At 33.3% G+C, this 72,089-nt stretch overlaps 5 protein-coding genes and 1 long non-coding RNA gene across 15 annotated transcripts in view; 2 read left to right on the plus strand and 4 right to left on the minus strand.

Annotated features, from left to right (window-relative positions):
• Nucleotides 1–6,703: 6,703 nt before the first annotated feature.
• On the minus strand, nucleotides 6,704–10,422 carry LOC147399733 (protein SOSEKI 3-like). 4 transcript variants are annotated; one of them, XM_086446615.1, is made up of 7 exons: nucleotides 10,048–10,422; nucleotides 9,859–9,927; nucleotides 9,532–9,724; nucleotides 9,381–9,450; nucleotides 9,161–9,276; nucleotides 7,825–8,647; nucleotides 6,704–7,421 (listed from the first exon to the last, which is right to left on the minus strand). In XM_086446615.1, the coding sequence occupies exons 3-7, from the start codon at nucleotides 9,659–9,661 to the stop codon at nucleotides 7,124–7,126; spliced, it is 1,437 nt and encodes a 478-aa protein (XP_086302741.1). In that variant the 5' UTR covers nucleotides 9,662–9,724; nucleotides 9,859–9,927; nucleotides 10,048–10,422; the 3' UTR covers nucleotides 6,704–7,123. The 4 variants fall into 4 exon arrangements, with proteins under 4 accessions (XP_086302741.1, XP_086302742.1, XP_086302739.1 ...); XM_086446616.1 differs by lacking the exon at nucleotides 9,859–9,927 and having other exon boundaries at nucleotides 10,251–10,422; XM_086446617.1 differs by having other exon boundaries at nucleotides 6,705–7,040; nucleotides 7,148–7,421; nucleotides 9,532–10,422.
• A 3,212-nt stretch (nucleotides 10,423–13,634) lies between these two features.
• On the plus strand, nucleotides 13,635–18,925 carry LOC147399734 (uncharacterized). Of its 7 annotated transcripts, XR_015179118.1 has the most exons (6): nucleotides 13,636–13,839; nucleotides 14,601–14,689; nucleotides 14,785–15,017; nucleotides 16,194–16,343; nucleotides 17,293–17,548; nucleotides 18,694–18,925. It is a non-coding gene; the product is annotated as an uncharacterized LOC147399734 (long non-coding RNA). The 7 variants fall into 7 exon arrangements; XR_015179116.1 differs by having other exon boundaries at nucleotides 13,635–13,839; nucleotides 14,601–15,017; nucleotides 16,194–16,428; XR_015179119.1 differs by having other exon boundaries at nucleotides 13,635–13,839; nucleotides 14,601–15,017; nucleotides 18,555–18,925.
• A 969-nt stretch (nucleotides 18,926–19,894) lies between these two features.
• On the minus strand, nucleotides 19,895–21,506 carry LOC147399735 (uncharacterized). Its single transcript, XM_086445203.1, has 2 exons — nucleotides 21,183–21,506; nucleotides 19,895–21,054 (listed from the first exon to the last, which is right to left on the minus strand). The coding sequence occupies exons 1-2, from the start codon at nucleotides 21,234–21,236 to the stop codon at nucleotides 20,308–20,310; spliced, it is 801 nt and encodes a 266-aa protein (XP_086301329.1). The 5' UTR covers nucleotides 21,237–21,506; the 3' UTR covers nucleotides 19,895–20,307.
• An 8,053-nt stretch (nucleotides 21,507–29,559) lies between these two features.
• On the minus strand, nucleotides 29,560–32,935 carry LOC147399736 (uncharacterized). The gene is made up of 11 exons (XM_086445205.1): nucleotides 32,649–32,935; nucleotides 32,112–32,281; nucleotides 31,979–32,016; nucleotides 31,705–31,813; nucleotides 31,551–31,574; nucleotides 31,361–31,429; nucleotides 31,225–31,266; nucleotides 31,019–31,127; nucleotides 30,854–30,914; nucleotides 30,281–30,340; nucleotides 29,560–30,124 (listed from the first exon to the last, which is right to left on the minus strand). The coding sequence occupies exons 1-11, from the start codon at nucleotides 32,692–32,694 to the stop codon at nucleotides 29,824–29,826; spliced, it is 1,029 nt and encodes a 342-aa protein (XP_086301331.1). The 5' UTR covers nucleotides 32,695–32,935; the 3' UTR covers nucleotides 29,560–29,823.
• A 23,804-nt stretch (nucleotides 32,936–56,739) lies between these two features.
• On the plus strand, nucleotides 56,740–60,503 carry LOC147399737 (putative pectate lyase 5). Its single transcript, XM_086445206.1, has 4 exons — nucleotides 56,740–57,031; nucleotides 57,140–58,043; nucleotides 59,073–59,278; nucleotides 60,288–60,503. The coding sequence occupies exons 1-4, from the start codon at nucleotides 56,898–56,900 to the stop codon at nucleotides 60,484–60,486; spliced, it is 1,443 nt and encodes a 480-aa protein (XP_086301332.1). The 5' UTR covers nucleotides 56,740–56,897; the 3' UTR covers nucleotides 60,487–60,503.
• Nucleotides 60,504–70,706: 10,203 nt separating this feature from the next.
• The window catches only part of MYB27 (myb domain protein 27), a 2,213-nt gene continuing 830 nt past the window's right edge, over nucleotides 70,707–72,089 (minus strand). The window contains exons 1-4 of the mRNA XM_086445207.1: nucleotides 71,572–72,089; nucleotides 71,365–71,494; nucleotides 71,181–71,281; nucleotides 70,707–71,088 (exon numbers count right to left, since the gene is read on the minus strand). The exon at nucleotides 71,572–72,089 is cut by the window's right edge and continues 830 nt beyond it. Of these exons, the coding sequence (XP_086301333.1) occupies nucleotides 70,772–71,088; nucleotides 71,181–71,281; nucleotides 71,365–71,494; nucleotides 71,572–71,824 (801 nt within the window). The 5' untranslated portion in view covers nucleotides 71,825–72,089 and the 3' untranslated portion in view covers nucleotides 70,707–70,771. The remainder of the gene's footprint in view (nucleotides 71,089–71,180; nucleotides 71,282–71,364; nucleotides 71,495–71,571) is intronic.

Raw genomic sequence — 72,089 nt, forward strand, 5'->3', positions numbered from 1 at the left:
TAAAAAATATAATATAATATCTATTGATCATGATCCAAACAATAATCCAAATAAACAATATAACAATAAAAGAGAGGTTTTGTTTATGAATAATAATTTCCTGCCCCCCTCTCCCATCACAGAACCGTAGATCATTTGCCTTGAGATACATAAAATCATAATTTTTTCTTGTGTATCCTAAGCAAATGATCTATGATTCTGTGATGGGAATGTATGTCACAGGGGGGAGTCAAATTATCACGACTCTTTTTTTTATTCACCTCTTTCACAAATATAGATATTAGGTTTGGATCCCTCAATTAAAAAAATATAATCGCCTCTTTTGACGTTTTGACTTTGACAATTTTATTATCTTAAATAAAAGAGTAAGGTTAATAACCTTTTGAAAATGATATGGGGTTCATACTTGAAAGAAATAGAGAAAGAAGGTTTGTTTCATACTTCTGTCAGCATTTATTGTAGAGATTGGGGTTCGTTAAATGATTTTTGTTTTTCCATTCTAGTCTATCTAGAGTTTAATGCCTTTTTGAAAACAAAATTTTAAAACTAAAAAATGTGACTCGACTCATTTGTCCATTAAGTTGAGTCACATAAAAAACTCGTGATAAGTGAAATAAAAATATTTTAAATTTATAAATATTTAAAGATAATTTTATATTTAGAAAATAAACAAAATATTTATTTTTTGTCTTCGTCAAAAGCTTTATATGTATGGTGGAGTAAGTTGAGTTTCTCACCTGACTCGATGCATATTCGAGTTCTGACTAGGGGTGTCAATGAGTCGGTTTTGGGTCAGTTCCACATATATCGAGAACTAGACCCTAAATAAAATATCGGCTCCGGTTCTCATTGATTGTGATTCCGGGTGTGAGATCTTTGAAAATAAAACTGACCCGACAAATACTTAATACCCATCGCGTACCCATGAAGATGGATTATGCTTTTTTTTTTAAGGAAAAAAATATGAATATCCAATAAAATAGACCATTATTAATAAATGTAATAATTTATATCGTAATTCTTCAATTGAAATTAATGATCAACAATAAATCCTTCAAGAAAATCAAAATTTTGAAAATAAAATCATAGAAAATTATAGTATGAATTATTTATTTATCGTTGAACTTGTATAAAAATATGAAAAATGCATGTGAATTCATGTAGAAAAAAGGTAAAAATTAAAGACTTTACATTTTCTTTATATTCTAATTTTACTTTAACCATATTTACTTTAAGACATCTTTTTAGAAACATTTAATTATACTACTAATTTTATTATAATATTATAAATTTACTATTCAAGAACCCATCAGATACCTGTTGAGTTCTCAAAGGAGATCCAATTCTTATCGAGTGAAATAGTTACCTAATGTGTCAATGTCTTAGCTTAAAAAAATGAGGTCTTTAAGCATATATATATTAAATCGAAGAATGCAAAGGTGGGTGGTGACGATCGATACCACTTTTTAATGGATGCATCACGTATTATACTTAAATAACTGATAAACCAATTCAAAAGGAGTAAACTGGAGGCACTAGGGAAGGTTTTGCCTACCATGTTTGCTAATTATACTTAAATATAAATGAGGAGTAAGGAATGATGTAATAGGCTGGCGGGCGGCTTGACAATGGTCAACCTTTCATATAATAATTTAGTGATCAACATTATAATCATAACCAAATACCATATCTGTTGATCATGATCCCAACAATAGTTCACATAAAAAAAATATAACAATAAAAGAGAGGTTTTGTTTATGAATAATAATTTTGTGATGCCCCCTCCTCCGACATATATGCACCCCCAAACCATAGATCATTTGCTTTAGGATACATAGAATCATAAATCTTTTTCTTGTGTATCCCAAGGAAATAATCTATGATTTGTGATGGGAATGTATGTCAGAGGGGGTGTCAGATTATCACGACTCTTTTTTTAATTCATCTCCCTCACAAATATAGAATGTTAGTTTTGGGTTCCTCAATCAAAAAAATATAATTGCCTCTATTGACGTTTTGACTTTGACAAATTTATTTATCTTAAATAAATAATGAAGTTCAAATAACCTTTTCAAAATGATATGGGGTTCATACTTGAAAGAAATAGAAAAAGGTTTGTTTATACTTCTATCAGCATTTATTGTAGAGATATGGGTTCGTTAAATGATTTTTATTTTTGAGTCGTGCTAGGGTGACACAAGGGTGACAAAAACTTGAGGTGGTGCTCACATAACTGTAGATGCTTTTCCACGAGATACATCTACGGTTATATGCACACCACCGCATCATTTTTTTTTGTTACCTTTGTGTCTCTGTTTGTGTCATTCTAGCATTTTCCTTTATGTTTTCATTATACTCTATAGTCTATCTAGAGTTTAATGCCTCTTTGAAAACAAAATTTTTAAACAAAAAAAGTGACTAGACTCGTTTGTCCATTAAGTTGAGTCACATAAAAAACTTGTGAATCAACTTGAATATATAAGTGAAATAAAAATATTTTAAATTTATAAATATTTAAAGATAATTTTATATTTAAAAAATAAACAAAATATTTATTTTTTGTTCTTGTCAAAAGCATTATATGTATGGTGGAATAAGTTGAGTTTCTCACCTGACTCCATGCATATTCGAGTTCTGAATAAGGGTGTCAATGAGTCGATTTTGGGTCAGTTCCACACATACCCAGAACCAAACGCTAAATAAAATATCGGTTCTGATTCTTATTGATTGAGATTCTGGGTATGAGATCCTTGGAATGAAAATTGACCCGAAAAATACTCAATACCCATTGGGTACCCACTAAGATGGATTATGCTTCTATTTTTTTGAAAGGAAAAAAAATGAATATCCAATAAAATAGACCATTATTAATAAATGTAACAATTTATCTCGTAATTCTTCAATTGAAATTAATGATCAACAATAAATCTTTAAAAAAAATCAAAATTTTAAAAATAAAATCATAGAAAATTATAGTATGAATCATTTATTTGTCATTGAACTTGTATAAAGATATGAAAAATGAATGTAAATACATGAAAAAAAAGGTAAAAATTAAAGACTTCACATTTTCTTTATATTCTAATTTGACTTCAATCATAGTTACTAATTTTATTATAATATTATAAATTTACGATTCGAGTACCCATCGGATACCCGTCGGGTACCCAAAGGAGATTCGATTCTTATCGAGTGAAATGGCTAACCCAGAATCGGACCCAAAAATGATCAGGTCCATATTGAGTGATAAAAAAATCGACTAATCAGTTTCCGGTACATCAGGTAATTGGGTACCCATTGACACCTTAATACTAACTTGATAATATTTGGACTCCACTTCGTGACTTGGTTCCATCAAGGTTTTGGGGATGAGTCACCTAAAAATTCAATTGAGTCAAGTAGACTTGAGTTTTTAGTTGATTAAATGTATGAGTTTTAAAATTATAATTAGAAGTTTGCTCATCTATCCTTCCACTATTTCCCGAAATTGAAATAATCAAATGACGAAAGGTTGGAAACTCTATTTCTTATAATTCACAAAAGCATGTATAATGTGTCATGGTCTTAGCTTTAAAAAATATGAGGTCTTGAAGCATGTATATTAAATTGAAGAATGCAAAGGTGGGTGGTGACGATCGAAATCATTTTTTAATGCATGCATCGTGCATGGGATTACTCTTACAAAATAATAAGATGCCAGAGACATCGTCATGTCTCGAGTGTCCACATTATTTATTCACTAATGCTGGAATGACATTGGATTTACTGTGATTGTTTACATTTCTGACATATAGCGAGTAAACACTTTACGGTTATGTGTGCAACTCCACGTCAAGAATGTAAAAGTCGCAGTAAATCCAATGTCACCCCAGCACGACTCTTATTTAATTTTAGATTTCTAATAATATATTCTGTAAAATGAAGTAAAAAATAACTGAATGAACTTATATGATGACGAGTTTTTCAAAGTAGTTGAATAGAATAAAATAAGAAAAAAAAGTCTTTGATTTTATGAAGTCTGAGTTGAAAATAAGAAACTTAGGCTGACAAGGAATCTTATATTATGGTTATAATTTTCAGGTACATTTACTGATGGAGATCATCAACATCATCCCTGTCATTGAAATCTATGATCCCAAAGTTTTAAGATTGGTTAAACCAATCGTGTTCCTCTTATTGGATTATGTTGTAGAGTTGAGTCTTTTGTTATTCAAAGTATATATGTTCATATCTATATTCATTATTTCAATCCAAGATTGTTTTTTAATTTGAATAATAATTTAGCTCCTTTAATTTGTATATTTCTTCCATATAATATTGTAATTGACATTTTTTGATAGAAAAAACAAATCAGGTGAAATGGCTTCCTAATCCCCTTCCATCGATTAAAAAGGAGCTTTTAATATCATTGGATCATAACTTCTAATGAATTAGTGTTAATATTAATTTTTTTTTATAAATATTCCAAAATGCTATTTGAAAATTTGAAAATGGTCTAATTTTTATATTAGTTAAAATAGGGGACAGTTCAAGGACTAAATATAAAACAAAAGATTGGATTAGAAGTTTTGAAATAGCATGATTTTTTTATTTATGAGGAAATCATCTTCACAAAAAAATCAGCCAATTTTAAAACTTCTAACTCAAGTTTACAAGTTGAAGAGTTGTGGATCGTCAATTATTAGTAAATGACTTTTGACGGGATTAGAAATTTTAAAATGAATTGATTTTTCATGATTCTGAAACTTCTAACTTATATATTGAAAAATGTTTGGCACACTGCAAGGCAATTTTATATTGGGTTAGGTTCCCTTGATTAAAGAAGAATGACTCATGGAAAAAACATACGATTTCAACTGTTAAACACAAAACCAATGGTTAAGATTTATCCTCGAGATAACTATCTCTGAGATATTTGTTATCAAGATATGTTGGATTTTATGTTTAAATGGTTCGGATCATTTGTTATCATGTATTATCAATATAGATTTGTGTTAATAATACGTACCATTCTCCTATTATAATAGCAAAATTGATAATAATTATTATATAAAAGAATGTTGTTTTGAATTTTTATACAATTTTATTTTAATATTTAAAATAATGGTCATTATTTCACATCGAATTTTAACCTTTGAAATTTAAAATACATATTTCTCAATATATTAATATTAGTTGTGGTGGGAGTAGCCGTTACATTTGCAAATTTCTTGTTTTTTTTATTTAGGCTTAATCACATCTTTTATATCATATTTAATTCTTTTATATATTTAGACTAGGTTTGGATCTATTCCAAAAACAATAAAGCTTATTCCAAAGATTTGAGAGTTTTGTAAGGTTTTTTAAGAATTCTTGATACCCTATAAAAATTTTCTATCTAATGTAGGACATCTATAATTCTAAATAGTTTTCTAATTCTATTAGATTTCATTTTTATTTTTAGTTTTAATAAGATTTTAATTTCATAGTTATGTTAAAAGTACAATTCCTTGTTATTTTTAATATGTTTTAAATTCATTTTTATTATTTAGACTATAATTAAAAATATCCAATTTAAGTTATAATAGGATTACAAAGTTAGTATTATATTATATATATATATATATTAGAAATGTTAATTTTTAGTATTTTAATATAATTCTAAATTGTTATGATGAAATTATTTATATAAAAAATTCCAAATCCAAAAATTAATAATAATAATAATCAATTAATCAATTCAATTATTTTTTAACTTTATGTTATATCATCTTTCAAATTATTGTTTATTTATCAATTGAATCTATTAATTCAAATTGATTTAGAATGTTCCATTGAACACAACTTATTGCATCTATTGATTAACACGCTTCCATTACGTCACTATCTCTTTTCTAATAGCATCAAAATAATTATCTACAAGTAACGAATATATGATTCATCCAAACATGTATAAATTTATAATTAATTAGAATTCATCAAAATATGATATTTTAATATCTAAGATTTTTTTTATTATTTTTGATGAATTTTAATATAAGAGATTCTATTGACACACCAACTTTTGCTAATACCACCCTAACTTGTAAACTCGACAATAAAAAGTGATGAGTTCAATGATAAATTATAGGGACTGATCAATTGCACACCACTAGTGATTGGTTGCACTCCAATCTTAAAAAAATTACTTTTTTTTTCTTTTTTATTTATATAATTTCTCTTAACCTACAAGTTGCATTTCATCATTATAATGACCTCGATCATATGCTTAGCTCCTCGTGTCCTCTTTGATTTAAGATATTTAATTAGTAATTGATTTATTGATAGAGTTAAAATGATTTTCTTTAATGAAAATGTGTCTTTGATGCCTTGTGGAACTTGATAAAAAATCAGCTGTGGCACATCCTTTTTTTATTTTTGGAAGTGCAAGGAGGATTTTTTTTTTTAGTGATGAGGTGCAATTAGTAATGAGTATGTACCACTAGTTGATCCCTCAATTAAAAAGTGATGAGGTCGACAATAAAAGTTATGAACTCGACAATAGATAAAAAAACGGTGAGTTCGCCAATAATGAGGTACCCTTATGAAATAAAAAATTTACTAAATGGACCATCAAGCTACCACCCAAAACTTAAGGACTATTTAGAAAAAAAATCCCTCCACCAGGGTCTTTTAAGTAACTCCCCCCCCCCCCTTTTTTTTTTTTTTTAAATTAAGCCAATCTCATGGTGGTTTGGTTGAATTTTAAAGATGCTCTATCTGGCATTGTTGTGCCCATTAACACTAACACATGAATGATTGGTCCACTTGTTTGACCAAGATCCGTTCAAAATTTGAACATAGAAAGCCACTACCACATTATTCGAATCAACTACACTTTTACGGATCATTTTACATTAAGGCCCCACCCCTGTTCCCCCAAAGATGCAAATGTCATATTTTTCAATCATGGTTGAAGCCACTTACTTCACTCTCTTGGTCAGGTTTAAACATCAAAGCTGCTTGTGTCATCCTCACATGGGGCCTTTGATTGGATTATAACCCTAGCTCCTGAAGCAAGTCTGCATGAAGAAACCAAACAAATCTTCAATCACCATGACAGCTAAAACCAATACCACAAATATGAATTTGTAGAGTTAGAAACTTAACTTTCTTCTATTTGGATCACCTTCTCCTCTCTGAAAGAGTCTTGTCTCTTTGACCCTGGCTTCTCTGAAGATGGTTGGCTGATTCTTTTACTGCTGTTATTGGATGATATACCCGAAGAAGTGGGTTGTGAGTTATCAGCCCCAGAACAAGATTTCCTTGGCACCTGTGAAATAGGACACCTGATTGTTTTACTTAATGATGCTTTAATTGAGCGAGGAATGCATTTCGAACGTGCCGAATCTGTATCTTTGACGTCATCTTTCTCCACACTTGACTTGGACGACTTACAAATCCTGCATTTTGCATTATTTTTGTTACATTTTAACGGGACAAAATAGGAGGCAAAATTCCATAACATAGAACCCAGTGGGGTATGCCAAAAAAAGCTTGTCTACACTCAATTCTCAAGGAAAGATCAAGCAAACAGATGGTTTTCTTCTCTAAGCAAGAATGGCAATTGTCTAATTCTGTGAAATTGGGCACCTCGTCATTGGGTAATATTGGGTGTAAATTACTTGTAAAATTCAAGGAAAATACCAATCATTTGATATTTGAAAACCAAATTCCAGAATCAGATTTCCAACTGGAGTTAACTAGGGAAAGTAATCAATCAAACTAGAAAATGTGTCCTCAGTTATCTAATTCAGAAAGAGAAATAACAGAAATTGCAAGACTGGACTCTGAAACTAAAATTACCTGTCAGCATTGTAGGATGAAGAATGTTTGAGAGCAGCAAATTTGTCTCCTCCTTTGAGGGTGTTAGTTTCAATCAAGTTCCCACTGAAGTATTCTTTGTCCTCCAGACTTAGGCCCATTAGTTTCGAATTCTCCGACAAGCAGTTAAGTTTTCCCAAAATCACTGAACTAGAATATAGTGTCGAGGGAAATTTTGAATGAGAAAACCTCGGTCTATAGGTTGGAATGAGGCCAAAACCATGATTTCCATCACTAGCTGAGATTGACCCACAAGTGATCAGTTGCAATAATACATTAGATGATTTTACGTTTTTGTTCAAAGGGATGCATACTTCTTCCTCTTCAAGCATTCGGAAACTGTTCATCTTTCCAGATTCAGCTCTGATTAATGACTCCAAATTCTCTGTCCTGCCAGAAGAAGTGGTGGAGGAACTTGGAGGCGGAGAAATCTCATCCCTGCAAACCTCAGAGTTCTCTTTGCATTCAAGTTCTAATGATCCATCATCTGTTGAAACACCTCGTGTACAATTTTCTCGGGATTTCGTTTTTCCTCCACTTTGGTCAGTCTGTGTGGAAGCATCAGCCGCTCCAATCCCCTTGTAAACATTGTACTCTGTCAAGCTAGTAGAACTACCCCAAGAATGATTTTTCCGAACACTAGAATCCGGGGATGTGTCACAAGAACTTGGGCGAGGTTTCGCCTTCGTCTCTTTTCCAAACATGCTCGAAGAAGACGAAGAAGTTTCTTGTCTTCCAGAAGATGTGGGTTCTTGTAGTTGCTTTGAATTCTGCAACTTTGAATTACTTCCGAGTTGGACATTGTCTGGAGCATAGTAACCAAGTTTGCAATCATTCGGTGGGGGTCAGTTCTATTTAGTTCGCATGAATCCGGAAAAGTTTCAGAAAATTATTGACACTGTACAAATGATTTTTTTTGGATTTCTTTCCAAAAATCAATCAATTTCCACCTCCCCCGAACCCTATCTTGATCTTGAGATTAAAAAGTTGACAAAGATAGAGGCAATTGAACAGCAAATGTTTCAATCAAGAACAAATTGATACGGTCTCAATCGATACATTCTGAAACATTGAATGTGTTGGGGTCAATGTTTCATATCGGTCTCAACTGATACCAATATGCAGTATAGGTTAGACCCTTATTTGGATAATTTTTTTTTTCCAAAATTTTGGAGAAGTCAGAGAATTTTGTGATAGTGATGTGGACTCTGGAGAAGGGGAAATCTACATTCAGGTTTTCCATTCTCCTTCATCGTTTACTTAGGCATCAATTTATTATCGAAAAGAAATAAATTTTTTTTTCTAGCTTCAGATTTACCTGAATGAAATTCTTCACACAGCACCGAACCTTTGAGAATGTATTCGTTTCCATGAGCGGGAAGAATCAAATCATCCTCACAAAGATCATGCCAAACAAATCCGTTCTTGTAGATTCTGAATCAAGCGAAAAAAAAATATGAGATTGAAAATTTTCAACAACAAAAAAAAAATATATATATATATTGGGAGAAAAAATCCATAACTTTTAGGGCTTTCACCTCTTACAAGACCACGAATACATCGAAGCCATGTCTCTACCTCTCAGAACATTTAGACGATCGATCACATCTTCCAAAAAACACATAAAACTCAGAAAAATAAATTAATTGAAAAAAAAATGCAGATTTATGGATTTAGTTTTAGTTTTACCTCTCAAGTAGAGGCATCCAGGTGACGACAGTGGAACTTCGATGAAATGAGGATGTTCAAGATGACGATTTCTACAGAGATAGTAAACCACAGGAACATTCCTACTTTGGTGCTTAGTCGATGGTTCCATCCTCGGCTCCTCTGTTTCTCCTCAAAAATCAACTCAAAACGAAACTAATCTGGAACTAATCGCCTAAAATAATGGATAAATCAAAACTGATTGAATTTAACTAGAGTTTATAGCAGAATTTATAGCGATTTTCAGCTCACTGAAAGAAAATCTAATCGAAACGTGAAGATTATCATCTAAAAATTTGCAAAATCTACCATTGGAATTTCTGCACATCAGCTCGAGCCCATCCAATCTCAGAGATTCAGCGAAATGTAAAATCTCAGCTACATTACAGATCGAGTGCGAATAAATCCAGTAAAATCGAAAGTTTCGAAACTAAAACTACGGATTCCAGAAATAGAAATAATTATGGCTTCTCAGTGCAAAATCTCATCAAAACTTACAGTCGTAAACGTGTGGAACTAGAAAACAAATACCGCAAATCTCTATCGCTGCAGATTTTTACCAATTTAGAACGAAAAATCATTAAAAACTGTGAGACAGCTCAGAACTTCAACAACAGTTGGAGATTTGACATTGATGTGATGTTGCAGACAAAAAGGAAATGGAGCAAATCGAAGAGAAATCTATCTGGAAAGGGAGGTACCGATGAGGTCTTCTTCCGTAATGAAGAACGCCAGCATTTAAAGCTCGAAGAGCCTGTAATTTTGATTTGCTTTTGCCGCCATGAAAGATATTTGAGAGCTTCAAAACAATAGAAAGACTTTAGGCTTCGATGTGCTCTTCGATTTGGATTTCTAATTCAGCGGGAAAAGCCCTTCCAAGTTCCAACTCTAAAATTGATGTATCATTAAAAAAAACTGGTGTGGCATTACAAACGCTCAAAAATAAAACCCTCCCCAAGTAACAAAGGTGTGCAGATATCAGGGGTTAATCAACCTATTGAGACCCATTAATTTTAAAAAAGAGTTTTAAGTAGGGAGTGGAAGTACTCATTTACATGGAATTGAATCAAAATCGAAATCGAAAATTCTTGTTCCGATTCCTTTTTTTGGAATCGAATAGAGCACGAATTGATAGGAATCAGAACCATTAGATTTTATCCAATGGATACCCACATGTAGGGCGGGAGCCAAGATTTTGCTCATGTGGGGGCAGCCAAGAGTAGAAAAATTTTGTGAGGACAATTAAGATTGAAAAAAAGAAAATTGTGAGTGCAATTAAGAGTAGAAAAAAAAATGTGGAGGGACAATAGTGACAGATTTCTTTATCTATCGCTAAAACTTGTCACAGTAGCACATTAATTCACAGAATTTGAAAACTCTTATGGGGGCAAATGCTCCCGCAACCCCCACTTTAAATCCGCCCCTGCCCATAGGTACCAGAATTGATTTATATTGTTGTTTATTTTTTTACAATATACATGATTTAAGATTTTTTTATGTTTTAAATGTAACATATATTATTTTAAAATTCTTCAAATTTCATATAACTAAATATTATAATTTAAAATGGGTCATTTCTTCTTAAATTTATTACTTGTAAAGGAGATGAATTTTAATTTTTAAAAATAAAAAATATAATAGAACAAATTATTATTAAATTGATACTTTACAAATAATACCTTAATTTTTAAAAAGATTTTTTTTTTTTTTTTTGTATGTAATGATTATGAAATATTTTTTTCCCATTTGATTCTTAAAAATCGAAACCAACATTTTTGGCGGTTTTGATTTCACTTATTTAAAATCAGAACCGATAAGAATTGAATCGAAAACAAATAGCTGTAATGGTTCTAATTTTCATAAGGTACCCCTTGACACTGCTAATTTTATCCATATTTCTTACAACGTCATCCAATATTTAAATGAAGTGTAAGAATTACCCTAACTGCCACTACTAAAAGGTAATTATGAGTTTTTTTTTAATATAATAAAAAATTAACTGTCCTTAGTGAAATAAAATATTCGTTTTAACTGTCAAAAGTACCAAAAGCAATGGTCTTAAAGTAGAAGAAAATGGTCGGAAGATTTAAATCTTGTCAAAATCAAATAAGACCCACCATTTGGATGAGAAACAAAATGTGAAAGCTGTGTTTGAATTATTTTAACATCCAAGTTTTTAAAGAAATGGAAAGTAGTGATGGGTAAAGTTGATACAGTTTTAGAGTACATATTGTAGTAGTGATCATCAACTTACTAGAGTTATGATAGTGTGGCAATCACTTCGATATTGTAGCGATCACAATGATACTGTAGTGATCACTACAAAAATGTAGTATTGCACAAACTAACGAGCGTATAATAGAGAATACTTGCTAAATGAACGCCTGTTTTTAATGGAGTGAGTGCTTTTTGTTATAAAATATATACATTTTTTTAGAGTTTTGATAATATGACCCACCAGGTGACATACTCAATCAACTCTCTGACGTGGACAAATTCAGGAATCATAGATATGTATGCCTCAGGATACATGACTGCACTTTCCCATAAAAAAAAGTATATCCAGAGGGGTACAAATCTATGGTTCTTGAACTTGTCCATGTCAGGGAATCGATTTGAGTATGCCACTTGGTGAGTCATATTATCATGATTCTTTTATTTATTCTTAGTAAATTTTTTGAAAGCTATAGATCTTTATAGAATCAAATAATGTTTACAAATTCTCCAAGAAGTGAAGCGTATGAGGTAGTTATATGATGATTAGTTGGACTGTAATGGTGGGTGAAGACAATGTAGGATGTATGGAATAATTCATGATTTTAAATCTCATCCGAAACCAAGACGACTTGTCCGAATCATCTCAGTATTGTCCACCAATGAGATGGATTGACAAGTCATCTTAAATCTGACATGTCTCTTAAATGTCAATTGATTGTGTCATTGTTGAACGAGATGACCCAAATAAATCAGACAACTCGTCTAAGACTACTCAGTCTCGTTCATGGATGAGACGAGATGAGATGTCAAGAAAAGTTTTTAAACCATGACATGGTAGCAATCCCTATAATAATGTAGTTGTAATAGTGTTGCGAACATTGTGATACTATAATGACCATTTCTTCGTTGGAATGAATATTTCCATGCATAGGAGCAATACAAGCAAGATAGAATTGCACAAATTTACGAATACAATAGCAAATAATTTTGTTCATTTATTGTTATAGAAAGATTATAATTTTTTTTTGTCATTAAAAGATCACACGATGTTACATTGATAATGAAGCAATCAGTTATGCAATTAACTACTGACTTCATAGAAATGACATTAATTCTACGAGACATTGGTGGTGGAGAAAAAAATTGCGAAGAAAATGATGCCAAGAAAAGGGTCTCTTATAATACATAGATACCTTTAATTGGAATATTGTAATCTAGAATGATTTAAAATACCAAAATATTATATTCATTGAATCGAATCAATATTGTTCAACATTGATACAAAACATTGAACCGGAATTATGGAATATTTCAGAATGCACAAGTCGATACAGTGTTGATTTTTTTCTTTAATGGAAAAATTCTTTCGATATGATATTTTAAACCATGTAACCTACTTCTCTCCAATTCCCAGTATTCTCGATAACAAGTTTTTTCGACCCTCTCATTATTATTTTTTCTTTAATTTAGTTTTGTTTCTATTCACATTTTTCTCCTTCAAACCCTTATTTCTTTTCCGTTGAGTCTCCAAGAGTGATGTAAGATTCCATGTTCAAAGGATTATGAGGGGAAAAAAAAAATAGAGAGATAATTATAGTAAAAAAGACTGGTGTGGCAATATAAGTTTGTATCAAGAGGTGCTATTGCCACACCACACATGAATTGGAGTGGCGTTAGCAAAAGTTGGCGTGGCAAATGGAGCTGTGGATCCCACAAAATGCTCCATTCCAATGGTAGAATATTTTACGTGGCACTCACTGGTTTAGTCAACCTCAAACGACGTTTGAGGCCCTCTATGAAACAACGGCTGAGATAAGAGAACAAACAAATACACAGTTTCTACAGATCAGTTTTAGCTTTTTAGGGATTAGTTCAAAAGTTCCAACCATTCGTTTGATGCAGAGTCTCAACCAACGTTTGACGCTAGTGTAGTTTTCCCACGAAATTAGGTCCCAAGGAGCTAAAAACCCTCGAAGAAGATTAAGCCCGACGAGAACATTAAAATCCCGAGAACCCTCCAAAAGGCATCTAGATATCTCGCTCAATCTCGATGAAAGTATTACTTAATTGAAGGTGATTGCTTCCATCTATAATCTTGCTGTTTCTTGCATTCAAATTGTATGTGTGTGTGTTTAATTACTTGAAAATTCAATAAAAGCCCGGTTTTTTTAAATCATTTTTAATTTTAACACCATTTCTGCAATGGGTTTTGTGCTTGTTCAAGGGTTCATTAAGAAAGATACCCAATTGTTGCCAACAAACTTAATTCCAAACTGTATGTAACCGTTCTTAATTTTTAACACCATTAATCTGCAATGGGTTTTGTGCTTGTAGATGGATTCATTAGGAAACATATCCAATTGTTGCCTACAAGCTTATTTCCAAGCTGTATATAGTTAATTTTTAACACCGTTAATCTGCAACGGTGGATTCATTGAGAAACGTACCCAATTGCTGCCTAAAGCTTATTTCCAAACTGTACATATATAATTGATTTTTTTTTTCTCACTTAATTTTTAACACCATTTATCTGTAATGGGTTTTGTGCTTGTCGATGGATTCATTAAGAAACACACACACACACGACACACCCAATTGTTGCCAACAAGCTTATTAAGAAACATACCCAATTTCCTCCTAACCATGCAAAATTTTAATTTAATGAAGAAGTGAACAAATTGGCTCTCCCTTCTCTTGAGAGACTTCTTGGAAGCCGAAAATATTAGAGCAGTCTTTGATAGATTGGTCATGTATTTATTATTAGTGGAAACATTTCAATATTTTAAGTTCATTGATTTCTCAAGGATGCGTTGTTTTTATTCAAATTGTGTCAGTGGAGAGACACTTTAGTAAAGTTAAATTGGGAAGGTGCACCAGAGGAGATGCACCAAGATTTTAATTAGGTTCATGGATTTCTCTTGAGGTTTGTTACATTCCAAGTGAAGAAATAATCTAATGAAACAGAGGTGCTTATGCTTTTGGAGCTACAACAGATTTTTTTTTCTCGTTTTTTCAAAGGCCCAATTGAGGTGGTGTATACTCTTCTTTGCAATTTCACCAAGATGTGATGGTTGCTCTGACAGCCTGTGATGATTCGCTAATGTAATTGGTCAAGTTCAGACTTCCCATATGGATTGGTTATTCTGTCCAGTGGTGCTCATCTCACCGCACCATTAATCAAGCTGATATACTGATGACACGATCTCATTTTGTTTTTGTAGGTGGGAACTATGCACTATCATAAGGCCAATGTGAGTATCAAACTAAACTAAGTTCTTATAATGAACTTCATTACTCTCATGTTGCATGTACGGCATACTGCTCCATAATATAAAGGAAATGTTTGCTTGTAAGCTCTGGCATTGAACTTCTCATGTTACTTATCCAATATGTTGTTCCACACATGTAGACACTAGATAATTCAATTTGATGGTTTTGATCTTTGTAGGAGTTTGGTTAGACGACTAGGTGAGACATACATATATTCTTAATGAATGTGAAGTATGATTTTTTTGGGTTTTCAGACTTGAATGCAATGCCAATTTAAATAATGGTTTGTGCTGATAACACTGAATTCCTTTTATCTCTATGTATGAATGTGTAGTTACATAACCCTGTATATTATCAATATCCAATGTATGTATCTGCATGCATAAACACATGTAATTACGTATTGGTTTTCCCCCAAAAGATGAACCTGAATGGTAGTGTTCCTTATGTATTTCAATATTTCATTTATCGTGAGTTTTATCTTTGTAGTTTCTTGAAATTTCAAGAATGGTGGGAAAGTAAGGTTCATGTTAACATCTAAAGTGTTGTAGATTACCTTTTTGTAATTTCTTGCAGTACCTTTTGCTCACCTTTGCTTTAAGAAATAGTAGGTAGGCCTGTTCTATGTACTGCTTCTTTAATTGGGTATTTGATTATTTGTTCAACTTGTATTTTCTTCCTCCACACATATTTCCAGCCCTACCTATTATTGTTTAAAGAAAGGCATGTGATCACAAGTTCTAAATTTTTTGTAATTGTCATTTTTCAGTCAGTAACATTCTTCATTTATTCTCAATAATCAATAGCATAACACTTCATTATTGGAACCTCTCAGAGGATCATTATCACTGTTATTCAAAGCATTCAGTATTCTGTCATTCCTAAGCATGGTTTTAAATCTCGTCCGAGACCGAGACGACTCGTCCGATACATCTCGGTATTGTCCATCAACGAGACGGATAGACAAGTCAAACGTATCAGACGAGATTTAAAACCATGGTTCATTTGTCTCATTGTTGAACGAGACAAGACTCAAACTTATCAGAAAGCTCGTCTGAGACAACTCGGTCTTGTTCATGGACGAGACGAGACGTCAAAATGAGTTTTAAAACCATGTTCCTAAGTATAGATAATATGAATGGATTTTTCTTGTGTAGGTGTGTATGAGGAGTGGATAAGAATTTTGCTCACGTGCGATGATTCATTTAGAGAAACTCTGAGGCCCACCGAAATCATCGAGGACGCCCATTGGGGACTCATGTTGTTGAGGGACTGGAAAGGGACTAGTTGACTTCTTTTATCAGAATGTAAGAGAGAACCAGGTTAAGCTGAGGTTGAACGCCTTATTTATACTACAAGGGAGAGAGGGAGTGAGAGGGGGAGAAATATTGGGTGATTTATATGTCTAAATTGTGCTCATGATTATACCTGCAAACTGAGCTGACCCCACCTATTATCTCATTTGTTCTCAAATTCCCAATCTCGTTATTTCCATGCACTACAAGTACATGATTGTTTAGTGGGAACTGTTTAAAAGCCTAGAGAATTGACATGAAGAAGACCACATATATAGAGTGGGAAAAATTGATCTGAAATATTTTCATATCAAAGGAAGAAAATTATGATACCAATCATGCTCCATGCAGCTGTTACAAGTCTTTTGCCAGAATTCGAAATCTCTTCTTCCGTGGCTTATTGGCAATAATTATAAGGTTACTGTTTTCTAAGGAGGGAAGATTCTTGATTTGGCAACTATTCGTCACTTTTCCCAACCCAAAATGACAATTATCAGGCAGTTATTTTATTCTTTCCTTTATTTTTCCTTTTTCACAATTAATGAGATTATTACGAAATTCTTTCCAACAACTAATAAAAGATACATTATGGAGGATGTGTGGGAACAAGCAATCAGTTACAATTTAAATCCTCAAACTCAATGAGCTCACTTTTCCAACTTAAATCCAAATTTATTCTTGCCTATCTTCATTGCTTGTGACATCAATTATTTGGAAGTATCATTAGCTGCTTATGTTAAGTACATTGGCATTATCCAATTGATCCCACATGGTTTTGTTCTCGATTAATAGCTTGGAAATCTCGGCATGTAGAACGCCAAGTTCTTGAATGTTAAAATTCTGTTTACAAGCAGCAGATTTGTGATTATTCATTCGAATGCCTTTACATGTTAAAAGTTATTTTCATGATATTTTTCTCATGCCTTATGTTTTAAAGTTGGTTTGACTTTCCCTTGCTCAGGTTTGGGAGATGATAGCTGCCGATTTGAGTATCTGTCCAGTTCATTGTGCTGCAATTGGTGTTGTGGATTTGGATAAGGTTAAATGCTTGACGTCAGGAATGCTTCGTTCATCTGTTCAATAATTGTCTTTTGACTGTTCAGTGTGTTTTCCTTCTATTTATATCCACGAGTTATCTTGTAAATTGGCATCTCTCTCCGATTTGGTTTCTGCCCAAAGAAGACAAGACCGCAGGGCAAACCATATCATCTGATCAGGTAAAGTAGTATCTTTTTTTTTGTTGAGGGTAAAAATATTATTAAAGAAAGTAAATACAAAAGGAGGAGGCTGAGATGACCCGGCTAACAAAAGAAAGAAGAAAAACAAAACATACCAAAAAAGCAACACAACAACAAGACAGACAAACAACACTAAGAGCCACACAAAGAATCCCACCTGAACACGAAACCCTCAAAAGAAGCTCCCAAAAATCCGTACCCAATTTTGACCAGAAGTAAGGATGAGATGTACTTTCCTTGCTCTGGAATACCCTGTTGTTTCTCTTCCTCCAAGGGCCTCAAGCAATGGCCAAAAGAAGAATAACCCAAAGGTATATATATTAATAGAGGGAAGATATTAATAGTTCACCCTTCTAAGAGCCAAAAGAAAGTTTGCGGAAAAATCTAATCTACTTGGAATAAGGAAAGAAATAATGTCCAAATACCCTGTGAAAAAACACAATGGATTAAGTGGTGATTAACAGATTCCCTATCCTTCATATAAAGGGAGCAAAAATTTGGAATAATCTACGACGAATCAAATTATCCAAGTTGAGGATCCTCCCTAAGGAAGCTAACCACAGAGAAAGATACCTTGGAAGGAACCAGAGCATACTAGACCAGATGATTGATTTCGAGAAAGAGCTTTCAAACAAAGGAAGTTGGAAGTTGTAAAAAGTGCGAACTGAAAATTTCTTGTCCTTTACCTTGATCCATTCCATCCTATCCTAATCGTTCTTCTTGAATTGGACAAAATTTTGAAGATCTAGAAGAGATGTTACTTCAGTTATCTCAGTCATTAAAATTCCTCCCGAATCCCAGATCCCAAGATATAGTGACACCATTGAGAGTCAGACAATGTTGTATGGAACAATTCTTATTCAGAGAACAAGCGTACATTCCATCCTCTCCACCTTTTGTAATTGATATATAGAAAACGTGGATGATTTGAACATTTCCTCTATTGTTTGTGCATTTATTGGGTTATCACTTTGAACTCTTTCAGAATGCTGAGATATAATGTCTTGGAAAGATTCATCACTCCAAACAATTGTCATGAAAAGGAAGATGATTGAAGCAAATATAATTCCATCATTTAATTACCTCTTTGCAATCGTGATACTTTTTTTCTTCTTTCTATGCAGCTGATATAGGTAAATACCACCATGCTCTTCGGATTAGAAGGAAGGTGGTAATCGAATCATTAATAGAGGAGATGCCCTGCTTAGTCCTCTTTTTGTATGATTTTTCATAAAAAAAACAATCTAACAAAGCCCATCATTAGGTAAATGAAATAAAATAAAATTGTGAGTATACATGTTATATCAATTGCTTGCAACTAGTCTTTTAATTGAATAAGTCTTGTTTCCCATTCTACTTGTTGATCTGGAAGTTAGTGTTTTTTATTTTATTTTTATATATATATTTAAAATCTTTCATTGTGTGTGCACGTGCCAGATGCCCATGAAATTTCCATAATAGTACCCTTGGATTGGTACTTTCGTTGTTCACACCTTTGAAATAGTGAATTGTTTGATGTTCGTAAATGTACAATGTCGTAGTCGTCATCATCGTGATCATCATCATCAAAACCTTATCTCAAAAATTTGGGTCTCCATTTAATTATGTCTAGAGTTGTCTTATGTTCTTAGTCGTGACACGCCGCCAACGTGATCGAGTGGTTGCAATGCCATTCATGGGTGGTATAACTTTACAGACCATGTCTGTGGTCTCATAGCCGGCTTCATGCCTAGTGTATTAGATAGGATGGTCATCATAATTCATAAGCATCCAATCTTGGGTATTCTTTGGGCCTCATAATGTCTTATAATGGGGCCCTTATTGTGGGTCCCAACTCGCATGTGGATCTCATGGGTGGGATCCATACAAATGATGAATCTCGACACCCAGCATGTGCACTCCATGTAAACAGCTCAAAGACTCCTATAGACACACGGCTTCTTCACATCAGATCTCTGGTCTCTTTAACATTTCCAGATGACTAAGGTGACTATGACCTCCATGTGAAAGCTTACACCGAAAATTCTAGTGTCCAGCGGAGTGTCCAACGTTGTTAGACCCTACAAAAGTCTGCCTAATAAGAACAACAAGTGTTCTAAGATGGCGTGATAGGCCAGATCCCGACCGGGTTCTACCCGACCCGATTATGGTGCTACATTTGATAGGTAGATATTGTTGAGTAGGATCTATGGGGAGAGATTAAATGATTTAAGTCTTCTCTTATACCGTTTAGGCTTTAAATTAAACAAAAGAATAATAGATAAATTAATATGAGTGGAGCAGGTAAATGGAGTACCAAAATAACGAAAAGTAGAGAGGAAACAATAAGAAAACACACAAAATCATACTTGTTAATTGATATAATACACCCAATCTCCATTGGTGATCTTTGATCCTGATTTGTGGGCCCAGTTACCCGACAAAGTTGGTTCTGGTTGTTGGCCACACACCCTCTCCAATCTCATAAAACCAACAACACCATATTCATCATTCTACATGATGTAATCCCATACATCAAGTTCAATTTTGAAAACTTCAAACCTCAAATCATATTAGACTAATGTGGGAAAAAAAAATCAAAACCTCTCTCTATCAGACACAGAGAATCAAATTAGGATACTTCCTAAGACAATCTACTGTACATAATAAGATTGATCAAAGCATACCCATCATCCATTTCATCCTAATTAATGATTTATATTAATAGAATTATATCAGAAAAGGATGTGTTGTGGTAGTCAATGAAGGAGAACCCTTTGATACTTGGAATTTGTGGATGAATCTGAACCTTCACAGACAACCAAACTTCTCTTCTTCTTATTAAGACTACCACAACTGTTGTTGGTGGTGGTGGTGTCATTGAAGCTGATGTGAGAGTCTTGATGAAGGAGATGAGGTGAAGGGATGACCACTGGTGGGATCTCAAAGGAATCTAATGGTGGTGGTGGGTGTCGCCATTGAGGGAGAGGTCCAGCTAATAGTAGTGTTTGTAGTAGTGGTCCAGCCTTCATCACTGCTTGCAAAAGCTTTCCTTTCTCTGGCAATGGCTTATCAGGTGTTAATTCTACTGTTTGAAGCATTGGTGGTAGTAGAAGTGGTGGTGGTGGTAATGGTGATGCTTGAATTGGGTCTACAACGGGCGACGAAAGGATGCTTTCTTCACAATCTGAGGAGATACCAGTGTTGGAATCTCCCCCTCTTCTGGGTTGTTCTTCTTCAATACTGGAAATCCCAGAGAGAGGAGTGGTTTGATTGTTGTGGTGTTGGTGGTTTTGTTGGAGTTGCTGAAGGAGTAGGAGTTTCTCCATAAGAAGTCTTTGGCATTTGTCTTGTGTGTCATCTCTTTCTCTAATAACTTTGTTTAATAGATCCTTGAGTTGGTTTACTTGATCTTCTTTCCTCCTAATCTCCTCTTCGGCTGCCATTCTTGTTGATTCTAGTTCTAGAGTTGTGCACAAGAGAGAATGCTTTAGCTCCTCCAGTCCCTACATAATCGAAAACAAAAAAACAAAAAACAAAACAAAACCCATTAAGAAAAAGCTTTGAAATTAAAGAAAAACCAAGACCCATTACTCTCAACAACAAGAGATAAAGACCCAAACATATGTTCTACCTTTCCTTGGTTGTAGTAAGCCCAACTGATTTGAGGACTTCTTAGGTTGTCCATGACTAACTCCACACTAATCACAGTAAGAAAGAAATTAGAGAAAGAGAGAGAGAGAGAGAAGGAGAGAAGGGAGGGAGTTATGTTAGTGGTTCTTGACTTCTTATAACAACTGCTGCTTCATGTTGATTCTCTCTTCTTGATTTAACTTTTTTTTTTCTTCATCATGATTTAACTTTCATGGGGGGTTAGAGTTGGACAAAAACACAAAAGGCCAAAAATCCTAAAAAGGCCAAACCCTCAATCCACATCCATGCCTGCACAGTGAGGGAGTCATATTTGTATGTCTGTGTGACTCTTGTGAGTGCAAAACCGGCGTTAAAAGCGGAACCTAGACACACCACACCTATCTAGATAGGACAATAGTAGAAAATTTTAGAGATTTTGTTTGAAAAAATAATGCTTGTTTTCTCGAGCAATTTTGCCGTTTAGTGCTCTAGGTGTGAAACTAAAATGGGCGATGAAAATGACAAATTTTCTCCAGAAAAGGTGAAGAAAAAAACAAAAACAAAAACAAAAACAAAAGAAAATCAAATTCTTACTGTTTTAAATTGGAGGGAATTTTTGTTCTTTATGCTTTTGAAAAATTACCTCTCTGATGAGTTCTTGGACATTGGATTGTGCCACATGCATGTGCGCTCATGTGGCTGAGCAACATGCATTTAAAGTGAATGTTGAGATACTGAATAGATAGCTAATATCATATTTATTTTAGGGTGATTTAGACGTACACATCGGCTTTCCGATAAATATTTGAGATATTCCCGTGTTTTCAAACTGGCGGCGTACCTCCCATGACCGTTATCTTGTTTGAGAAACTAACCGAAAATGATCCAATTGCACTCGTCTAAAACTTCTAGCCAAAATCCCTTAATTAAAAAAAAAAAAAAAACCATCTTCATCCTCTTGGGTAAAAATTGTCACTCTCGTCTTCAAAGATCTGATCTCCTTCAAACCTCAGAAGATGATGATAGAATTTTGGGTAGAAAGTGTTATTGTTTGTGAAGTATGATGGAACTAGTCATCAAGGAGTATTGTTCATTATTTAACATTAGTGGCCGTCAGTATTTCCGTAATTTCATTAGTACTATATAAAATTCTTGTTATATTTTCTTTTCTTTCCGGTGAAAGAGTATCATTTATAACTACGAGTTTTCTCTGTTAGAATTTTGAAAACTCTTTAATATTTAATAGGTTTTAACCATTTGGTAATACAATATTTTAACCATACGGTAATACAATCCCATATTTGCTTTATGCTTTATGTTTTATGGTTGTACTTTATTTAAATTTAGTTGAAAGTTTTGTTTTGTCTTGAGTAATTTTAGTCCTACATCGATTAGGAGAAGAATTGATTTGCAATTCTTAAATAGTTGTGTTTCTAATAGTTTTAAAGTGGATAGAAGTAGTGGGCGGGCTCACGCGCGCACACGAGGCAAAGGCCTGTTTTTACTTTAATTATCAAGGCCCAATTTTTTTGCCTTATGTCTGTTCTGTAACTAACACATTCGAAGAAGTTTGTGACTGTTCTAAACAATCACTTTTTCTTTATTTATTTTCAAGGTTCAATCAATTTAATACACTTGATTTATCTGCTATTTTATTTTCGACTACTTGTACATCTTTATTCTTCGTTATGAGAGTACACAACATCGTTGAGTTCAAAGTTATGTTCCAATTTAGAGTATCCTTTTGGATACGTGGGTTGTTGTTTCCTGCAGAACGAACACTTACAAATTGTGTTACTGTAGCAGAGGTGAATTTCGTTTTAGGACAGTGCTTTATGCATACTTCAACCAATGTTGTTTTAAGTAATAATTTTTTATTACATTCAATTTTAAAATCAGGATTTGTTCAAACTTCTCTCTTTGTCCAAAAGAAATCAGTATTCAGTAGGTAACATTCTCTTTATAGTAGAATTGGTGTGATCGTAGACATACCTCAATCTTAAGGGAATCGCATAAATTTTTCTGTCTATTCTATGTGGTTCTGATTGAATCTTTTTTTTTTTTTTTTTTTTAATGTTCTCATTGCTTCTATTTTTCTTAGAAAAGAAATCAAGGGTTTAAATGATGTTGAAAATGATGGGTCGAAGACAATAACATTAAAATCATTTTCTTTAGACTTTCAGAGTATATTGAGGTCAAGGGGAACATGTCTCATTTTAAACCTCAATCACACTTTATTTTAAACTTTGAGAGAAATACTAAGAAGAACCCATGAAATGGGTGCAATACAATTCCAAAAATGTGCTAGAGAATTCTCAGGAGGGCCCATCAAATAGTTGTGGTTTTGAATTTGTGTTATAATCTACCAATCAAAAACTAAACTAGTGTGGGGCCACACACAACCCCTGCATGTGTGACACGTGTTTTACTTCTGATGATAGATTGGCCTCTCTCTCTCTCTCTCTCTCTCTCTCTCTCAATCTTTTTGTTAGTCAAGAGGCTGCTAGTAAGGGAACCGAATTTTCCCACCAAAATTTGGCAGAAGTTGATGGTGGTGGGGTCATCTTGGATCCTTTTGAACAAGAAAGCAAAGAAGAGGAGCTTCTACTGGACCATTTGAAGACTAACTATTTAAGAAATACCAATTTTATCCAGACAACTGTTTTTCCAAATAAAGATAGACGATATGTGGGGCCTACTTTAATGGTCCCCACGCGCTCCCACCACACAAGATGGACCACCAAATGATTCATGTGGAGCTTTTGAATCAATGAGTCTCTTACTTTTGATGGGGTACAATTGAAAAATATCATAGCTATGGTTGGGTAGGGCCCATTAAAGAAAAAAACCCTAATAATAAAAAAAAAGATCCAGATATGTTCATATAGTGGGCCAGGGTGATGGTTGGAAGGTGTAGGTCCACATGATTGGTGTTGGCCCATAACAAAAGTGAAAAAATTAAAGAATGTAAAAAAGGGGTAATTTTGATTAAGTTTCGTCAAGGAGACATTAGGAATCCTAAAAAAATGTTGTTTAATAGTAAAAAAGGGTTTGGTGCGCGCCGCGGCCTTAGCTTTAAGTCCCATCGAAAACACCTTTTTTTTACTTTCTACCTTCCGCTCTCAAACTCACACTGCCCGAGGAAACCGAAAATCCAACCAACTCTTTTTCCAGCCTCTCTCTCTCTCTAGAATCTAGACCTGGTTTCAAAACTCAGTTGAGCTTGAATCGCCTTGACCGAGTTAGAATGGAATCGCATTAATTGATGAGTTTGCTGCGGAGTGATGTTTCTGTATCAGGGTTAGTGGTTGACAAAGGGTATTTATGTCATTTCTCAATAGTCTATGAGAGAAGACTTAAGGCAAGGGGCAATGTAGGGATGTAAATTCGGGTTTATGCAAATCGAATTTTCGGGCTTGGTAAGGGTTTAGCAAAAATTGGAATAGGACCGAAAATTTTGGGTTTGGTTTGGATTTTGTTCCAACGATAGAAATTGAGATCGAACTGAGCCGATATTTTCAAGTTCAAAATCCATTCTCACTTCAGGTAAAACCAAATTTTTTATTTAATATAAGATATTATATAAATGATTGTAATTTATATAATTTATTTTATATATTATTACCATAAAATAGTTATTTTATTGTTGCCAATTGTATAAAATATGAAGATAGAACATTTTATTTTTCATTTGATAATTACTTAATAAAATAAAATAGTTACTTTGTTGTCTATTGTACACATCATACACATATAAAGAAAAATGGTTATTGTGTCATTACGTATTATATAAAGTATAAAACATAAAGATATAAATAAATTTATTGATTGGTGGTTCTTTATTACTATAAAATAATTATTATATTGCCTATAAAATATAAAATGCGAAGATAGAAACTTTTTTATTTATTTGATAACTATTTATTACATAAAATAGTTACTTTGTTGTCTATTGTACAAATCCTATATATAAAGAAATTTTCTTTTGATTGGTAACTATTTACTATTATAAAATAGATACATTTTTGCCAATTGTATAACCGGGGGGGGATTTGTTGGGTTTTAATTGGTCCAGGTTCGGTTCGATTTTCAGAGGTGAAAATCGAACTCAAACCAAAAACTTTTGATCTCGGTTCGGTTCATTCGAGTTTCGGTTTCAATTCGATTTTTGGGTAAAATGTACATCCCTAGCGCAACGTCATCAGTTCAAAAAACATAGATTCTCAAACATCCCAAAAAAACCTACTTTAACATTCACATTAAAGAACAAGATAAGATTTTTGAAGTAGAAGATGATGAATTTTTTTATAAAGAATTTTAAGATTTAATATAAGGGGTTAAGGCAATGTTTAAAACAATAGATTAAAATTGAAGTTAAATATATTAAACTTAATTTTCTGCAAAGGTTGAAATACTTGACGTGCACTAGAGTATTTAGTTGCACCGTTCGACACAAATCAAAATGTGATACGAATCTGGTCATGCTATGTCATATTTTTTGTATATGGATTTGTCATTGTGGATCTTGACTCCTTTGACTCAGTTAAAAAAATTGTTTCTATTGGCCAATTGTTTGAAAAACTTGGTTGTTTTTTTTTTAAATTCAGTGGAGATAGACTAATTTGCATGAATTTTGTTGTTTTCTACCAGTATATAGATAAGTTTTGCTAATTTATAACTTTAGATGAATTAAAATTAGATTTCATGATTGAAACATCCATGAACCTAATTTATGATAGGAAAAAAGTCAATCATTTTTAAATATAAATACATTATATTTATCAAATAATACCCGATTGGTTTCAATCTATTTGGTGTAGGATTTGACTCTCTCCACCGAGTAGCAAATACATGCCACAAGCCTTTTATACAAAACAAATTAATTGATTAAAATCATTCCAAATAAGGTTAAAATCATTCCACTTATCTTGTTTTTTTAAATTTCTAAGTTGATCAAAAGGATAAGAATCGTAATAAAATGACTCCCCCACCTGGCATACTCAATCGACTCTCCTGACATGACATGTTTTTGAATCGTAGATTTGTACTCTTTGGGATACACAATTGCATGGAGATGTGTAGTTGTGTATCTTGAGGAGTACAAATCTACGATTCAAACACATGTCACGTCAGGAGAGTCAATTCAATATGTCACGTGGGGGAGTCATTTAATCACTATTGAAAGGATAAGATACATTATTCCATCTTGACTTGTTTTTTAATTGCACCCACATAAGATATTTTGACGATCCATTTGTGTGTTAAAAAATATAGAGGGAACAATACATATTTTTAGAGAATATATAATTACGATAAAATTAGATTTTATTGTATCTTAAAGACAGATTCATCAAGAATTTAATTATAATATTGTTCGAGAACGGAATAAGACATCTATTACATATAATATAAGAAAAATAATATCTTACTCCTAATCCAACACCCTCGTAAAGTTTGTTATCCATTTTTCTACATAAACTATTTCAATATGTTATAATGACTCGCTCAAATTGAATCACTGAGTGATCAAGTTGACTCAACTTATTTAGACCTTGAGTTTTGAAACTATGGTTCAACCAATGAGGGTTATTTTCGAGATTTTGGGTAAAGCAATAGGGTCAATTTAGGAAATTTAAAGCCATGATGTTAACGGCTATACCAATCAAAGAAAAGGTTATGTCAGATGGGCCCACTTCACTAAATCCGTGTGGGTCCATCAAAAAGGTCAAGGAATCCTTTGAAAAAGGATCGTTGTTGGTTGGTTGGATCACGGTTGTTGGATCCCAGAATCCAAAGCCAGTGTCAAAAGTTAAAACCAGATTTTAACTATGGTCCAGCTAAGCTGGATAACATTAGTCCAGCTCACATGCATGTTGATTGGTCGATTTAAACTACAAAAGTAAATTTTTTCTATACACATGGCAAGCAAAGAAAAGTGAATCTGGACAAATACTTGACCACTTACATGTACCATGATATTTCAGGAGAACTTTTTTTTTTGCTGTGTTCCGTGCGCGCACTGCGCATAACACGGTTTTGAGACACATGAGTCTAAGTAAAATGATTTTTTTTTTCCCCTTTATGTCCTTTTCCCTTCACCGCATGTGAGGTTGGACTTCGGACATTAAGACGTCTTGATCAAAATTACACCAGCCATGTGCCATAATCTTTCTAAATTCCAACCAATATACTAATATGGAAAGATATTTGGCCCACACCTTTAGTTGGAGGCTCCTTTTTATTTCTTACTATTAAATTTTGATATTTAAAAAAAAAAAATCAAATTATTTTTATTTTCAACAGATATGGAATGTAGTAAAAAATTTGTACGTGTTCAAGTGAAAATTTTAACATAGTCCCACATCGCTTGGTTAGTCTTGGGTTGTGCAATATATAAAGTGGAGAGCAACCCTCTTCTTGCAAGTTGATTTTTAAGGATAAAGTAGGCCCATGGGCTTTAACGTGGTATTAGACTGAGTGTACCTTAGGGATGGGTCAAGTTATTATCTCCAATCCGTGGAGAGGGAGAGCTCTAAGGGGGAATATTGGCTTGGGTATTCTTGGGTTGTGCGATGTAAGTTGAGTGTCTCTTGCCCTATTACTGAGGGAGAGTGTTAGCATAGTTGCACATCGTCTGGGTACTCTTGGGTTGTGCAATGTCTCTTGCCCTATTACCGAGGGAGAGTGTTAGCATAGTTTCACATCGTCTGGGTACTTTTGGGTTGTGCAATGTATAAAACAGGGGCAACTCTCTAATTGTAAACTGATTTTTAAGGATGAGTTAGGTCCGTGGGCTATAACAAAAATCACTATTTATTTGATAAAATATTTTTGTTAAATAATAAATTTTGATGAAAACAATCACATTTAGGAATAAGAATATAGTACTTTGAAGAAAGTAATTTGACTACTAGTAAATTCGTCAAATTTTTTTTTTTTTTTAAAGTTATTCGAAAGTTTATAAAAATAAAAAAATATATATTATTAATATAAAGAATTTGTAAATTACATATAATATTCATTTAATTGTATAAAAAAAATATGATTGATTATGAATGAGTATATATAGGTACTAGCTTGTTAGGTTGGTTAAAGTGTGTGTGTTGGTATCAAGACCTGGGTTTAAGTGCTGCATTCTCCATCTTATTACTGATCATTAACCTTGTTTTTTAAGAAAAAAAATGTTATTTTATTTTAATGTATTTTAAACATCTTATCGTATAGAATCATTCTTAGTTATTTCTTGTCATCTCAATTCTACATTAGACACTGTGTTAAACGTCATTGGTGATTAGAAAAGTCGTTTGTTTATAACATTTCCTTACAATTGTCATTCTTTGCTTTTGAAAATATCATCCATGTTTAATATTTAAACATAAAGTATTACAGTTTTTTAATGTTTGAGTCCAACCATTTTAATATAACACTATTATGACTGTCAAAACGACGATGTCATCCTACTGTTGTCAATAGAATTGCTTAAACCTTCATATAAATAAGAGTCGTGATAATATGACGCCCACTTGACACATGCCCCCCATCACAATATTGTAGATCAGTTTCCTTGGGATACACAAGAAAAGATTTATGATTATGCATATCCCATGGATATGATTTATATGGTTCTGTGATGGGAGGCATATGTATCATTGATGTTTTTCACTCGTATCTTGATGAAAAGCATCTATGATTCCTACACACTTTCATGTCAGGAAAGTGAGATATGAGGTACAATCTTAAGGTCACTCCAGCACGACTCAACATAAAATTATATGCCAAAAAGAAAAGCTTAAAAGAACATGTTCAAACTTCTAAAAAATAATAATGGCTTTCGTCAAAAGCCTTGTCCCACATTTTGGATTCCATTGAGGGAGGCTATGTTCTTCCAAATGTGTTCATATCTACTCACTATCTCAAGCTACTTATTTTGAAAAATATGGGGCTGAGTTTGGACCACTTTGGACCTAACACCATTGATATTTATCTCCATCTAAAATATAAGCTCTGTACATGGAATCTTGAAGTCGCTATCTCCATTAAGAATCACATTTTCTTTTCAAAGTTTGGGTAAAAGAGGTCCGTCCCCTCTTCTTAGACAAGTTGACTATGGTGAACTAGGGTAACTGGGCACGGCATTACACTAAACATTTGAAATCTAGTGTTAGACTCTCTTTTCATTCTTCTCCTCGGGATGGGTTATCCGTGCAGTTATACACCCCACCTCAAGCCATGACATGAAAACATTGAGAATGAGAGTTTCGTTTTCAAAGTTGCATTACCCGATAAAAATACAAAGAGAAGACACATGCCAAACAATGGTAAAGTCTTAGTTGTGAATTCTTAATTAGGAACTTAAATCGACTTTGTGCAACCAAAGAGCCCTCGAAAACAGCATTCTTGAATTAAGATATCTAGGACTAAGCCATTCACCAGTTTTGAAGATTCCTTGCATCAAAGTGAAAAGATTAATAATGATCATTTCAAGCATTTTCCCGATCATTGCCTGCAGGCAATAGAGACATTGCACCAAAAATTGGAGTTTTACAGTGCATGGATCTAAAAATACGTAACAAAAATACTACAGGGCACACATTAACTAAATAAAGTCTGAGATGGGAAATGCTGATGGGACCACACTTTCCTCACTCGGCTCTCCGAATTTTGACGTTTAGAGGCGCTTCTTTGTAAGATTGAACTTTCTCAGCTGCCCTTCGCATGGGTCTTCCAATTGATGATCTTCGTAATGCTGGAGTTCCACACCTCAGGTTCCTGGTTCCTTCGTCTTCTTTTGTGGTTGAGGTATCCAATAAAGTGGCATCATGATTCTTGAGTGGTGGTTCAAGCCTATCCACTGAAATTTTGGCGTCTTCGATCTCAAAAAAGTCTTCTTCCGTGGCTTCTTGTTCATGTTTAAACCTAGCAGATTGCCTTCGCAAACAAAGCCTGTTTCCGAAAAAAAAAAAAACAGACAAGAAAAAGAGCAGATGTGCTCATTAAGATTCACTTGGCTGAGCGAATTCTGTTTCTAAGATCATGAAAAATAACAATGAAGTTGTAACAAATAACATATATTATGTTGTAACACACGCTTATACAAACCTTTTATTATTGGCCTTCTCATTTGTACCTACTTGTTCTGATTTGATCCTAGCAGATTGCCTAGACAAAGAAAGAGTTTTTCTTTTACAAAAACGAAAAAAGAGAATCTCATATACAATGGTTAATTGGTTACAAATTTACTTCGTGAGTGTTAACCAACCAACTACTCCAAAATATCAATCTGTTGGAGAGGGGAGAACTATGAATATAATAGGGTCAAGGGGCGGTATGGCACATCTGAGAGTGGAGGGAAATATACATTCAACAAACCCCCCCCCCCCCCTCCCCTCCCCTCCTCCTCCTCACCTACCCACATAACGGTGGAAAGAATCAAACCCTTGACCTATACGAACCTAGTGCTCTGATACCATGTTAACCAATCAACTACTCCAAAAGACCGATCTGTTGGAGATGGGGAGAACTATGAATATAAGAGGATCACGGAGCTTAACTGGGGAGTATGGCACACCCGAGAGTGAGGAAAATATGCACTCGACTCAACTGAAAAACAAAATTAACAACACTAACACTTGGTGTAAGTAAAACATGCATTCTGCTATAGAACACACAAACCTTTTGTCTCCAGCCTTCTCCTTCACAGCCACTTGTTCTGTCACAATAGAAGACCCCAATGCTGCAATTCATTCATCACAAATTTTGATTGTAAAGAACACAAACTTCAAGGAAAATCAATATTATTTGAGATATAAAAACAAGATTCGGGGTTCCAGCAATTACAGTGACGTCTTGATTGGTGACTCCTGTTGGGATTACAGGTTTTGATATTAGAATTATCTTGTAAAGTTACCACTTTGACCTCCCCACACTCACACTCCTCCATTCGCTCCTTCGGCCAAGACAATAAAACGTGTAAGTGACAAAGAAAGATGAGAATCGAATACAAAGAATTTAACTGCAATATTTTAAGAGATTTGCTGAAATACTTCAGTGGGAGTCTCTTGGCTTGGTTTTTTCCTTTCTTTCTCCTGCAAAAACAAGTTTCTATTGGTAAATGAGACCATTTTATACTGGTAATAATTCAAAGCTTATAATTGAACAAAAGATATCAGCTGAACTGACCTGCATTTCTAAATTCTTTGCTGAAAGCAAGGCTACCTTACATCCGAGCTCATGCTGCATAGCTTTTCGCTGTACATTAACATCAATAAATTATCAATCTACAGAGCTAATTCAACAATGGGGTTTAATGGGAATGTTTCACAAATTAAAGCTTCTCAATCTAGTGAATTGGGTGTCTCCAAAATCTTACCTTGTCTTTACCTAAGTTGAGTTCCTGCAAAACAAGAGAAATCTTTAACGAATATTTTCTTAATGGATAACCATACTGTTATTAATGAAACTATTTTGTATTTAGAAGAAAGAGAAAACTGATTATTGGAAACGGGTAAGTAAAGCAAACAGACCGCTAACATCTGGCTATTTACTTGAGCAAGGTGCCAATTCTGTTGTTGCACTTTCTGCAAGTTCATTCTCATTTTCGTCAACTCGACTCCAGTTAGTTCAATTATTTTACTGTCAAGTAACATTAAGAAAACCCACAAAACCAATAGAATGAAAATGAACAAAATTACAACAATAGCTGATTTGCCAAGCAAAAGATACTACATTTAATGCCTATTTAAGATTATAACTTATAATATAAGATGAGCCAAAACAAATTGATTGTTAAAAGGATACTTTCTCTCTGCAAGAAGCCTCATAAGTGTCATGTTCTCCTGAGATCACATTTTCGAAAATACGACAACTAAGCCAAAACAGTAGCACTGAAAGAGATAGAAAACGAATACAAAGAAGACCCAACAAGAATTACCTTGTGGAGCTGTTCGATGTAGTCTTTAGCTGTAATTGAAACCGGTCTGGGCTTTTGATCTTGGGGTGGGGAATTGGGTCGCTTCTGCGAGTTGGTTATATCGGATAATCTCTTCCTAACAACACTCCCCAAAGAAGGTTTCTTTGCCACTCTCTCGTTGTTCATCTTTCCTGATAGTAAGACCCCAATCAAACAGTTACTCACAAATCCAAACCCTAAAATAATGTTCAAATAAAAACCCTAGAAAAATGGGTCAAGAAAAAGACTGCCTAGCAGATAATTAGGTATAAAAATCAATGAATCCGGAGATGGGTAAGTGTAATTTGATGACAAAACAAAGAAAAATGAGAACTTGATGATCAAACGATGAAAAATGAAGGGGAGCGAAAGAAACCCTAAAAAATAAGAACAAGAATTCAAGGGTTTATGTAACTCAGTAAAAAGAATTCTCATTTCTTAAACAGGAAAAAAATATGGAACGAATCCAATTCGAAACAAGAGTTAAGACAAAGAGACAAATTAGGGTTAAATAAATACCTTCAAGCGCGCAGTTCTCAGAATCGAGAACGTAAAAATCTTCCATGGTGGGAGAAGACAAAACCCGAATCTCTCTCTCTCTCTTTTTCTCTCCGCTCGTATTGCAAGAAATTGGAAAGAGTTTTGTGAGAATGAAAGAACGATAAGAGGAAGAAATGGGGGCAAAACTTTTTGGAGGTTTGGTTTGTCCAACGGCTCTCCGAAGCAAAAGAAAACTGTAGCTTTGTCCGAACCTATTTTGAATCTCAAAACGCTCCGAGCCTAGAGTGAGATTCCGAACCTCATGTTTGTAACTTCCACACGTGTGATACTAACTTGCTACATTAACTCAAGCCTTTGAATTGGATGACTATGATCATTGTTCAACAATTTGAGGCCATCGCCATCAGATAATTCTAAAATGTTAATTTTAACTGAATGAATAAGATTTTTATTTTTATTTAATTATATCTAAAGTCATGTATTCTATTAATTCAAGCATGTTCATTAATGCCGACAACTCTAGGGGTTGGGTCAATGGTAATTTTGGACAAATAAACAGTTAATGCCCGCAAGTTATGAGTTAGATACTCATAATGAGCATTAATTTCTTAGGGGCCACCACCTGTGAGGGCACATCCTTACTTACTTGGTGAATGTGACGTGCGTAGAGACGGAACCAAGACGAGGGAGGTGAGTGAGTGTGGGCAAGTGGGATATGTAATTAATTGAAAATGCAAGGGTCTTTCAGAGTTTCGACCGTTAGTGGTGGGGTCTACCTCACTCCATATTAATTAAAAAAAATCAAAAATCAAAATGACGTATTAAATATCTTTATTAGAGTTTTTGTTGAATTGATGATCACGCCACAGAAGGAAATAAATATCTTCGAGATCATGAATTCATGTCTATATAGGTTGAGATCATGAATCATTCTTCAAGAGTCACAACATCCATCTGAGGACGGAGCAATCACACACTTGTTACATGGCAGCAATGCATTTGATATGAGGATGGAGCTACCAACAACAACTAGCTTATAAATATGATTCCAATTCAATTATATTTCTCATATTTGACAGTAAATTTTCCTATCATTGAAGGAAAAAAATTGTTCAATCGGCACATTTTAATAATTTTGTGGATTTTTTTTAATCCTTTTCATGGTAATCAAGTAATTATTATTTTGAAATATAACCTTTTAAATATTTTTATGATTTTCTTCTGTCCTAGTTATGTTAAAATTTTGGTGTTTAATTTAGTGAGAAATTAGAATAACTCATTTATAATTATTTGTGCTTTAGGACTACGTTTTAAAAGATTGAAGTTAAGGTTAAGATGTTGGAGAAAACTGATAAAGAAAGAGGTAAGAAATAGCATTTTTCATATAAATATATCTCCTTAATTTATGATTTTTTGTTTGGTTTTGAGAAAATCTACAGCACATTATCTTAAAAAAAATCAGAATCTCTTATTTAATTTTATTTTTCTAAATTTTTGCGTGTTTGGAATATAGACTCAATAAGAACACCATATGTTTACTGATCAAAATGACCTAAATCCCTAACCATTTAATAATGTGGTGACCTATGCCTGAATCAGCCAAAAGTAAATATTTTTCTTTTTTATTTTATTAAATAATAACTCTAGACAAATATGAAAAAAAAGAATATTTTATTAACTAAGAAACTCTAAAAAGACAATAGGATTTATTAATTAAGCAATTCATGGTTAAAAGGAACTTAAAAAAAAATGTGAAACAAATATTTATTAACTTAAGAAATTATATTTCTTATAAAAAAAAAGTTTATTATATTAGAAAAGAAGAACGTGTAATTTATTTTTCCTTAAGTAATCCAATCTCATATCAGAGTATATTAATTGTTAAAAAGTATATTATAAAGAAAAACACTTTAGTAAGGAAAGTTTCCTGACTCTATTACCTCGAGGCATCTAAGCACATGGTCGATGTGACATGGATATTGAACAAAAATTGAAAACTTTGGTTCTAGTTCCCTTTTAATTGGAATCGATTAGAGTCGGGTTTAATATGAAATTGTATAGATAATCGAAATGGTTTTATTTAATGGGTACCTGGAATCGATTTATTTTGTCATTTATTTTTACATTATACATCATTTAAAGTTTTCTTATATTCAAATGGGCATCTGTTTTAAAAGTTTATGATGAAGAAGAATTTTAGTTTTTGAAAAAAGAAATTATTAACGCATATTTTAAGTATAAAACATTATAATTAAGTTGTTATTTGTTGTGATATGTTAATTTTAAAAGGAAAATAAATTATACAATAATTTGAAATTTTTTTTTTACCATCGCTTCTTGGAAACCAGAACTTATGGTTACCTGTGAATGTAAGAAGATCAAGTTTCTAAAATAATGTATATATTAAATAAGAGTCGTGATAAATTGACGCTCTTGATGTGGTAATGCACAAAAGAAAGATCTTTTTCTTTGGGATACACAAGGAAAAAGATGTATGGTTCTATGCACATGTTATGACAAGAGCTTCGGTTTTGCGAGTCAAATTATCATTACTCATTAAATAAATAGAAAAGAATCCTGATTTTCAGACTCTCCCCATGTGGCATACTCCTCATACATTCCCAAGCTGTGCATAGAGAACCATAGATTTTTTTCCTTGAGATACACGACAGCCATGTGGGGAGAGTCAGAAAATCATTATTCAATCAAAAATCATCTCCACCAGTTTCTAATTATAAATAATTTTTTTTTTTTTTACAATGGATAGGTGGGAGTATCAGCAGTCATGTCTCCTAGTGGATGACATACCAACTTCAGAGCTAGCACTATTCTCATACACAATGACCTACCATCACTAGATATCGCTGCTTGTCATGCACGATGATAAAAAACTAGAGCTACTGTTACTGGTAGCACAATTGGATGAAAATTGTTGCTCTAATTGAGTTAGTAACAGAAGTAGTCCTGATCCAGCTAAGTGTGCCAGCCTATTCTCCCACCACCATTGCCCACCATCGATGCAAGTCAGTCATTTAATTGCACTACTTAGGAGAGCCTGGATCCACGGTACACCATTCACTCGCACACACTAGGAGAGACCGAATCCATGATACACCATTTACTTGCACAACGTAGGAGAGTATGAACTCCACGTCTACGTGGTTAATTTACCTGGACACAATGCAGGTGTTCAGTCAGGTACATAGAGGGACCAACTATCACTTGCTCCACTACCATCATCGATAATTGGTAGATCATTTACCTAGACACCCTAGGAAAGTCGGATTAGGCGAGTCTAGATTATTGTGCCAGCTACGTGCCAGCTACATGCCATCATCCCCGTGTATCGAGGGTGAGGAGGTAGGGTGATAAAAGGAAGTGTTGGCATAATTAATAGAATTACACTTGAATGCATTTGTCTGTTATGATTATTATTAGTCTTTTTTTTTTTAATACACGGAGTCCAAAGGATGAGATTTATCTTCGGGATGAATATCGGATATGTCATTGGGATATGCATAAATCTTAATCATTAAAGTTTGTGTTTCCATGGTGCAGATTATGTGTTTTCTCATGAGTCATCGTTAGTGAGTCATCGAAATCTGGACCTAAATATAAAGATTCCAAGACCCAAAAAGAAAGAAAAAACATTTAAAGATGATTTGTAGAATCTTGGACCTTAAAAATGGTTCTAACTACTTAAATCTATCACAACTACTCTTACCGTCAATTACTTGTAATAATGTTCTCCCACCAAGAGAATTTGAAAATATAATGATATTTCTCCATCTTCTGTATTTCTGTCAATTCTTAAAAAAGGCCCTTTGATGGTTGATAATATGACCTGCCCAAACATGTAATACAATTAGATCAGTTCATAGTTTGATAAAAGATTTTTGTTCAGGTTCATAAAATTAAGAGTCGTGATAATCTGACTTGCCCACGCTGCATATTCAAAATACTTTCCTGACGTGCATGTGCTAAAACCATAGATTTTATGCCTTGGGATACACATCTCCACATAGTGGAGTAGCCAAGATTTTGTCCCCACAATTTTTTTTTATGGGTTCAATTAAGAGTGGAAAAAAAAAAAAAAAATAGTTGTAGGGGCAGGGGCGGAGCCAGGATTTAACTCATGTGGGGGCAATGTAAGATTGGAAGTTTTTTTGTGAGGGCAACGAAGATTGTAATTTTTTTTTTTTTTGTGTGGGGGTAACATAACAATAGAAACTGTTTTGTGGGGGGCAACTAAGAGTGTAAAACAAATTGAGAGAGCAACAATTCATTACTCCAAAGAAGGTTTGAAAATTCTTGTGGGGGCAAGTGCCCCCATTGCCCCCACTCTAAATCCGCCCCTGTGTAGGGGTAACTAAGAGTGTAATTTTTTTTTGTAGGGGCAATAATGACAGATTTTTTTAGTCATCACTAAAATATATTACAATAACTTACTAATCCATAGACTTTGAAAATTCTTGTGGGGGAAAAGTACTCACACAGCCTCCACTGTAAATCACCCCTAGACGTGCAAGAGTTGCATGTGCCCGGTACTAGCCCTTGGACAAGACCATGGTCTATGGACTAGGCAAAGCATAGATACAGACTTTGTCCACTGTCTACAAGGATACCCGATTATTAAAAAAAAATCATTAATGTCGACTAATGCAAAATGTTAGAAAATACAGTAGCCTATAGACGATCTGTAGACCTTGTTGATAAGCAGACACTACATGGCATCAGCCCAAATTGTAGTCATTATTTCAATCCATAGGAGCTATCCATTACTAGTTCATGATGCAAAATGCTTTGGCCCAAAAGATAGAAATAATTCTTCATATTGATTTTCAGAAGTTAATTATATTTCCACATCAATTTTTACTTATAATGTACCGATTAAGAATTAAACAAGGGGCTAAAGGGTGCTATCAATACCCCATCCTTTTTTTTTTTTTTTTTCAAGTTTTAAACATTAAAAGAGTGCTTCACAAAGAGAAGAAGCTTCAAATGTTACTTCAAACTTGCTATTTCACGTTGGTTCATAAATAAAATGAAAAACTTGTTTGTGCTTTTCCATAAGCTACTTCCATGTAAGTCGAAGTGACCCCTATTTAAGTTCTTAAATGAGAAACATTTTCCTTACTAAGATAGTAAGATTTTAACCCTTGCTAGGGATCATTTTGCTTAAATGAATTCCCTCTAAGTTTCTTCAAAAAACTCATATCCAATTTTTTTTTTCAAAAAAACAATTTCTTTTGAGCATAATCCAAGGTTTTGAAAATGGATGGCTACCAAACTTCCACATAACTCCCAAACTTCATGAAATTCAACGGCGAAAAATAACTTTCTTTTTCTTTTTCCCAAAGTTCATAAAATGTTATATTCTACAACCCTTGAAGCATCATGTCATGTTTTTGGATGCCACATGGTGAGCCCAAGGACCCGTAGTGAGGGTAAAATCCTTACAAACTTAGTAAATCTAGTCGGACTCTTCCTAAATTGTAGCTTCTTTGTCTCTCTTTGGTCCTTTTCCATTATTTCTCTTTGGCCCCTTTTCCATTATTTATGTTCTTCTCACCTCTTTCTCTTGAATTTTCTTTTAAACTGTTTTTTTCTTCTACTAAACTGAGGTATCGGTTCTCCTGTTAAACTTTTCTAAAAATAAAATCAAATAAAATAAAATTCTAAAGAATATTAAGAAATGGATATTTCTTGGGCTAGTTTATCATTTGTTATATCTAATTCATAAATTTTTGTGTTAAAAATAAAGTTGGTGTGGCAATAGAAGTTCTCATAAGGGTATATATATACACGCACGATTATCACGAGTCGTGCTGGAGTGACCTTAAGGTGGAACCTCATATCACACTTCTTGATGTGAAAGTGAATACGAACCATAGATGCTTTTTTACTCATATCTCGATGAAAAGCATATATTATTCCCATACATTTTCATGTGAAGAAGTGCTTTATGAGGTTCCAGCCAAACGTCACTTCAGCATTATTCATATCGATTAAAAGATTGTGTCATATCACACTTTAGATGCCAAGGCCTAAAGTCATAACAACATCCTCTTTGTACTCTCCTTTCATAAAACCTTGGATACTTTGTTTCGGGATACACAAACAAAGATTTATGGTTATGTGAACTGTCAGGTTAGAGAGCGTTAGTTTATCATGATACACAAATTAGTCGTGTTAGAGTTATTTTGTACGACACTGAGCTGACGTGGAGGTGTGTACAAAACCATAAATGTTTTTCTTCGAACACCTCCATGTCAACTCAGTATCTAACGCAAAATCACTTCAACATTGTTGTACATAAATAATTTCTAGATCTCCTGTGCCCCCTTGCTTAGAATAATATCAAATTCATAGTTAAATCAGTACACATTAGACATTGTAAAATTTGAAAATAAATCAACATAACTACATTTTACTTAAAGTCAAATTAATCGTTTAATGTTTGTAAGATCCATGGTCATTGCCATCCCTACCCCACATTTTCTCAAAACACACCCCAATCTATAAGTGGTTACTTTGAAAAAATGAACTCACTCTACAACCTATTACCGATTGTGTTTAACTGGGTTCGAAGATAAACTATCGAATGATTCCACTAGTTATTTATTTATTTTCTTTTATTTATTTATTTAAGTGGAATGTTGTTGTGTATGTGAACACCCTTGTGAAGCTCACTTGGTAATGTGGTTAAATGCTTGTAGGGTACTTAACCAAATACCATATATGTTATACCTTCCAAGACCTTATTTGATAATGGCAATGAAGGGTAACCCAACTAATAGTAGCAAATGCAAAGAAGATAAATCAATACAAAAAAAAAAAAAAAAAAAAGTAAGAACACAATACCCACAACACGAGATTTTACGTGGTTCACCCAAAGGCCACGTCCATGGAGGCATGAATGTTGGAGTTCAATTTCATTATGAAGAGAACGGGGCAAATCGATACAAGTGCTCTCTTAATCACCTAGATTTACCTTCTTCTACATCTCAATCTTCTCAACCTTCATTTTTTTGGGTTTCTTTCTTTCTCTACTCTCTTCTCTAAAAAAAAACTTAGACTTGAAGTTAAACTTTTTACAATAAAAAAATAAAATCATTTTTAGAAGCACCACATAAGTGGGCCACTTACATAAGTTACAAGCCCAACCCAAATTACCTTGAACCGACCTAACAATACATACACTTGGATCAGGCCTAATTGATTTTTGAGCCATACTTCAACAATCTTTACCTCAGCGAAAAAAAATTCTTCAACCCTAGAAAACGTTGTAACCTCAATGAGTTTATAACACCTCCACCTTGATGAGAAACCTTTTATCTCCATGCACCTCAAGTGGTAGATGCCCTCCAATCTCAACAAGCAATGAGATTAAACAAGTTTAAGCAATGCTCAAACTTGTCCCTTGTAATCGATTTAGTGATATCTCCTTCATTTGCTACTTGTGCAAAGTGCACTTTAGCTTCCCATTCATGTCTTTAAAGTGGTATGGTGGATCTTTTTGGCCTTCCTTGTGCTATGTTAGAAAACTCACCATGAATCCTCTCTTGTTGTTGTTTTTCCCCATCAGATGTGCTACCAACCTCAAATTTAATTTGAGGTTCTTTTCTTGTAGTCTTTTCCGTGTTAATAAGAATTTCGATAACTATCTTATTACTTACAACCGATTTCTCATCATCATCTTTATTGAATTCTCCCTTTATCATGAAACCTTCATCAAATACCACATATCTGCTAAGGATTTTCTTTTTTGTTTATTACATCTCAAAGTTTGAATCCCTTTACTCCCTTATCAAATCCGAGAAAAATGCACTCGAGAGATTTTGATTACAACTTGTTTATCTCATCATTAGGAATGAGAACATATGCCTTGCATCCGAACATTTTCAATATAGAGTAGTCAATTTCTTTGTCCGTCCATACCTCTTCGGCACCTTAAAATTCAAGTAACTTAGATGGTGATCGATTAACCAAATAATAATCATGGTTAATCGATTCTGCCGAAAATAGTTCGGGTAACCCCGCATGTAGCCTCATGCATCTCTCCCTTTTTATGAGAGTTCTATTCATCCTATCGATCGCACCATTTTGTTGAGGATTTTTCTTCACGGTAAAATACCTTGTGATGCATTTTTCTTTGCAAATCTTTATGAACTTGTCATCTTTGTACTTACCCCCATTGTTGCTTTTCAAGTATTTGATTTTCTACCTTGATCTTCCATTTCACAAACTTGGCAAAGACATCGAATTTCTCCTTCATATAGTAGACCCAAACCTTTCTTGAAAAATCATCCATGAAAGTGACAAAGTAGCAAGCTCCATTTTTTGATTTAATAAGTGTGGACCCCCACACATTGGAATAAATATAGCTTAACAACCTCTTATTCTTGATTTATTTGTTTGCAACCTTGAACGACACCTTACTTTGCTTTCCCATCGTACAAAACTTACAAAATTTTAGTTTGCATGCTCCAACACCTTTCAACAATTGTTGTTGATGTAATTCTTGCATTGTTCTTTCACTCATATAGCTAAGTCTTAAGTGTCAAAGTTGAGTTTCATCCTTATAGAATTTTCTCCTGTGAATATTGCAACTTCACCTAGAATTGTATTTCTCGAAAATTTGTAGAGGTTATTTGCAAGCTTCGTATATCTTATTATCACAATAACTCCCTTAGACACCTTAAGTGCTCTATCCTTTGTAGAGAAAGAACACCCATTTGAGTCGAGTGTGTCCAAGGATATTAAATTCTTTTTGAATGCTGACATGTGCGTCATACTACCCAAAATTCTAATAATCCTATCATACATTATTATCTTCATGGTACCCGTTATAATGACTTTGTATGCCACATTGTTATCTATTAGAACATTTCCACTGTCATGAAGTTCATATGATTCAAACCAATCACGATTGGAACACATATGAAAAGTATACCCAAAATCTACAATCCAAGAGTTAGAGGTGAGATTACGCAAAGATGCTATTAAGAGCTCTCCATCGCTTTTTTATGTTATGCTTATCGTGGAGCTTGACTAGACTTTGTTCCATTCTCTTACCATCGTTTTGTACTTTCTATAATCTCTTTTGTAATGTCCCTTCTCGTAATAGTAGCACTTCACTTCTTTCTTACTACTAGATTTGGATATAGAATTCTTTTATTTAAATTTTTCTCTTTTTTGTTTGGTCTCGTTCACTAGAACTTTTTGTAATGAGTCATTCTCCTTGAGTATCCTTCTCACTTGACTTGTTCATGGTCACGTGAGAGAAAACGTTTCAACCCACCTCCTCAAATTTTAGGGTCTCCTCGCCAAAAATAAGTGTAATCCGAAAATGTTTGAAAGAATTAGAAAATGATCTCAACAAAAGCAATGTTTTGTCTTCTTTTTCAAACTTCACTTCTATTTTCAACAAATCACTAAAACACCGATTGAACATGTTCGAATGCTCCACAATGTCTTGTTCCTCCTATATCTTTAAGCCATAGAGTTGGTCCTTAAGGAATAATTTGTTGGACAAAGTTTTTCTCATATAAAGCTTCTCAAACTTATCTCATGTTCCTTTTACGATCTTTTCTTTAATGACGTTGTACATGACTTCATCGAAAACATACAACTCAATGAAACTAGAGCTTTCAAATCCAACTCCTCCCATGTCTCATTAGACATGCCGACTTCACTTCAATGTCTCAAATCCAATTATGAAGTCTTTGTTGGATAAGAATATTCATCATCTTCCTTTGTCATAATGTAAAGTTTGATTTTCTATCAAAATGTTTCATCAGAAACATACAACTCAATTAAACTAGAGCCTTCAAATCCAACTCCTCCCATGTCTCATTGGACATGCTCTCCAGCTTCACTTCAATGCCTTGAATTCAATTATGAAGTTCTTGTTGGATAATAATATTCATCATCTTCCTTTGTCACAATGTAAAGTTTAATTTTCCATCAAAATGATCCACCTCAAACTTTACCTCGTCGAAATTTTTGATCATCATTGTACCATTTTCCGCCATTGCAATGAAGGGCAATCCAACTAATAGTAGCAAATGTAAAGAAAATAAATAACTACACAAAGAAAAGAGTAAGAATACAATACCCACAATATGAGATTTTATGTGGTTTATCTAAAGGCTATATTTATGGAAAAAAGAGCATTGGAGTTCGATTTCACTATGAAGAAAACGAGGCAAATTGATACAATGACTCCCTTTATCACTTAGATTCACCTTCTTCTAAATCTCAATCTTCTCAAACCTCTTAACCTCTCATCTCTTGAGTTTCTTTCTTTCTCTACTCTCTTTTCTAGAAAAGACTTAGACTTCTTACAATAAAAGAATAAAACCTTTTTTAGAAACACCACATTAGTGGGCTACTTACATAAGTTATAATTCCAACCCAAATTACCTTGGACCGACCCAACAATACTCATACTTAGATAGGGCTTAATTGATTTTTGAGTCATACTTCAATAAATGCATTTTACAATAACATGGTTGTTGCGGCTATGTTGGATCTAGGGTTTAAAAAATTGGACAGTGTTGTTGCCCAACTGAGTCCGACTAATTATATAATGAAATCGTTTCAGTTAATGGGCTATTGATTTATGTAAATTTTGTATTTTTATGAATTAAAAATATACATAATTTTAATTTTTAATAAATATAAATCAATCCAACCAAATGAACCAGGCCCAATCCAAGTAGTGGTCCAACTAATTTAACAATTTTTGTAATTAGTCATTGATTCAATTTTTATAATATTAGCAGGCCAATTGTGCAACTATTCTGATTTGATAACTAGTTGTCTAATATCATATATTTCATAAAGTTGCCTAAATGTACAACCCTAGGCCGAACCATATATTTATGCATCTCATTTTTAGCTTTTATGTTTTTTTTTTTTATTATAAATAATTTTATACTATTTGAATTTTTTAAAAGATGGTAACTTTCAATACATGTTATGCCTCATGATATGGTGACTCATGAAAGAACACATGATTCTAACAATTAAAACAAAAGATCGATTGATCATAATTTATCATGTAAAATATGTATATGTAAATTTCAATGATTGGATATCATATTTTGACAGTTGAGATCATGCATCGCATTAGACGATAATTGTTATGTTGTGAACGACCATTTAAGCTTGTTGGAGTTCATGCCATGTTAAAACTATAAGGCGGCGGTTAGGAGTGCCCACCGTATTAACAAGGGCACCTAGGAACTATTGAAAATTTAAGTTTTACTATGATTAGAGCACCCCACCTACGTCGACATAGAAGGAGGCATGTCAACATGCCTCTGACATGCCTCCAAAAGATTTTTTGGGTTACGTCGACAAGTTCATGTTGACATTTCTTGGTCGATGAAGACATGAACATGTTGATAAAATAAAAATAAAAATGGGATGCTGAAGTATATTGTGGTGCTCAAATCAAAGAAATAGAAATATGTTCGTGAGTGCCCTTATTAAGAACTGGGTGCCTTTTAACACTGACCAACCTATAAAAAGACAAGCAACAATTTCAAAGAACTAAGAGGGAGTTGGACCAGAGCCACACAAGTCCTCCTTATTGACTTGGCTTCATTATCCACTTATATCATCTTTGACTATCTCATGCCATGTTAGCACATTAGCAAACAATCTTGTAGGCCCCTATTTGCAAGGTGGGTCCTCTCAACTGCTTGTTTTTCTCAATATGACCCTTCAACGACTACTCTTGAACTCATTGTTAGGCAATCCATCATGCCTAAATAATTGCTACAAATGCAAATACAATGAGATATAATAAATATTGAATTATTAGGGCTCTGGCACTCTTGGCTTAGGATACTTTTATCAAAAATCAATTTGCAGTCCCACCAAATATATATAATGTTGCATTAGGTTGGCAATGGATATATAAGATTCATCATCTCCAATTCCAAGGGCTTGGCTCAATGGCAATTTTGGACTGATAAGCTGTTAATGCGTGTAGGTTGTGGGTTCAATATCTAGTATGAGCATTAATTCCTCAAGGGCCACCCGCGAGGGTGTACCTCACTTACTTGGTGCATGTGATGTGCAGGTGTTGCTCGCACTCTGAGACTAATCCTTGGACAAGATCATGGTCTATGGACTAGGCAAAAGCCCAAATATGAGCCTGATCCGCTGTTTACAGGGATGCCCAATTATAAAAAAAAAATAAAAAATTCATCATCTCCTAACATAAATCTTGATTATACATTTTATTTAGTTCATGCCAGAACATTGATTTTTGACATAATTGAATGATGGAACAAAATTCGCTTGGTGGACCCCATATCTTTGGGGATAAGAACTCAATAATGATGATGGAGTGTTACACAATGGATCAAATGTCAATAAAGATGGCCCAATGTTTCATATATCAAAACAATAGGATGTGTGGGCCACTTCTTCAATGACTAAAATCATAACTTCCTTTACAATTTAGAATTGGGTTTGAAAAATGATGAATTGGTGGGCCACATCAAATAATCAGATCCTACATTACATGTATTAGTTCTGGATCCTATAAATGCTTCATTTTTTTTTACCAGTTAAAGATGCTTATTTGAGTGCACTTTAGGTAACTATATATTGCAATGATACCAACATATGTTATACATTCAAATCTCATTCTTGCCAAGTTGAAATGCTTTAAATTTAGGGCCAGCTTAATGTCGATTGTTTAATGTTGTAAACCCAATTACCCACTATTTATTTATTTTTTATTATCATTTTGGAGAGAGAGAGAGAGAGGTGTGAGGAGGAGGGGGAGAGGGATGGTTGTGGTGGTGGTGGTTGTAAAAGACCTCTTCAATGTTGAAAGTCACGATAATATCTGTAAATTAGCTGGCAGACACATCAAATTGTCAGATTAGTCTAAATTGTAAGGAAAATAGAATAAGTCAAGTCTCAAAAGTCTGCAAAAAGAAACAGTTCCAATCTCACTTTAAATTCAATTGAGAATCTTAAAGAGTACTATTGGAAGTAAGCTTGTCACTCGCGGTCTTGAATTTGAACTGAATGATTGAGCAAGAATTTTCAAAGTCTACGGATTCATGAGATATTGCAGCAAATATTAGCGACGGACCAAAAAAGGGAAAATTACTTAAAGGACCCTCATAGAGTAAGGTGCACACGATTCAGATTTGTGGCAAAATCGGAATCAAATCAAATATGATAGGTTTTACAAATTTGGAATCAAATTAATCCAATTACCCTATAGAACTGAACCAATCCAAATCAATCTTAGTTCGGATCGATTCTCGGTTCTCATACTTATTATTTTCAATAGTAAAATTAAAATAATTAAAACTTAAAACTAAGTAAAATAAATATTAAACAAAGTATCACGCATAACACATTAAAATTAAAAATCATGAAAAAATTAGAAAATAAAACAAGAAAGTCAATATATTATAATAAATATAAAAATTGGTTCGGTTCTCGAATTGGATCGGTTCTATTATACCTTTAATCCGGAATCGAACCAAATCAATTGATTTTTTTTTTTTTACAATCTGTACCCGAATCAAACCATGCTCAATCTGAACCAATCCAATCCAAAAGGCTTTGGATTGGTTTAGTTTTCGGATTTACCCGATCCAATGTGCACCTCTATTACAGAGGGACCTATTTCTAAATAGTCCCTAAATTTTCGGTAGGACATTTAGTAAACTTTTCTTTTTTTCTAAATGGTCCCTCTTTATTGGCAAACTCACCACTTTTTTTTATATCTTCTATAGAGTTCACCACTTTTATTTACTTTCGAACTTGACACTTTTTATTTACTATCGAGTTCTCAATTTTTTCTGTCAAACTTACTACTATTTACTGTCGAGTTCACCACTTTTATTTATTGTTGAACTTGAAGTATTTTCAACTTCACAATTCGAACTCACCACTATTTACTCTCAAGTTCACCACTTTTTATTTTCTATGCTTCGAACTTGCCCACCCATTTTTAATTTTCAACTAAAACACATGGAAAGATCGACTAAAAACTTGAGATGATGACTTATTTAGATGATTTCATTTTCAACCCAATAGAACCATTCTTGATCGATTTTCATCCAAAAATCCAAAACCCTAATTTTTTATATAAATGTTCAAAAATATTTGAAAAAACCCTTGAAAATAGCTTATTCTTTGTTCTTAAATCTTTTTTGATGGAATGACGTCTTCGAAAGTCGATTGAGATACCAAAATCTAAATTTTTTTGAACGAAAACGATGAGTTCATACAATTAGGTCATTCAATCATGAGAAATGTGGGAGATGAGGTCTAGGGACTGTTAAAAAAATAAAAGTTTACTAAATGAACTATTAAGAGACCTCCCAAAACTTAGGACTATTTAGAAAGAAGTCTCTTCGCGAGGGTCCTTTAAGTAAATTTTTCATAAAAAAAATCGGTTGTTAGTTACCCCCACAATTTTTTTTTTCACTCTTTGTTCCTCTCACAAATTTTTTTCTACTCTTAGTTGCCCCCACATGGGCAAATTCCTGGCTCCCCCAAACAAGTGTGGACTTATTAAAAATGATCAAAGTCCAAGTCCACTGACACTTCTAGGGGTGCAACTTGGTCCGATTCAAACTGAGAAACAAACCAAACCGAGAGCTTTGGATTGGTTTGGTTTCGTTTATAATGAACTTCGGTTCGATTCCGGGTTAACAAAATAAAGAATCGACCAATTTGGTTCGATTTAATTCATGCATTGTATAGAACCGAACCAAACCGAGAACCAATTCTTATACCAATAAAATTATAAATAAATATTATTAATCTATTAAATAAACTATACGCATTTTTATGGATAGATTGAATTTTTTTATATAGTTAGATTAATGGCATTTTTTGGATGGATGGATTGATGATTTTCTTTAATTGTTGGAAAAATTATTGATTTTTTTTTAATGGACACATTAATGATTTTATTTTATTAATGGATAAATTAATGTCTCATCATATGAGATTTCATATTCATATTTATTTATATTCATTAAAATATGTTGATTCAATTAGGTGTTTAAGATATTGACAGCCCATAGAATCGAACCGAACCAAATCGACCTTAGCTCAGTTCAGGTTGGTTTAGTTCTATGGCAATTTGGTTCAGTTCTAGTTCTCATTTATTGGAACCGACCTAGGATGGTTCGATTTCGATTTGGCCTCAAACCGAACCAAGTTGCACCCCTAGTTGAAATATCATAAAATGTTATGTGAATATTAAATGTGAAAAATCGTAAATATAGAGGGATGGGGTGTTTGTCTAACTGATTGATAAAGTCATGAGGCTAGGTTTGGTTGGGTCCTAACCCAATTCTAAAGAGAAGGGTTGTACCTCAAGCCAGCCCTATTCCTCTTAAGTCATCTCACCTGAGTTATTCTGGTATGGGTACAATTTTTTTATTTGATTATGAATTCGAATAAGTTTATCTGAATTTTTTTATGGTCGGATATAAATATGCATCTTATCCAATCCAAATATCAATTTATTCGAGTTTAATAAGTTAAATTCACAATAAGATATATGTATAAACCAAAATTAAGGTTCTTCCATCATTTTCACAGTATGGTATATATATAAGTCGGATACGAATATCCTTTCAAAAATTGGATAAATAGTTGGATTGGATATCCTTAGCAAAGGTGGGGAAAAAAAATCAAATATAGATAACCGGATATATAGTTGGATAAGGATACGACTATATTTGCTTCATCTGACCAACACCCGACCATTACCAACCCTAGCTCCCATTGATTTCCAGGATTAATTAAAAAAGAGTAGTCCTAAAGTGACAGTGCAGGGTATTATGTTTCACACTATGCTGGCATGGATTTGAGCATAGAACCATAGATGCTTTTACTCGTATCTCAAGGAAAAATATCTATGATTCTGTGCACAGCTCCATGTCAGCACAGTGTCCTACGTAGTTAATTAACATTTTCTTTTGAAAAAAACACTTTCAAAGTCATTTAGAGTAGGACTGCATCTTGGGCGGGCGAAACCAAAACCCGATGGATTCAACTAGACCTTGGGTCGGGGTTTGGAATAATTAGGTAGGGTTTAGGCAAAACAAAGTTTTTGGGTTCGGGCATATACATTGGATTGCTCGAACCAATGTCTATGCTCAAACCCGAACTTAATATGATTATAATATATATATATATATATATATATATATATATATATATATATATGGGGACGGTTCAGCAGCCCTAAAGTTTGCCAAATTTGGTGCCAAACATTTTTCAAAATATGGGTTAGAAGCTTTGGAATGAGCTGATTTTTTGTGAGGATGATCTCTATGATGAGGAGATTATCCTCACCAAAAATCAGCCTATTCCAAAACTTCTAACCCCATCAAAAGTGATTTATAAAAATTAGACAGTCCACGATTCTTCAACTTGTAAACTAGGGTTAGAAGTTTCAAAATGAGCTGATTTTTTGTGAGGATGATCTCTTCACTGTAGAGATCATCCTCACAAAAATCAGCCTATTCCAAAACTTCTAACCCCATCAAAAGTGATTTACAAAAAATGTTTGGCACAAAACTTGGCAAACTTTAGGGCTGCCGAACCGCTCCATATATATATATATATATATATATATATATATATATATATTATATATAACTTTTCAATTTGGGTATTTTAGAAACACAACCCTGTAAAATTAGTGATATTAGGTTTCCCCCCTTGTAAAATGCAAGATTAGGCTTACCCCCTTGACCGTAAGTCAATGTTGTGTTTTCTTGATGATTTAATGGTAAAATTTTAACTATTGTCAAAATGTTCTTTGAATACTTAAATTACTAAATCAAAATTTCATTGTTAAATCATCTAAAAAAAGCAACGTTGACTCACGATCAAGGGGGGTAATCCTAATCTTGTATTTTATAAGAGGATAAACTTAATATCACCAATTTTACAGGGGTATTTTTCTAAAATACACTTTAAAGATCTTTGTTTATTTCTCATTCACAATTCACGTTCAAACTTTAGTTAATCATCATCATCATCTTCTTTAGGACAAATAATTATAAATTTTATATATTTTTTTACATAACACTTATCTTTTTATAAGTCATTATTATTACTAAATTCTCTAGTATTAATGATGAGCCAACCCGACTTAGATTTGGTTTGGGTAGAACATTTTGTGCCTCAGATCAAGTTGGGCATGAGCATGGATTGGTGTTTGTCAAGTGTAGGTTCTTAATAATCCATAAGTTTTGGGCAGTTTCTTAATAGTCCATTTAGTAATTTTTTCTCTTTCTAAACAATCCCTGAACCTCATCTCCCACATTTCTCATGATTGAATGTCCTAACCGATTAAATTCATTGTGTTCATAATAAAAATAAAATAAATTTTTAGCATCTCAATCAAGTTTTGGAGACTCAATTCCATCGGAAATGATATAAGAAGGAAGAAGAAATCATTTTCAAGAGGTTTTTCAAACATTTTGAAGATATATGCAAAAAAGTTAGGTTGTTTTCATTTTTTTTCTTAGTTTTTGAATGAAAATCGATAAAGAATTATTCTTTTGGGTTGAAATCATCTAAACAAGTCCTTATCTCAATTTTTTAGTCAATTTTTTCATATATTGTAATAAATAAATAAAAAACTCAAAAATTGAAAATAGGTGGGTTTTACCAGTGTCAAGATCACCACTTTTTATTTAAAAGTGATGAACTCACAATAAATAATGGTGAGTTCGACAGTAAAAATTGTGAACTCAAAACAAAATAAAAAAGCGTCGAGTTCAATAGTAAAAACTGTGAACTCGACAGTAACAAGGGACCAATTAGAAAGAAATAGTTCACTAAATGTCCTATCAAGTTATTGTGCAAAACTTAGGGACTATTTAGAAATAACCCTTCCACGAGGGTCCTTTAAGTAATGTTCTTTTTTTTTTTTTTAACAATTCCTTTCACACTGCATTCAACTCTTTGCTGACGTGGTAGTGTGGAAAATAAAACGTAGATTTTTTTCCTCGAGATACAACGTAAAAAGGCTACGATTAAGGAAGTCCTTTTCCAGGCATGTGGACCAATAGATGAGACCCTAAATTGGCGGCACTACTAAAAGTCGTTAAATTATGCTCCTCCAAAAGGAAAAATATCTCGAATGATGAAAATCTAAGAATAAATATTTATTGGGGATCATGTGCGCATGTACGATCGTTTTATTTCAAAATGTGGGGCCGAACCAATTACATCCAGTCTCGGTCTCTTGCTCATAAACCAAGGGTCACTTCTTTTCATAAATACTATTATTTTCAACTCCATTTACCTTCACTTTTACGGTTTTACCCCCATCTGTTAAAAAAAAAATATTAAAAAAAGAAAAAGAAAAGCTCCCAATCAATTAATTCATCTTAGGGAGAATAGCATTAAATGATGTTTTAGGAAACCCAAAGGGTTGGCCTACTGACAAGCCGAGCTTTGATACGCTCCTCATAAATAGGGTAGGTCAAGTGTTCGAAATCCCATGAAGCAGTGAATTCTTTGGGACCATTGTCCAGAGTCTGATAGACCCTCAACTCAATCACTTGCACGTAAGACTTTTTGAGAGGGCGATGTGTGTGATCGTGGGATTAATCTCACCTGAAGGATGGGGACACCCACGATAAGTAAAAAAAATAAAAATGATGTTTTAGGATCTCTATCAAACAAATGACTAAGGTTGTATGATGTTCATCATAGATCCCTTAATAAAATAAATCATGTGGTGAATATTTGAGATATCTCTTTTGTTTTTAAATTTATGATGTACGTTTAGCCTTGGTCTTTTATTATAAACTAATAAAAAATTAATTAAATGCTCTCATCTTCAAAATTCCATCATTTTCTTCTTCAAAAATTGTATATTAATGTTGAAGCAGATTAAATCTTTAGATTGAAGATGATGTTACAAAAGTTTACCATGTAGGTCGGGGATGAATGATTTTGGTTGGAGGCCGTAGATGGGGGCATTTGAAAACAAAGGGTTTCTCAAATGTTCACCAAAACGGTGAGGGGCACGTTTAAATTTACCACCCCCCTCCCTCTTTGGTACCCCAATAAACAAAAATGAGAGCACCTCATAAATCACAAATTAGACTATGTTAAAATTTTGCTTGATAAAAATCTCAATAAACATCTAAGGTACTCTCCCTAATGTAAATGCATGATTTTTGAAGAGATACCACGACGCTTGTCACAATCGATAGAACCTAGAGATGCATGTAAGCTAGGTAGCTATGAGAAGAAAGCATGGTTTTAAAACTTGTTGTGACATCTCATCCATGAATGGGTCTGAGTCATCTTGGACGAGATATCCTATTTATTTGACTTGTTTTGGACGAAATTTAAAATAAACCTCTTAAAATTAGAACTAAACATGTCTTTGAGATAACTCGTCTCATTGGTGGACGATATCCAAGACAGCTCAGATGTGTCATCTCAATCTTCCCAGAGTTGTTCAACTGATGGAAAGTGAAAAGATTGACTTGAAAGATCCCGCCCTAAAGTGGGTTACATGGTTATAAGGGAAACTGGTAACTGGTGAGACAACATTTAAAACCATGGAAGAAAGTGAAAAATTGAGAAGCACATAGATAATGAACAAATTGGCTGTTGTCATTAACATAAGACATGTGATCTACATCCTTCCAAAATACATTCTTGAACTAGGTTCCCAATAAATCTAAAAAAATTAGGTGTCAAGATCCAATGATTGAGGTTTGAGCCGGGCAAGCAAAGCGTTTTGGGGGAAATGACCATGGTTTTAAGTCTCATCTCGGGCATGAACAAGACCGAGTTATCTCAGGCAAGTCATCTCAATTTTGGACATCTTCCTTTTTACAAAATCTAAAAAAACATGTGTCAATATCCAATGATTGTGGTTTGAGCTTGGAAGGCAAATCATTTTGTGGGATGATCATGGTTTGAAGTCTCGATTTTACGTCTAGTCTTGGTCGTGGACGAGACCAAGTTATCTCGAACGAGTCTGCACGTTTAGGATGAGTCATCTCAATTTCAGATGAGACAATGGAGTTTCATCTTCCTTATTACAAAATCTGCAAAAATAAATCTTTTATATATATATATATATAGTTTCATCTTCCATTTCTCAAAAACTAAAATTCTAAATAAAATGGCGAAAGATACAATATTGATCTCCCTCAACTAAAAAATATTAGATTTGTCTTAAAGTTATAAATATATACAGGTCCCGTTCAGCAACAAACATTTTGGCAAAACATTTTTCAAAACATGGGTTAGAGGTTTTGGAATGGGCTGATTTTTGGTGAGGATGATCTCTACGGTGAGGAAATCATCCTCTCACCAAAAATCAGCCCATTCCAAAACTTCTAACCCCAGTTTACAAGTTGAAAAATCATGAACCGTCCATTTTTTGTAAACCATTTTTGATGGGGTTAGGAGTTTTGGAATGGGCTGATTTTTGGTGATGATGATCTCCTCACCGTAAAGATCATCCTTACCCAAAATCAGCCATTCCAAAATCTCTAACCCATGTTTTGAAAAATGTTTTGCCAAAATATTTGTTGCTGAACATTTCCCATATATATATAGTTTCATCTTCCATTTCTCAAAAACTAAAATTCTAAATGAAATAGCAAAAGATACAATATTGATCTCCCTCAACTAAAAAATATTAGATTTGTCTTAAAGTCTTCTTCAACACGTGACTTTGACTGATTTCTCCTTACTTTTTCTTTTTTTGGTTTTTTTTTTTATTTTTATTTTTTTTTTAAATTTCAAACTCATCTTTCTCAAGCACAGAGAGATACACAAGTTCTTTTATTGTCTTGCTGATTATCTCCATGTCTCCACATCTAACTACCTTCGTTTTGCTCTCCACGTCTCTGCATCATAGTTTTCTTCTTCTAACATTACATGAGGGAAAATGCTGGAATGACACGAATGAAGACAAGGTGACAAAAAATGATGTGGTGGCGCGCATAACCGTAAATGCTTTTTACTTGTATGTCGGGGAAAAACATCCATGGTAATGTACGCAACACCACATCATTTTGTCACCTTCGCATCTCCGTTTGTGTCAGCCCAGCACGACTCTTACATGAGATAACGATGAATCAATTTCTTTCAGAGATTGCTCATTCGTGTTAAGATTTTTTCTTCTGCACTTTTTAATGCGTTTTTATTTATTTATTACAAAGATGATTTATGTCGGTTATCTCATCCAAGATTTGTGAAATCTCGGTTGAGTTATCTCATATCTCAAATAATATTACATGAAGAATGATTCACATCTACGATCTCACTCGTTCATTAACAAAAAGATGACTCGGACAAGGTTTAAAACCATGGATATGACTAAGCAAAATGACTCTTATATGCAAGTACAGAAAAATCTTTTGGGAGAGTTAACTTTAGAGTCATGCGGGAGTGACCTCAAGTTTGTACTTCATATCACACATTTTGACGTGAAAATGTATAGAAATCATAGAGACTTATTCACTTGTATCTCAATGAAAAAATCTATGATTCATTATACACTTTTATGTCAGGATGTGCGATGTGAGGTACAATCTGGAGGTCACTTTATCATTATTCTTAACTTTATCTCTAACAATCATGAGATCATTAGTTGCATGCACCATCCTAATCGAAATGGCTACAAATTAATTTTCTAAAACAAAATAGAATCCTGAATCTATTAAGATTTACTTGTTTGATATATTTGATTCTAATTGAAAATACACTATGAATCTAACTTAAAAATCAGAAATGCTTCATCTAGTAATATCTAAAAAGAAAAAAAAAAAAAACTAATAATGATAAATAGTAAAAAAACAGACACTCTACACATAGCCGTAAATTTTTTCTCAGGATAAATAAGAAAAATATCTATGATTCTGTGCACGTGCCACGTCAGTTGAGTGAATTTTGAGTGTCTTTTTTTAGTCAATTTATTATGACTAATAAAAAAAGATCTTAAAATTTTTCTTGTTGGGAAAATTCTTTTTACTCACATATATATATATATATATATATATAGGGTCCCGTTCAGCAACAAACATTTTGCAAAACATTTTTCAAAACATGGGTTAGAGGTTTTAGAATGGGCTGATTTTTGATGAGGATGATCTCTACGGTGAGGAGATCATTCTCACCAAAAATCAGCTCATTCCAAAACTTCTAGCCCCAGTTTACGAGTTGAAAAATCGTGGACTGTCCATTTTTTGTAAACCATTTTTGATGGGGTTAAAAGTTTTGGAATGAGCTGATTTTTGGTGATGATGATCTCCTCACTGTAGAGATCATCCTCACCAAAAATCAGCCCATTCCAAAACCTCTAACCCATGTTTTGAAAAATGTTTTGCCAAAATGTTTGTTGCTAAACATTTCCCATATATATATATATATATATATATAGGGTCCCGTTCAGCAACAAACATTTTGGCAAAACATTTTTCAAAACATAGGTTAGAGGTCTTGGAATGGGCTGATTTTTGGTGAGGATGATCTCTACAGTGAGGAGATCATCATCACCAAAAATCAGCTCATTCCAAAACTTTTAACCCCATCAAAAATGGTTTACAAAAAATGGACGGTCCACGATTTTTCAACTCGTAAACTAGGGCTAGAAGTTTTGGAATGAGCTGATTTTTGGTGAGAATGATCTCCTCACTGTAGAGATCATCCTCACCAAAAATCAGCCCATTATAAAACCTCTAACCCATGTTTTGAAAAATGTTTTGCCAAAATGTTTGTCAAAATATTTGTTGCTGAACGGGACCCATATATATATATTTACGTAGTGCTCACATGATCAAGGATCCACCAATCACATGAGAGGGTATTGATTGAATGACATCCCTAATTTACATAACTACCCTCATTAAGTGCGTGGAGTGGAGAGCTTGTGAGTGATATGAAGAAAATTCCTTGAGCAAAAAATATCACTCCCTTGGATTGAGTGGATCCTTTGTAGTAGTTTCCTTTCCTATAGTTGGCTGCAGTACTTTTGAGTAGCTTAGACCTTGTTACAATAAAAAAAAAGACTAAAATTTACACTCTTTAAATTTAAGAGTTTATGGCACTCATTTTCAAAACCATTGATTGTGATTTAAAAAAAAATCATTATGTCGATTTTTTTTTTCTTTCTTTAAATCTGATCTATGCTCATTAAAGTAAAGGATGTTGGTGTTATTGAGTTATGACAAATTCAATTTTCAAAAAAAAAAAAAAAATAATCACTTGAGGGAAGTGCAAAAATAAAACTACTACAGAGGATTTGCTAACTCCCTTGGCTGCCATTCATTGTGGTGCGTGCCACATCAAACCTAACGATAGCAATTTTGTGAATTGAGGATAGTATTTAATACACGTGAGGGCATGACATTGGTGGATCCCGTATTCTATAAGCAATGTGAGCAAAAAAAAAAAAAAAAAAAGAATAATACTAGTATTCTCTAATTTCTGACATGGAGGTGCGCACATAACCGTAAATGCTTTTTACTTGTATCTTGAGAAAATACATATAAGACTCTTACATCAAAACAGTGAGAATCACAGTGAAAAACAAAGTCCCCCTAAGATTTTTCAAAAATAAAAGAAAAAGAGTGGTGTTGAAGTGACCTCAGCGGGGGACTCATGGGGACACCTAGACGTGGTGGCACGCGGATGTTCATAGATGTGTTTTATTTATATCTCGGAGAAAATATATTTACAGGCATGAGTCCTACCATGTCAAGATGTCCCCCACTGAGTCACTCCAGCATTAATCACAAAAAAAAAAAAAATCGTTTGGCTACAGCTGATTTCTTAATGAAGTGGTCAAAGAAAATAGTGGCTTATCGTCCCAGGTTATTTTCTTTCTAAATACTTTCTTAACTTTTAATATGAAATACTTTAGATAATAACAAATTAAAACATAGAGCTGACAGCTTTCACTTCCTCGTCATAAACGTTAGCCAAATTCCCAAACTGACAAAAACACAGAAACTTTAGACTTAAACGAAGAGTTTAGACAAATCACTCTCACTCTCTTCCCTTTTCTTCTCTTTCTTTTATAACTTTTGAAATATTTTCATCCTTTTATCATCTCTATGTATTTTCATTTTATACATCAACTTTTACATTATTAAATTATAAAGGTAACCCCATTTTCCTCAAATTTTATCTTATTAAAGTAGCAATCAAGAAGAACAAACCCCGGGGACAACTTCACTCCCTCTCCTCCCTACTTCCATTAAAATGATCCTCCACACCTGCATTATCCTTACTTGTTTCCAAACCTTCTTCCCCCACATTGCCAAAGCAACACACCTTAACCTCACTCTTCTCCATCAACATCCCAACCCTGAATCTGTAGTTCAAGAAGTACAAAGGTAGGATTTTTACTTTTATTTCTTGGGTTTTTTTAATCTCTGAGTTTCTCTGTTTTTTTGTAGTTTTAATCTGGGTTTTGCTCTGTTTTTAATTTTTTTCTCTTTCAGAAGAGTAAATGTGTCCATCTCAAGAAGACAAATGTTGGGGGAGTACGAGGAAGACCAGTCCTCCTGTCTTACCGGTAACCCCATTGACGACTGTTGGAGATGTGATCCTAACTGGCAATCTAACCGTCAAAAGCTAGCCGACTGTGCAATTGGGTTCGGCAAAGACGCACTTGGTGGAAGAAACGGTCAGATCTACGTGGTCACAGACTCATCCGACAAAGACCCAGTTAATCCTACGCCTGGTACACTAAGATACGCCGTAATCCAAACCGAACCCCTTTGGATAATCTTCTCAGGAAACATGCTTATAAAGCTGAAACAAGAACTCATCATGAACAGCTTCAAAACAATCGACGGTCGTGGTGCTAACGTTCACATAGTGGGTGGTGGATGCATTACCATCCAATTCATCACCAATGTGATCATCCACAACATTCACATACACCATTGTGTGCCTTCCCCAGTTGCTAACGTGCGCTCGAGCCCCACACATTATGGACGGCGCACGAAATCCGACGGTGATGGGATCTCCATCTTTGGTGGTAGTAAAATATGGGTTGATCACTGTTCTTTATCTCATTGTAAGGATGGTCTGATTGATGCAATAATGGGGTCCACAGGGATCACAATCTCGAACAACTTTTTCTCGCATCACAATGAAGTTATGTTGTTGGGTCATAGTGATAGTTATGTTCCCGATTCGGGTATGCAGGTGACTATTGCGTTTAACCATTTCGGTGTAGCACTTGTTCAGAGAATGCCAAGGTGCCGACTTGGTTACATTCATATCGTTAATAATGATTTTACTCAGTGGGAGATGTATGCCATTGGTGGGAGTGCTAACCCCACAATTTACAGCCAAGGTAATCGATTTACTGCACCGTCGGATCCCAATGCCAAAGAGGTAATTATTTTGATTTGTTTGTTATTTATACTTCTCTAATGAGAAATTTTTTTTTTTTTTGAGTGAAAGTCCATTCAAGATTTTACAGAATTTAAGTTGATGGATGATTGGAAGTCACATGTTGAGGGCATTCTCAATTAAAAAAAAAGTTTTGTTAACATGTGCACAAAGGCCACACTTTAGGATGAAATTCTTTTCAGGGCATTTTTGATAGAATAATGATTTCCTGACTCTCCCCAACCCCCTTAACATACTCCCCATATACTCTCTTGTTGTGGCATGTGCTAGGACCATAGATTTTTTTCTCGAGATACACATCTGCACATATTTATGAGGATGTGTAATTGTGTAACTCGAGGAAAAATTATGATCCAAGCACATGCCACAACAGGAGAGTAGGTCAAGGTGGGGGTGTCAACAAAATCATGACTTATTTTTTGTTTATAGGAAAGTAATTTTTAAAAGGTGTATTTAATGCACCTTAGCGTATGCCCTTAGGACACATGTTAACTGTAAACAAGCGGAGTAGATCCTCTGTAATATGTTTTTCTTATAATTCCTTGCAGTAGATTTTGACTGTTGAGGGAGAACAATGTCACTCATACACAAAATCCCATTCATTGAAAAATTGGAGTTCAAGGATGTCCATTTTAAAAGCCTTTGTCAAGCTTAAAAAATTGTCTTTTATATTTTAATTTTTAAAAATAAAAAAAAATCAGATGAACATCGTGATCCTTACAAGGCTGAGGTGTTAGATTTTTTTTTTTTTTTTTTCAATATGTCATTCTCTACTACTTAAAAGCCACTACGGGGAAAATCTACTACAAAGGATCTGCTCGGGTTAACAAAACTCATTAAAAAATACACACGACATCATATGATTGATCAATCTTAGATTATGTGAAATTTTGTTTTATTTTTTTGTGCACAAAAAAATTTCTTTATTTAGTTAATTAGTGATAATTGATGTGCATCTAGATTATGTCACGAGTAATTTGTGCTAATTTGTGCATCATGGCGGTAGGGCAGGTAACAAAGCGCGTGGATACGGAGAAGGGAAAATGGGATGGTTGGGATTGGAGGTCAGATGGGGATATAATGGTGAATGGAGCTTACTTTGTGCCATCTGGGCAGGGACTAGGGATGAAGTATGCTAAGGATTCTAGTTTTGAGGCCAAGTCTGTTGGGCTCATTGATCGGTTAACCATGAATGCTGGTGTCTTGGGTGGGACCAGGTACATTTTTCACACTAGTGTGACTCACTCACCTTTTGAACATGGCCATTGGACAGTATCTTAAGAAAGAAGAAGATTTAGATTGAAGGACTGATGAGTTGCGTCCAAGAGCCAAAGTGACAGTAAATCATAAGGCTATTATAAATTTATAATAGGGTAAATTCTCAAATAATTACAAAAGTTTTTTGTATTTCCAAAATTTTACTAATGTTGACATGACGACTTTATCAACATTAGCAACATTTCGGAAATACAAAAAACTTTTGTAATTATTTGAGAATTTATATATTATAATAACAATTAGAATCTTAGTTATTACTTATTAATTATTATGATTATTTAATATTTGTGGTGAACCTAGGTCGTACATCCTCATGAGGATTTACATGAAATCTTCTCTTTATTATAGGGTAAATTTTCAAATAATTACAAAAGTTTTCGGTATTTTCAAAATGATGCTAATATTGACAAAGTCATCACGTAAGATTGACAATTTGATAATATTTTGTCAACATTACGTGATAGTTGTGTCAACACATGTAATATTTTCGGTATTTTTGAAATAGAGGATAATATTTCCATAATGGTTTTAGAAATCCAATGATTAGCTTTTTTAATTTTTTTTAATTTTTACTGCAAATAGTTTAAAATGGTCATTTGGGTCCATGCACTAAAGACGTCCTGCAAATTCAGAATATGTCTAGAAATACCATTTTCCCATTAACGATTTCTTTTCGTATTTATATTTATTTACTTGAAAAGAGTTGGTAAGAAATGCTTTTATTAATTGATTATTTTACATGGGACTTTTATGGGTCGAGGGTTTCGATCAATTAAACTATTTAGATAACAATAAAAAAAATAGAATTTTCTAAGAGATCAATTCTTATGTTCTAGGGGTTTACTAAAATTTTTAGAGACATTTTTCTTGCAATAAATTTTTCTTAATTTAATAAATAAATATAAAAAAACCTTGGCCAAAGTTTTTTGTTGTTGGATGTTTGGACAGGGACAACAGTGGGAGCATATCGGACCCAGGATACAACGAGGGTGGAGGAGACGATTCAGACGAGTTTGGAATGGGGTTGGGAAGCGGCGCACCACTTCCATCCTTTATCAACTTATATCTTCTAATTATGTTTTCTCTATGTATTTTGTACATCACCACAACTCATATGCCTCCATTGCTATTATTAATATCATTGTGATCTTAAAATTAAGAAAATGGAATCGGTTATGTATATTGTGGTTGCAGAATCTTTTTAGTTTGTCCTTTATTTTTAGTTCATTGACAAGTGATGGAATTTAATTATTAAACTTAAACTTTATTGTTCTTACAATTGCACTTTAACGATCAATTCAATAAAATTTTTAACAAAATAACAAAGTTGTTTTTATTAAAATTATGTACGTTTCCCTTTATTTGTTTTACATATAGTTTTTGAAAATAAAATATCTAGTTGTAACATATTTTGTCCTATCTGTATCATATTTAGAAATTATAACGTACTAGTAGAAGTTGGCATGTGTAAATGCACATGTATCAAAAGGACTTATTTCTAATTTAAAATATAGATTAAAGGATTTTTAAATATTACATGTTAAAAATGATATCTTTGTAATTTTGGGATTGTGGGTTTCAATTTTGTTGATTTTTGACGAAAATGTCCACTCATTATATTAAGTTTAAATGTAAATGCAGGGCCTTTGTGGGATCCAAAATTTGGAATAGAACCACTTCTACTCCGTTTCTCTCATTATAATGGTAAAGATGCTCTTTTTGAAGTTTCGTGAAAAATCTTTTGCACACTATGGACGTATGCCAATATTTGATTATTGTGTCGTAAGTTATGTAATTGTTAGATTACGAGTTATTTATTTACATCATCTTTTGCTCATTACGTTGAATGTGCACCATTGCAAGTGCAAATTCTAAATTCTAATGCACAACTTATTTAGATAATTACGAATAATGCATCAATACGTAAAAATTGAAAATTTTGACAAGAAAATTTGACAGGTCAAAGTCTACAAATTTTAGAAATTGAATTTCGACAGTCTATGACCGTTGAAATTTTTTATGTTCCCAATTCTTAATGGTTTCAATCCGTCGAAAAAAACAAAATTGAGAATAAAAATTTTGAAATCTTAATCCGTCAAAATTTATGAAATTCGACAGTTTTGGACCATAAAATATAGGTTTTTTTTTACGTTGTGCATGCTGGGATAGTCACGGGTTCACTTTACCAAGGGGTAATAGATTTTGTTCTTCTTAGTTATAATCGGTTACTAGAGTTCTTGGATTCGATTATTCGAAAGCTTTTGATGTTACGTCTTTCCTCTCCTCTCGCCATTGGTCATCATAAATTATCATGGAGCGAATTATTGAAGACTAGTTTATAGTGTGTGGGTCCGTAAGTTGGAATCTAGTCCCATCTTTCACACTGTTCTTGGGTCGCCTCCTGTCTAAATAACATCTTGGATGGTTTGACTATTTTAAACTTTTATTTGTAGGGGCACTAATCTCAGTAAGATTTTCACTTTTAACCAGCACTTTTTTACCATGGGCCCTCTAACATGTAAAAAAAATCAGGTTTCTTAGGGATCAGTTTTTCCAAGGAATTTACTTCCCATCACAGCTGTTGGATGGTATGTGTCCATGGTGGTTTGACATTGTAATAATTTTTCTAATAGCCAATGTGGGTTGTAAATCCATTTCTTGTGTCTTTAGAGGTGTGGTGATAGTCAATAAGAAATCATTTTCTTAGGTTTAGTGTGTGTGCATGTGATTCTACTCAGACAATCAAGTCAATTTTATAATTTAAAATCGATAAAGATCTGATTCGAAAGATTTTGATATGGTATTTATCAAAAAAAAAAAAAAAAAGATTTTGATATGGTACCTTGTTAGATCGGATATGGATCAACCATGTCCTGATCCGATAATATGTTAGAAAGTATATTGTGGATGATCATTTTAGAAATAACATCATATCATGACATGTGACAAAAATATAAATCGAGTCCCAGGAACATGAAAGACGTTGGGAGCATTCGAGTTCGAGAGATATAGTATGACGAGTTCTGAGTCGGAACTCGGGATTAGAGAAGTGGAACATATATTTGAGTCTCGATATATATAGAATCAAGTGGGCGGAAAAATATAGATTATCTTAGATGTAAGAAATTTGTTATTAAATATGGTTCCATGAATTTAAACATAATTAAAAGAGGAAGTACATTCCAACTAATACTCCAAATTTTTAAAAACTTTTTTGTCCGAGGAATTCGTTATTAAATATGGCCCCCACAAAAATTTTGAAATGATTTTTAAAAATAATATTATATTATGTATATATGTAAGTCACTGGCGTAAGAGATGGGGCCTGTGCCGCCCCCCCTCACCTCACCTCACCTCACCCACCCACAAAAATTTCAAAAACAATTCTACGATGAGTCTAACTAACCTTACTAAAGGTCTTTGAGCTCACCTTGTGACATCCAAACATGTCTATGTATTAAGAGGGGATTATTTAAATTTTAAATTATTAATTAAAGGATTTTTGAAGTTTATATAGTAAAATGATATTTTTGTAACTTTAAAAACTAACTAACTTGAATATAGGATTGTGAGATTGCAATTTTCTTAGTTTTTTACCAAAATGATCTGATTATATTAAATTTAAAAGCAATAATGGGGGTATGTGTGAGATCCAAATTTTGGTGTTCAACTGAGTATTTTTTGCTCATAACCCAGTTAGAGGTGTCAATGGGTCGGTTCTGGTTTGGTTCCTAGGGAATTTAGAACCATAACCATGATATTTAATTCGGTTTCAGTTCTTGTCGATTTCGGGTCAAATTTCAAAATAAATAGAACCCGAATCGGAACCATAAAAAATCACGAGTACCCATTGGTTCTTGTTCTCAATAATTGAATGAGAAAAAAAAGTGTTTCAAATCATTATAAATAAAAAATCCTTTCAAAAAATTAACATATTATCAATAAAATTATTAGCTTAGTTATAATTTGTTATACTAAAAATACAAATTAATGATTTTTTTCAAAAATAAAAATTTATCTTTATTAAAAGTAATAAATTTTTAGAAGAATAGCTCATTTTAAGATCTAATCAATAATTTATATGAAAAATTGAAGAAATTTATATAAGATGCATTTATTTTGAAATAAAAAAATACCTTAAATCATCCATAGTATGTAAATAAATGACAAAATAAATAGGTTATGGGTACCCATTGGATAGAACCTAATGGTTCCGGTTCTTATCAGTTCGGTTTCATTTTAGACTCGACTCTAATCAAATCCAATAAAAAGGGATCCGGAACCGGGGTTTTCGGTTTCGATTAAATGGGTACCCATAGACACCCCTAAGCCCAATAGTCGATTGACATATGGCGCAGATGATGTAAGCAACAAAGATTAAATTTCTCTCTCCTACCTGCACATCGTCTGCCCACGAAATTTTATTTTAAGATTTAAAATTTTATAAAGAGTCATGGGACCCATATGGATTATCGTATTGGCAATCGAACACCAAAGCCTTCAAGATTTTATTAAAAAACTCATATTAAAAAGAAAAAAATTCAAAAAAAAAAAAAAAAAAATTCCGAACTTGATTGAAGGTGTTAAAAATGGACGACCACCAAGCAATCAAATTTAAAATTAAAATTCAATAGTGAAAAATAACTTTTTAAAAAAAATTCATAGAATTTTATCGTCTATAATGTTATTAGATCATGTTTTTGAATGCTAAAAGGTGATCTAATCAAGAAATTTGATTTTTTCACTATGGACTAGAAAGAGAAATTTTCTCTCGTATTACTTACGTCATCTCACCATATGTCAAATGGGTGTTAGGCTGTGAGCAAAAAATCACTCGCTGAACTACTTCTACTCCACCTTTTCTCGTTATAATAGTAAAGATAATCCATTATTTTAGATAAAAGTCCTCCCTCCCTCACTTTAAAAGTAATAATTATTAAAATAAAAGTAAAAAGTTCTCAAGTCTCACTAGCGCACACCTTATTTTATGTCATCAAGAATCTTCTAATTAGTTGTGGCACTAATGCATCATCTCATTTGTTTTCCATATAAGATGTTAATTAGGTATAGTTTAGAGAAAAAAAATTGTATGCAATAATTTTTTATGATCATTTAAACGAATTGATATTGTATGATTCTGTAATGGATGCATGATAATACTTCTATTATTTATACCTACTTTTTCATCTTCATATCAAGTCAGCCCAACTAGGGAAAATCTTTGGGTCCATCCTTGTGTTCGGATAAGCGGATCTTATTCAGGGGGCGGATTTGCAATGGGGGCACTTGCCCCTACAAAATTAAAGGAAAAAAAAAAAAAGGATTTTCCTCTTGAAAATTTGATATATTTTGAGTTTGTCCCAACCCCATTCAAGTTTTTGGATTTATTAGAATTCTTCTACTTAGTTAATATTTGACAGTTGTCCCTAGTCTCACTGATGACATTACTCCTTGACTTAGGTCTTTTTTTATAGACTAGAAAGAAATAACCTAAATGCCATTTTCTACAACCTCTAACGAATAACTCATGAATTTTCACCTCAAAACCACTCATCTTCACAGTCTTCAACCTTATTGAGCAACTATAGTTTGCCCCCACTACATGAAAATCCATACTCTACCCCTGCTTTTTCTCATATGTTTTTATCTAGAGCCACGCTTTCTATTAATTCGATTAACTTTATATCCAACTCTTACTTCATCCATATGAAACTACATGAAAATCCATACTCTACCCCTGCTTATTCTCATATGTTTTTATCTAGAGCCACGTTTTCTATTAATTCAATTAACTTTATATCCAACTCTTACTTCATCCATATTTTTGGTCATCTTCCCGTTATTTTAGACCAGATTCCAACCAATAGAAATACCTGGGATGATGCATTTACTCTCCTTGGCTATAGCTGTTCTCATGCAGATATATAAGGATCTAGAGAAGCAAGATAAGCTTAAAAAAACAAAAACTTAAAAAAGAGACACAAGTGCTCACAACATACATGAAGTTATTACTAAATTCAGATAATAATCTTCACTTTGTTAAGATGACTGCGAGTCTCCACCAACAAAAAAGCAAAATTTCCATTATAATAACAAGTGAACTTAGTTGTCACTGACGACAACACTCTCTCAAACAAAGTCTTTTGCGGATCTAACTTTATATCCAAATCTAGAGCTTTAACCTACAATGATATATATTTAAGAAATTTAGATACATAGAGTGATGTCTTTGTTAAGTAGGTTTTGATAATAAATACATCTCCCCACAATTTTTTTTTTCTGAGGGACATGAAGGCAAATCAGTACGTTATTCCCTAGGCATGTTTGGTTCATGTATCCTTCCGTCCTCCCCACCTCACATTCGACTTGCAAATGGAAAATATTATCTGTTTTTTTTGGTAGGTTGGAAAATAATATCTTTTTTTTTTTGTGGAAGGTATGGAAAATAATATCTTATCCCTTACACACCAACATATCTAACCCCACTATAGCTTTGTTCTATTTTTTAGATCTATCATAAGTTCTAGGAGGATGTCATGTCACATTTTTAAAGGTTTTTCTACTTTGGGATCTTGAGAGCATGGATCCCTAGATCTAGTGATAAAATGAATCACGAAACCCATGATTTGGCTAAGTTACGTCGATAGAAGAAAGATGGGATTTTCATTGAGAATGATTAAAACCCTAATTTATAAAATTGTAGGTTCCCCAACGTGAAATCAACTCTCTCGAAACTCAAAACATAAATTTTTTTTTTCCCTTTACATCAAATATCCTTGTGACCACAAGTTGGGTATTTGATGAAAAGTACACAACGGGACCTTAATTCAAGGCATCTGACCCAACATGACCATTGCCATCATCATATTGATGATATTGAGCAATTCATGCAGATGATGTAAGCAATAGAGATTAAATTTCTCTCCCTTGCCCACACATTCTCTACCCACAAAATTTTATTTTAAGATTTCAAATTTTAAAAAAAGTTGTGAGACTCACATGGATTATCATATTGGCAAATCCAACACGACAATCTTCAAGATTTTATTAAAAAACTCATGTTAAAAAAAAAAATTTTAAAAACAAAGTTTTTCGAGCTTGATCCAAGGTGTTGAAAATAAACAGCTAGTAGCACTCAAATTTAAAATTAAAATTCAACGGTGAAAAATTACTTTGTTTTTTAAATTCATAGAATTTCGTTCTCTACAACATTATGGTATTGGATCATGTTTTTGAATTCCACAAGGTGATCTAATCAAGAAATTTCATTTTTTTTTCACCATGAGTAGGAGAGAGAAATTTTCTCTCTTATTACTTACGTCATCTACGTCATATGTCAAACGAGTGTTTGGCTGTGAGCAAAAAATCACTCGTTCAACTACTTCTACTCCACTTTTTCTCATTATAATAGTAAAGATAATCCATTATTTTATATATAAGCCCCCCGCCCCCTTAAATATAATAATTATTACAATAAAAGTGCAAAATTCTCAACTCTCACCACCTCACACCTTTCTTTATGTCATCAAGAAACTTTTGATTAGTTATGGCAGTAATATATCTTCTCATTCTTCCCGTAAGATGTTAATTAAATATAGTTTAGGGAAAAAATTGTCGGCACTAACAATTTTTTTTTCCAAATAACGCTGATAAATTATTATTTTTTTGATCATTTTGATATTGCATGATAATACTTCATACTTTTTTAATTTTTATTATTTCATCTTCGTATCAAGTCAGCCACAACAAGTGAAAATCTCTGGGTCCACCCCTGGAATTGGAGGTCTTCCTTCATAAGAAATAGGTCTTTTGAGGAATAATGACAAGCGTTTAGAAACATGTTACAATGACAGCTTTGTTATTGTTTGATTTTTTTATGAATAAGAATCAATAGATGTAGAAATCGGTCATAATCGTATTAATCAATCTAAAGCTATGCCTTTCATTGGTTCAAATATGTTCATATCGGCCAAGAATCAGAATTCATGTTAAGAGAATCGGAAATTGAACATAAATAAAAGAGGTAATCTATGGCTACTTAAAACTTAACAGATACATTAGTCATGATTCAATTTACCCATATTGATAAATAATTAATAGACCCATATTCCCCTGCCCTTGCAAATTGAGTAAATGATTCTTTTGTAATTGTGGATAGAAAACTTATCAAAAAATATATGCATATATATGGAACGAGTGGGTAAGGAAAATAATATGAATCTCCAAGTTTTAGATAGGCTGCAACTTGGGCAGACCAAACCCAAACACCCGTTGAGTTGAACTTGACCTTGGGTCAGGTTTGGCCGTTGGGCATAGTTAGCTTGGGTTCAGCCTTGGCATAAAAAAAAATTAAAAAAATGCCCGACTCAAATCAGGTTGGGTACAAGCATAGTCATCAGCCAATCTGATTTGCCTGAATCGGAACTTAATGTGACTATAATTTAAAATTATTTCAATATGTATGCTTTTTCTTATCTCTATATGTAGAATAATGTGTGATTATTTTCATCAGATAAATAATTGCTTTGTTTTTTTTTTTTTTTTTTTGTTTGAGTGTAATTCCATATTATCATACAATGATTATATTAAAACTTTAAATATTATTTTTTTTTGTTGAAAACTGCTATTAACAATAAAAATAATTATTTTAGTTAATATTCTTATTCTTCTTTAAATTTGTTTATAATTTTATGTATATAAAATTTTGAATTTTGAAACATATTTTTAGGACAAATAATTGTAACTTTTAGTTCATTTACATGTCACTTATCTTTATATAAACCCTTATCAATACTAAATTATTTAATATTAATGAGGAATGAAATAACTCGACCAACCTGACTTAGGTTGAGTTCGGGTTAAGCATCAGGTTGGGCACGGGCTGATCCCCAACCCGCCTGAGTTGCAACCCTAGTAATAGACCATTACCATCATCATATTGATGATATTGAGCCATTCATGCAGATGACGTAAGCAATAGAGATTAAATTTCTCTCCCTTGCCCGCATATTCTCTACCCACAAATTTATTTTAACATTTCAAATTTAAAAAGGGTCGTGAGACTCGCATAGATTATCATATGGGAAATCAAACACGACAACCTTCAAGATTTTATTAAAAAACTCATGTTAAAAGAAAATTCAAAAAAACAAAGTTTTTCGAACTTGATCTAAGGTGTTAAAAATGGACAGCTACTAGTACCCAAATTTAAAATTAAAACTTTGTTTGTTTTTTAAATTCATAGAATTTCGTTCTCAACAACATTATGGTATTAGATCATGTTTTTGAATGCCATAAGGTGATCTAATCAAGAAATCTCATTTTATTTTTAACCATGGGTAGGAGAGAGAAATTTTCTCTCTTATTATTTACGTTATCTGCGTCCTATATCAAACAGGTGTTGGGCTGTGAGCAAAAAATCACTCGTTCAACTACTTCTACTTCACTTTTTCTCATTATAATAGTAAAGATAATCCATTATTTTATATGTAAGTCCCCCGCCCCCTTAAATATAATAATTATTAAAAATAAAAGTGCAAAATTCTAAATTCTCACTAGCTCACTCCTTTCTTTATGTCATAAAAAATCTTTTGGTTAGTTATGGCAGTAATATATCTTCTCATTCTTCCCGTAAGATGTTAATTAAATATAGTTTAGGGAAAAAAATTGTCGGCACTAACAAATTTTTTTCTCCAAATAATGCTGATAAATTATTATTTTTTTGATCATTTTGATATTGCATGATAATACTTCTATTATTTATACTTTTTTTAATTTTATTATCTCATCTTCGTATCAAGTCAGCCCCAACAAGTGAAAATCTCTGGGTCCGCCTCTGCAATAAGAAATAGCTATTGTGAGGAATAATGACGAGTGTTTAGAAACATGTTACGATGACAGCTTTGTTATAGTTTGATTTTTTTTTATAAATTAGAATCGATAGATGTAGAAATCGGTCATCATCGTATTAATCTGTCTAAAGCTATGCTTTCGTCGGTTCAAATATGTTCATATCGGCCAAGAATCAGAATTCATGTTAAGAGAATTGGAAATTGAACGTAAATAAAAGAGGTATTCTAAGGCTACTTAAAACTTAATAGATACCATAGTCATGATTCAATTTACCCATATTGATAAATAATTAATAGACCCATATTCCCCTGCCCTTGCAAATTGAGTAAATGATTCTTTTGTAATTGTGGATAGAAAACTTATCAAAAAATATATGTATACATACAGAACGAGTGGGTAAGTAAAATAATATGAATCTCCAAGTTTTAGATAGGCTGCAACTTGGGCAGGCCAAACCCAAACCCGTTGAGTTGAACTTGACCTTGGGTCAGGTTTGACCGCTAGGCATAGTTAGCTTGGGTTCGGCCTTGGCATATAAAAAAATAAAAAAATGCCCGACTCAAGGCGGATTGGGTACAATCATAAGTATCAACCAATCCGATTTGCTCGAACCTGAAAATAATGTGATTATAATTTAAAATTATTTCAAATTGTATTCTTTTGCTTATTTATATATCTAGAATAATGTGTGACTATTTTCTTCAAATAAATATTTACTTTGTTATTATTATTATTATTATTTTTTTGGGTGTAATTCCATATTATCATACAATGATTATATTAAAATTTTAAATATTTTTCTTTTATTGAAAATTGCTATTAACAATAAAAATAATTATTTTAATTAATATTCATATTCTTCTTTAAATTTGTTTATAATTTTATGTATATAAAATTTGAATTGTGAAACACATTTTTAGGACAAATAATTGTAAATTTTAGTTCTTTTACATGCCACTTATTTTATATAAACCCTTATTGATATAAATTACTTAGTATTAATGAGGAATGAATTAATTCAACCAATCCGACTTTAGTTGGATTCAGGTTAAGCATTCCAAGCCCGAGGTCAAGTTGGACATGGGTGTGGGTTGGTGTTTATCAAGTTAGGGTTGGACGTGGGTTGACCCCCAACCCAACCCGCCCGAGTTGCAATCCTAGTAAGAGACCTAATTAATACGGTCTGCCCCAATGTTCATTGACAACCCTAATTTCCAAATTCGGATAAATATGGAGATTAATATAATTTGAATAGATCTATTTAGATGATAAGATTTCAAGTTGGGAACCATCAAATGGTGGACCTTGCCTCTCTTTATATGAACCATGTATCCCACTTTACGTATGGTAGACCGATCTTACAGTGCGTGATGAGTACTTAATCCTCTAATCTCATTTACACTATTTTATTAAGAGAAGTCAAAAGAAGAATTAAAAACATAAAAAATAAAAAATAAAAAATCTTAGAAGTTTCTTTGAGAGGAGAAGATTAAAGTAATAAAAAGGGGAAAAAAAGACCTCTTGATGTTCCATTGAAATTAAAGATACAAATAGGTACAATTCAACTTAACAAAGTACACTCACTCTAGGCTTACAAATAATAAAGAGTCTCCCCTGTTTGTTTGCTCCACGTCACATGGAGAGACAGAACAATAGTCCCAAACACTATCACATCCTCCTAAAATCCATGTCGAATTATAAAACCAAGAAGCCATGGTATCACACTCTTCTTCGTGTTTCAATGTTTCTTGATTGTTCGATGATCCTAATATCCAATCGAACAGACGGGCTTCATAGGGTGAAGTTAAAAATGCATAATCTGACAATTCAACATCTTGGTCTGATGCTCTCAATATATCATCCTTTGTTTGGGTGTTTAGAATACTTTGCATCTTTTCTGTAGAATTAAAGAGGGATCAAGTAGTTAATATATGTTAAAAGAAATAATCGATAACCCTTAGAACAAAAAAAAAAAAAAAGGTTGTGAACCTTGTTCTTGAGCTTGGGCTTTCTTTCTCAAATGGGTTCTCCAGTAATTCTTAATCTCATTGTCTGTTCTTCCTGGCAACCTACGAGCAATCTTCGACCACCTAAACATGAGATAGTATGAGTCACGTTTGTATCGAAAACAACCAACATGGATGAAGTGGTACTAATAATACAAGAGGCTTACTTGTTGCCCCAAAGTTCGTGAAGTTGAAGGATTATGAGCTCTTCTTCGGCACTTATTTGACCATGTTTAAGATTGGGGCGCAAATAGTTCTTCCATCGCAATCTACAGCTCTTCCCACTCCTCCTAAGACCTGCAAAGGAACTATACCTTTATCATGACCCCACTTTAACGATGAATCTTAATTTTCTTCTTCTATATTAATTATACCTGATTCTCTTGCTATAGAGTCCCATCGACGCTCCCCCATTAACTTTACAAAGGTGGCTAATCGTTCGTCTTCCTCTTCAAGCCAAGGTCCTTTTCGCATAGTTTCTTCTTGCATGGGAGCTCGATATGCCATTATTACTCCAATATACTTAAAAGAGAGGTGATCGTGCTTTCTTATATAATGTGTTAAAGAGTTGTGAGGGAAGGTATAGCACCATAGGTGGACAACACTAATTTGTGGGAACTCCACCATTTGCTTGTTTGTATGGAGCTGATGAGAATTTAATTAGGTCATCGTTCCATGGATTGCATCACCATTTATCCTTTATTTGCAAACTTGTCTTTCTCTTCTACTACAAACTACTGTGGTATTAGTAGCTTGTTTCAGTGTCTCCACTATAAAACGTCACTAAGTCCAGTTTTAATAACAAAATGATTAGAAAGCAAAAAAGGTTATAAGGATAGGGATAGTGTTTTGGAAGATAGCTATTATGTAGTATTATAATGTAGCATCTATC

The sequence above is a fragment of the Akebia trifoliata genome, chromosome 6 (assembly GCF_017979445.1).
Source record: "Akebia trifoliata isolate Shusen 1 chromosome 6, ASM1797944v1, whole genome shotgun sequence".
Taxonomy (NCBI): domain Eukaryota; kingdom Viridiplantae; phylum Streptophyta; class Magnoliopsida; order Ranunculales; family Lardizabalaceae; genus Akebia; species Akebia trifoliata.

Coding starts and splice junctions, on each gene's coding strand:
- LOC147399733 (XM_086446616.1), bottom strand. CDS start 9,661: ATGGAACCATCGACTAAGCACCAAAGTAGGAATGTTCCTGTGGTTTAC. Junction 9,451..9,531: donor TGGATGCCTCTACTTGAGAG/GTAAAACTAAAA, acceptor GTTTTTTGGAAG/ATGTGATCGATCGTCTAAAT. Junction 8,648..9,160: donor GTGTGAAGAATTTCATTCAG/GTAAATCTGAAG, acceptor ACTATGCTCCAG/ACAATGTCCAACTCGGAAGT.
- LOC147399735 (XM_086445203.1), bottom strand. CDS start 21,236: ATGGACAACCTAAGAAGTCCTCAAATCAGTTGGGCTTACTACAACCAA. Junction 21,055..21,182: donor CTTACTACAACCAAGGAAAG/GTAGAACATATG, acceptor TCGATTATGTAG/GGACTGGAGGAGCTAAAGCA.
- LOC147399737 (XM_086445206.1), top strand. CDS start 56,898: ATGATCCTCCACACCTGCATTATCCTTACTTGTTTCCAAACCTTCTTC. Junction 57,032..57,139: donor GTAGTTCAAGAAGTACAAAG/GTAGGATTTTTA, acceptor TTTCTCTTTCAG/AAGAGTAAATGTGTCCATCT. Junction 58,044..59,072: donor CGGATCCCAATGCCAAAGAG/GTAATTATTTTG, acceptor GCGGTAGGGCAG/GTAACAAAGCGCGTGGATAC.
- LOC147399736 (XM_086445205.1), bottom strand. CDS start 32,694: ATGGAAGATTTTTACGTTCTCGATTCTGAGAACTGCGCGCTTGAAG. Junction 31,128..31,224: donor GCCAAGAGACTCCCACTGAA/GTATTTCAGCAA, acceptor TCTTGGCCGAAG/GAGCGAATGGAGGAGTGTGA. Junction 30,341..30,853: donor GAGAAGGCTGGAGACAAAAG/GTTTGTGTGTTC, acceptor TTCTTTGTCTAG/GCAATCTGCTAGGATCAAAT.